We start from the raw sequence: 72,089 nt of genomic DNA on the forward strand, positions 1-72,089 counted from the left end.
AGGGCCGCAATTCATCAATACTTCTTAACGCTGACAACTTGAAGCACCATACTCTCAGCCAATCCAAACCAAAAGTTAATTGGTCAGCACCATCAATTGTCGACACTGACGACCACTGATGAGCACCCTCACATAATGGATATCGGTCAACATGACCACTTACCAAACTCTCACAGCGCACATCACTATGAATGCACCCATAACAATATCTTAAGTTCCGATCATCCTGCGAAATAGTTACTAATCTATAAACAACTAAACATCAAAACTGCAACTAAACAGAAACAAACTAATAAAGAGCTCCATTTTCCTTCTTTTGCTCAACAAGCGCAGAGAAATCAGCCAATCAGAGTAAAGATTTTCTCAAAACTTGTCAAAATGTTATTGAATTGTTCGATATTTTGTTGGATGTTTCATCTGGGAAGTTCTTTTATGAATGGGCTAAAACAGAACGCTCAACGCACATATTCACACTCACCCATCCGCGGCATCAGAGATAGCAATGATCGTGCCTTCTCTTCTCACAGAACCGTGCGCCTGAAATTGCAAAGACACACAATGACACTAGAATGATATATAAAAACAATAAAAAAATCAATAGCAAACTGACAGACACACCCCTCACTGACAAACCCCAATCCTCCAAATATAACCTTAAACCATAATGTTCAGTCCTCTACTCTCATCTTTAATTTTGCAACTAACATCCCATCCAAATTATGAAAACAACAGATAATATTTGTCTTAAACACTCAAGATAACACACACTACAATAGGCCACCTCATTGTTGAACTATATGTTTCCACATAGTCCTGCAAAAAGAAAAGATAGTGAACCCTACGCTTGTGGCAATTACAGAGACTCCAACACACCCATTTTGACAGGAAATCACCCGCCGAAAAACAATTTTTGCAAAATCTCCCACTCTCCCCCTTGAGATCTAATTTCTCCCGCCCTGGCTCTGTGTGTCCCGTTAGAAAGGATTTCTCACTCATTGTTGTTGAATGTTGAAAAAAAAACCTTAGATAACACAAGAGACCACCTAGCACCCTACGAACTTCGCACTTCAAGTTACAGCCTCCCGTTTGCTAAAGGTTTCAGACGAGAAAGTCCCCAGATCAGAAGGTGCTTTGGGTTGGAACCTCTGCAATTAGGACACATCTGTTACTGCCATTCAAAATTCGACTAAACATTCAACAACAAAAAAGACATCACGCCATTTTCAACTTCCATGATTAAACACTTGGGCATAACACAGCATACACTGCTGATAAGAGGAAAATGGGACCATCAATTTTCAGATGAACACCAAAAGCAAAAACTTGAATAGATAAAGCACCATTCCAAAATGGTAACAACGTAAGTGGAAATTCAAGTTTACTTATTTATTTGTCTTTCTTCCAACAACAACCAATATAACAATAACATAACAATAACATTGACACTTTCTTTCTGGAGCATATACGAACAACAACAACCAACACTAAAAATTTCGGCAAACACATAAATATATAATTACAAGAATATGTGAAATGAGAAGAAAGGGTGGCAGCATTTTGAGAAAGGCAAACGAATAGACCCTACTGAGGCATAGCTTGTAACACAAGGTCCCTCAAGAATAAAAGACAAAAAAAAACCACATGTTTATTCATAATATCTGCACATACTGGAAAAAGATAACAAAAGAACACACAATCTCAAACGAAAACAGGAAATAGACAAGGGAAACTATGTGCAATGGGGGAAGGGACACTATTTACATCAAACAAGGGCAGAAATGAAGGGAGAAGTGGAAAGGAAAGATAAAGAAAGGGTTATGTGAAAGAACAAAATACACACATAAACACACACACTCAACAAAAACAAAAACCAAAACGAAACAAAAAATAAATCAAAACAAAACAAAACAAACATGACAAGAACACAACTCGCCTTCAAAATCACACATTGATACTTTCTTTTTTTTCTAAAAGGAAGTCAGACACAAAAGCATACTATCTATAATGTAACATAGAGAACTCTACTTCAGTTATTAACATTAACATTATTAACATTGTTCTAACGACACCACAAATCAACACAATAACTATTAAAAGATGACACTTAAGCCCACACTTGAAGGCTAAATTACGTGAGGATGTATAAAGTTTCTCTCCCCACAAGTCAAACACAAGTATTGACAGATTAAAGTTCTTTGAGGGCAGCAGACAATGTAGCATTAACCGCAGACATTATAATAGCTCAAATCGCAGTGGACGGTCCGATCAGCCAACCCCCTCCCCCTCCTCTCCCCCACCCCAGACAACACGGTCACTGCGCACTTGTAACAAAAGATCACGCACACAGAAAGCATTCACACTCTCATTATTATACTCCTGTTGGCTGAAAAACCATGCATCAATTTTTCATTCTCCGCGCAGGCTAACATATAGGGAAAAAGGTGAGATGTCCTCAGTGGGAGAGTCACTTCAGACCCGCAGTAATAGCGCTGCCCATGCTAATAACAGACCAGGGAGGTGTAATACACCTCCCTGAACAGACGTAGCGCATCACAAAAACCCTCAAAACTTTTATTGATAACCCAATATCCGTTGTTCACAATTCAAGCACCCAAAACACCATCACTCGAACCGTCAACGGATGAGCCCAAACAGTGACAATTTCTTCTTCCTACAACCCAACAAGTCTTACTAACAATTTTTAAACTGCAACAGATTGTCAGCCCACATGCTTATTTTTGCTAAAGGACAAACCCAGACCAAAATCGCCATTACCTCATAAACGAGAGACAAAACACATTGCAAAAAAAAGGGAGAAGTTTATCGCCAACAACCACACACAAAAGCGATGACAGGGAAAAAGGAACAAGAAAAACCTACATGATTGCCTAAATGCGACCAAGCCACATTAGCAGCCAAAGCGTCGGGCGTAATGCGCACAGCACTGAGCCCATACAGCACATTACTGTATATAACACGATCGCGTCGATCGTATTCATCCTTCTACTTTCTTCAAAAAACACACCCCCTCACATTCGCCTTGCGAAAACGCTGACCACTCTAATTATTTGAAATGTAATAGTTGGGCTAAATTTGACATACATGACTGCAATAATGACCGAGTATATCCTGGCAAGCACAAACCATTCATGTTTCTTAAACAGCCTTGTCACACAAAGAGGCATAATACCATTGTTATAAACATAGTGAATGTACTGGTCGTGATCATGGAGATAACGACTGTGATGAGTGAATGTGTATGATAACTAATCATAATGTGCATTACACCGCCGAAACTATTCTACAACAGTTAGACCCTATATTATATCAACATAATTTGTAATTTGATTACTCTGCTTCACACGGATATTTCTATTACTTTTTTCACATCCCCTTCTTCTTCTTCTTTTTGTGCAGAGTTTGCACACCAAGAACAACACCAATTTTGCATCAAATATGGAACACAATGACACATAGATAACTCAACAACCGAAAGAAGATTACAAACTGCTTAAAAAAGAAAAAAAAAATTACTCCCATTCAAACAAAACAAAAGCACACAATTAATTAAGACTTCAAAGTTACAATGATCTCGCTCACACGCAGATAATCAATCGCACACACACACATCACCCAAACACCAACAAACAAACAGACAAAAACTCACCCCATACTCTGAAAAGAGAAAAGACCATAAACTAATACGACAGCAAAAGACAGAAAAATTCGCCCATTACCCGAACCCTATTCACAAAACCCACCTAAATCAACAGTGACCTAAAATTTTGGAATCCCCTTGAGATAGACATATTAAGAGTTCTCTTAGTTTCAAATCATTCTCTAGCAACTAAAAGAATCTGATTAGCTGATAATCCTCCATGATTAGTTTGTCTGCTTGAATTCTTGTTCTTTTCTCTTCAACCTGCATCGACAATGCTGACCACCTAGTCAAGGCGCTAATTCCTGTAGCAGGCTTAATTAAAGAGTTCGTTCAACCAAGGAGGGGGTCTCCCTGGTTCAACCCACCCCACACAAAAAGTTTCACCAAAAGGGTGGTAGATGGGACCACCATGAACATCCCCAGGTACCATGTGGTTCCAAATTGTGGTGCCAGTAGAATTTTGCTGGCCATTCTTCATCATTATTTGTTGGAACAAACGCAAAGGGGTCTGCGCAAGCCAAGACTATTACACTCACTACTACCCCTGCTAGCTACATGCGCCAGCGCAGTGGTGCGTGTAGTAGTGTTAGCGCACGCACACTTTTTCTTCGACTAACAAGGAATTCGCCTGCAACTAATTTTTCACACCAAGCTGAAAGGCTACATATTGCAGTTTCTAGACGTTTTTATTTCGTCTTTATTTCTCCGACTTGAAGTAAACAGAGTCAGAGCGCACAACCAGTGATTGCGACGCCCGAATCGCAACCACAGGGTATGAGCCCCCACCCGGCTTACCACAACACAGCGGGCTTCTGCCCAACACACACATTGCAACTCAGAGAAATAAAGACGAAATAAAAATGACTAGAAATAAACACTAGGGTCAATGACGCTCGTCACTATTTGGGCACTGAAGATACCCAGCTTATCACAGTTTTTGCAGTTATTTCATGAAATAATCACCAAACTGGCATAAAACTTCATATACACGTTGCTTGAGATGTCGACAACACAGTAGGGTTCATCGTAAATTATAATACTGACAATGGTTACCATCATAACCGGATGCCCACAGGTGATTGGTAACCCCCAAAACACCTCCTGCTGCAGCAAGCTTTGATCTTTTAATTTCACAGATGCAATTAAAAAAAAAAACTTTTTCTTGACTATTGTAAAAAAAAAAAAAAAAATCTTCTACTGCCAAGGCAACTAATAATATCCAACCATGATACAGCTGTCAATAACTCAAGAACTAAAGCCCATAATTTCAAAAAACTCAATGAGCATGTCCTTCCTCTCGCACATTTTTCGTACAACTTGTGCACAGAATATACTGAAGCATTCTCAAGTTACAGCAATTTTGTAAACAAAGGCATAATATTAAACGGCCGTTGAAAGAAGATATCATCTTCGAATAGTAAAACGCATGAAAAAGTTGCACCCGTCGCACTTTCAAAACAAAATTGACTTCAGAGAACACAGTTTTTAGTAATGTATGCACACAAATTACCCTTGAAAAAAAAAGGGGGGAACACAGAGAGCAAAGCCAATAATATTCTAATGTTAGCCCTTTTGAGCATTAACAGAGCGATGGTTAAGCAAAACAAACCCGGAAGAGAGCAGAGGAAAGCAATAATTGTTCATGTTCATAAAGGAAGGTTATTCAAAAACGCAGATAAGTTTCTCTGTAAAGATTAAACACAAACATGCGCTGGATTAACCACCAATGAATTAAACCCACTCTTGTGTTCCTTAGCTTTCGTAAAAAACATATGAAAGGTTAGTTTGCAAAAACCGATAAGCCCATTTTTGAATATTTTGAACCGCGATCACTGTCATAAAAAACAAAATAAAACCTTTTAAATGATACATTGCTCACTATAAAGGCATATTTTTGAAGTTGTGGTCAAAACAAGCAAAAATTTGCCTATCATTCTCTTTATTTTTCTTGACCTTTAATCGCAAATACCTCCATTTGGCAAACATGCACTTATCGGTTTTGGCAAACAAACTCTTCATATACACACATACATATGAAGCAAAAAAAATTCCTATTATTCTCTTTATTTTCCTAAACTTCCGCGTGCAGTTTAATTTCACGAATCTTCGCGCTCGCGAAATTCGCAAATTAAAAAGCACGCGAACATTTCTCGTTTTACAATAACTGGCCTGTAAAATCTTATTGATACCACGATTTGGAGCCACATACAACCTAGGGCTCTTGTAGGGGTGTTTCAGAGGAACCAACCGACCACCCCATGCAGTCAAACTTTTCTGCGGGGTGGACTGAACGAAGTCATTTTTTTCTGGGACCCTGCGCCCTGAGTAAACCCTTCGTTTCCCTACAACACACCACCCCCCCCCCCCCTCTCTCCGTACTCTCTTTTGTATCTGCAAACTCTATGTCGCTGCACAAGTGGGTACATACGTGCATGTGTGTGCAAATGTCAATATCAGTATGTGTGTGTGCTTGAGCATTTGTGTATGCATATGAATATCTGTCGGCATATGTGTGTGTGTGTGTGTGTGTGAGTGCATGCGTGTGTGTTTGTATCTGCATATGTGTGTATATGCACATCTGTATGTGTGTGCGCATAAGTATACGTATGAGCATGACTATGTGTGTGTGTGTGTGTGTGTGTGTGTGTTCGTCTCTTTGTGTGTGAGAATGTGTGTGTGCGTATCTGTATGTGAACACATATGAGAGATACACTTCGTGTAGCCATCCAATTCGATAGAATGAAAGTTGCCTAATTCAATGTTTAACTTGTCAGTACACATATCGTTGTATGGTGTTATAAACTCACACATAATTAATGTATAGTAATAACGCAACGTAAGTGAAGGGACTGCAATCTACAAGTTCGCTTTTTAACGGCCTCACAATTTTCATTCCCATGAAGTTCTTTTACGAACCAACATGTATTACTGCAAGAATTATGTTCCAACATACGTAATCATGACAAAGCATATAACCTCTGTGTGATTGGAAATGAAAATAAAAAAATACGCATGTCAAAATGCATCAATGTGAAATGAAATCAAATGGAAAAAAAAAAGGACAGGAAACCGCGCACGAGACCTAGGAAATTTCCCACATTTTCCAGCACTAACATAATTCGACATACTCGAACGCACACGTCACACCGCGCACTCAGCAAAAACAACCACGAACTCCTACAGATCACCATCACGGCATGACCCGCACCTAAAAGTCACAGCATTTGCTGGCGAACTAAACATCAAGCTCCCAATAAACATAAAATAATTTTCCTGCAAGACTGAACCACCGCCTTGAAGCTTTAACACTCTAGACCACCACAAAAAACAAAAACCCACAACAATAAAAAAACACACATACACAAAAAATGCTCAAACCTTCTCACAAAAAGAAATGTTAACACTTCCGAAAAACCTTCATCAACTCACCTCTACCTTCGTTGATGGGCAAGACGTTACAACTTTCTCGCTCAGCACTTCGGCTGCCACAACCTTCACGGGGTCGTCTACGCACACGGACGTGTCGGCACACGCCCCCCACAAATTGACGGTCACGACCTCTCCAGTCGCCTCCTCTAGTTTCAACGTCTTCTTCGCTCTATCTCCACCAACCTAAAAAACAAAATTCAAAGCAAACAAAATTAAACCACACCAATTCCTCCCAACTGGAGCAAACCACATTCAATTAAGAATTTCATCGCAAAAACTCCTAAGCCCATTTTCACAAATTCCGTCGAATAGGCACGGCCACAAAGAAAAAAACAGGTAAAGCCACAAATTTGAATTTGTAATAAAAAGAAGCAACATTTTTTCATTGTTCTCTTTACTTTTCTTGATCTTCAACCGCAAATATGACCATTTGGCACACATCGAATCATCACTTTGTTTGTGAACAAGCTCCACACACACACCACCACCATCATCATTACCCCATTCACAACCATGCTCTATCACCACGTTTCAGTGACAATTTACAAATTGACATACTATTTTTACACCAATGCACCTGTCACTAAAATGTGGTCACAAATCACAACACCCTGTTTTCACACAATTAGCACTGTCTTCATCGATCCCATTCAAAGCACTTTCACATGAACATTCAAAACAAAGACTTGCTCTATAAAACAAAACCACCACACATGCACACACACGAACACTCGACACACACACACGCACGCACACACACACCACCCCCCCCCACACACACAACACAAAACACAACGCACACCAGACACACCAACAACACACATACACCCAACACCCTCACATGTTACAAAACCATCATTCTTCTACATAGAAATAAATAACCTATCCACACTCCACGCATAGACTTAAATTCCCCACATACCCGCACACGCCAACATAACACCCTAATTGACCCCAACAAGGGACAACGAAAAATAGCACTTATTTGCTTCCCTCACAAAAAAGCCCAACAACAACAATGAACAACTCACGTGCCCAACAAATAAAACAAGCTTTACCTCAAATAACTTTCTCTTCATAAAAAAAAACGTAACACCTACAAAAAAATATTGCCCCTCACACACCCACCAAAATAAAAACACAGAAAACATAACAAATAATAATTAAAATATCACAAACATAACTCACATCCCTCACCACGCCGACCAAAGATACCCTCCTCTTCTTTGGACTGGTCTTGAGATCTTTAAAATCGACGACATCAGGGCACGTAAAGCCCCGGACAGCCGCCTCATTCACATGAAAGACGGCCACTTTGCCATCAATCTAAAAAAAGAAAACACACAAAAACATCACTGCAAAACATGACAAAGCTTGACATCATGCACTCATCAAAAAAAGAAAAAAATGAACACAACCCATCTTCCCCTCATTCCAAACTTCATATTTATTACCCAACCACGCCCGGCCTAAATTCTGACATAACAGCTATACGCGCCCAAATAGCACACACTGCAACATCACATTGAAGCGAACAACACCATTTTAAAAACACCCATCTTTTAAAACACAACCAAAACACCCGATATGGATAATTTAGCACATTTGATATTCACTCCCAACTCAATTATTCACTTTCCCAACAAAAAACACGAGATCAACCACAACATAAGGCATCCCTAAATCTAACTATTTTCCACATCTCATTTACCAAAACCAAATGTAATATCCCCTTTTCATCCCATGTCATAAAACGTTCAACTTTCACCCATAATTTTGCTAACCAAACACTTATATCGCATTTAGAACACATACTCCCCTGGCTTTGAATCATACAACCAGATAATCAAAAATGGTTAGACACAAGACTACTTTTACTGTCTTATAAACACATACTAAAACCTAACATAGAACATCTCAATGTCCAACACCCACAACATGCCCTTATTGATTGAATATTACTAAATAAAAATACTGTTCTCCTTCACATAGAATTTTTTCATCAGCAACAACATGAACAACCACAGACATGAGCTACCCACCAGACTCGTCTTATCTGTCAGCCGGTAGTACCCGGGCCCTTCCTGCACATTTGTTGCTGTCACCAGCGCCCCAGCCTCCAGCCCCATCATTTTGGTTACGACCTTTTCATGTTTCACGTCGGAAAACACCTCAACCACTTCGTCGCACCCTTCGGCGATGGCCGCTAGCCGGCAGAACATTAGCCCTCCCTGCTTACGCCGCATTTCCCCCTTCTCGACAATTTTTATGCGTTTTGTAACGCGGGCACTCATCTGCACAAAAAAAAAACCAAAAACACAAACATAATCAATAGGAAATACCAACACCACCACTGATCAGAGCAAAATTTCTATTTCACAACTTACAGTTATGAGTTCATCAAAATCTTCAAACATTAACAACATCATTCAACGTAAAACCGACCCCTCCCCCATCCCTCCCGCCCCAAAAAAAATTAATAACCCCTTTTTTCTTCTAATATCCCACACCTTTAACACGGAGACCATCCCGTTTCCACACACAGTCACAACATATTGAAGTAAAAACTACAAACAAGACCACGATATTAGCACACCTAAGCCCCATTTGCCCTACAAACCCACTTAAAGACAACCCATGCTTCACGCAAATTTCATATTCACACCAAAGTCCGTTGCCATAATAACAAAACATCCTATAAGCGGCCACTTAACCTAAATCATAAAAACCCTCGCCATGTTCGCTATAAGAACTTCGCACGATAACAACATTGACAACTAACTTCAAAACTTTCATCATACTATTGCGACCAAGCTCTATTTCTGCCCCGCAAACAATCAACCGCATAAGGCCTAATAACCAAGAACACCACATAAACAATAATCAAAAACAAAAAATAATAACGCAAAAACTCACTTTCTCACTTGCGGCACGAAGACTTCAACCAACAACAAACTGCCTAACGAACGCTCGACACTTCGAACCATATGCACAATGGGCTGAACCTGAAAGATCAACTTCACCCTTCCCCATACGAAAACATAAGAACAGCGCCAAGAATGAAAAATGGAACACATTATGTCAGCACAATGTTTTGTCTCCATCAACACTGCATCAGTGAACAACAAACTTCACTCATTTCATTGTCATCCATCTCACTGCCACCCTTCCACTGTCAAATTCTCATCGTACACTGCTTTCTCTCACTCATCATAACCTTCTGATACACCGACACCCACTTTCAGTTCCCACTCCCACCCCACTCCCCTAGCGGATCATTCTCGCCTCATCACATGATATCAACGACGAAAATGTAAACAACACCGCAAACTCATCGGCATGGTATAGGGCAGTACTTATAAATCCCACCTAAATTGTATACATATTTCTCAAAAAATGGCTCTGAGAGCTATAACATTTTCGACTTTACGAACGCATTCAGAGCCATTGCTCCAACGATTCAAACTTCTAGATGTTGTTAGGTTACATAAGTTTTCAATTTTAACATTTACGTACGATCTCTGCAATGGAACTTTTCCACACCCACTGTATGAATATTGCCAAATTGCGCATCATACTTACAGGACAAGAACAAATGAAAAAAGAATGTTGTACTTACCAAAATTTAGAACCACACAGGGACAATTTTCGATTTCTTACTCAGGACCAACTTTGGAACACATTACCACAAGAAATGCGTGAACAAAGCAAAAGATCTACGTTTCATAAATGCCTTGTAGATTTCCTACTCTGATAGATATTATACTGTAACAAGTATGATTAGTTTTTCTATGTTACAAAATGAATGATGAACATTGCATAAATATTAACAGCCATTTCAACTAAAATGCAATAATTTTTTCTTTTGTGTTTAGCTTTTTAGTATGGAGATCAAGGTGACCAATCTCGGCTAGCACTTGTGCTAACTTTTGGTTCCCTTGTTAACAACAACTTTGTAGAATTAGGCTACACGTATCATATTCAAATATAAATCTCAAATGTCACCCTTTAAATATGTATTGTAAAGGAGTAATAGATAAGAATTTTTTTCACATGCGTATGTAATTATAACAGTGTTATTGAAAAAGAACATGCTCAATTGTTGTTGCTAATAACACTTCAAACTTCAAACTTCAAACATTTATTTTGGAAGTGTGATCCATAATGATATATCAGTGATGAATTGATATTCTGCCCTATAAGAAAACAATCAATTAGGCACACTAGCGTTAAAAACTCTAAACCCAAACAATCATGCCTACTTCATTCTCCCACTGATCCCAACAGTCGAATATCATACTTCGCCACACAAAAACAGAAAACTGTCCCAATTTCAAAATCAACTGCGTAGAGTTTCCACATTCTGACATCACGAAAAGCTTGGTAGTGACCATCTCCACCCGCACAAGATCCTGACCCCTCGCTACCGCTCCCACAGCCTTACTAAATGCTCCTTCACATAAATGAAAGAAAAAAAATTATCACATGACTGCATCAGCTCGTAAAAATGGATTTAACTTAAACTTTTCAGATTTCACCACTTTTTAACACTTGTTATCCCTATGAAAAAGCAATTTTTCAGAAAATGAAAATTGAAATGGCTGTCTTTCGCAAGCACTGGCTCACTAATGCTTCGATGAATTTCACCTAAATTTTAATATATTTCTGCTGAAACTTGGGCTACCATATACACCCCTTCCATTTGCTTATTCAGTGTCGGGATCACGTCCAAAAACTTGGTTAAAATTATTCTCTTATTCTCCTCTTTTCGCAACATTTTAGGCAACAACTAAAAACACGTCCTATTGGTCCAAAATCTCGCACATGCTAACATAGCTCAGACCACCAACATTACCCTCATAAGATAACAACTACATGATCGGACACCATCTTGGCTACGTAAATGAAGGTCGCTTTGATGGATCTTTGACGTTTGCCCATGTAGGGAAAATCTTTTGCTCTCACGGTGAAAACGACAACATAAAATCGGGCAGTTGAGGCGTGTTTTGTAGCCACTTCTCTCACACAAGCGGCAGCCAAATTCCCCAACATAAGCCCATTCGAATTCTATTATTCTGCATGTAACGATCTGCACATATTATTGTTCAATGGCAAGTTATATTCCTAGTCTTCCTGCGATATATTCTATTTCCCTCTCTTCCAATAAGCCCCCACCACACCATTCCTCTCTTCACTCCCCACCTCCTTTCACACTATTCACAATCTCCACTTTCCCCTTTTCGCTTCCCTCTTCCCGTCTTGTTTATCTCACACCTTGACATCATGGTAAACAATCAAAAGGCCCACACATAGTACTTGTTGAAAGTAATAACGTAACAGTAAAGTTAAGGTTATACTTCATGACGTGGAAGCACACCACAAAGTGGTCCTGTGCCGTACAGACCTAAAACCAACACTCACTGTCCTCTTTGTTAGTATGATAGTTGTTCACGTATGCAGATTTCCATTGGAAGAAAATCGTCGGTTGACAATAAGGGCATCACGTTGCCACTAAAAATAGTATTCAAGACAACATAACGCCCTCTCCACTCTCAACAAACGCTTTGATTAGAGCACAGTAACGTAATTGCACATAGATGCTCTCTAAAAAAAAATCAAGTGAAAATTTTCACTTTTAAATGAGTAAACACACAAAAAAAGTGAATTTTGGGTGAAATAGCAGTGAATCATGAGTGAAAATGTTCACCCCCACTCATTTTGGAGTGACCTCAGAGATCACTCGAAGATTTTGGAATCATCCCTGACGTCACACTAAAGAGCGAAAACGGACATTCTCACTCGAAAATCACTCCAATTTCACATTAAACGCACTCTTTTCTGTATTCACTCCTATAAGAGTGAAAATTTCCACTCATTTTTTTAGAAACAACAGTTACAATCACAACAACTCTTACATTGACTGATTTAAACAATTCTATCTGATTGCCATTATAAGACACCAACCCTGATAGCACGAGAACCGTCATTTTCCAGGGCATCATAAAATTCTTATGACTTCGTTAGATTATGTTTTAAGAATTGATTTCACTTTAGCACAAATGCTGGAGACGGCATTCAGATTGGCGTAGGAACCGCCAGACAGTGCTTGAACAGATCACACAGATGCTGCATAGCTGTGCAATAACCATTGTGGTAAACAGTGTTACATCTGAAGCGCATTGTGTCTTTAACTTCCACACCTCGTAGTCGGTGGTCAGTCACTGCGCCCCCACCCCCCCCCCCCCCCCCACCTCTCCCTCTCTCTCTCCCCCTCCATCGCCAACTTTCGCTATCGCACTCCGGCCTGCTCAAGGTTCCACTCCTCTTTTTCTGCTCTCCTCTCTTTTTGGTAGCAGCAGGGAGGTGACACCACCCTGGCAGCAGGCACCCAACCCTCTGTTAAAAACTCACCAATACCCCCATTAACACACACACATGGGGCCCCCATTCATCCTGTGTGATCCTGTCGAAACAGTGTTGCCACTACTGACATTGATTTATTTTGTATCAGTTATCAAAGTCTTACCCAGCTCCGATTGAGCTAGAGCAAAGACTGGCACATAACACACACTTCAAATGTTCTGCTTACCAAATTTCAATACTGTAGTTGGCGCTAGTCAAGCATCCCCCTAGGCCTTTGAAAAAGACGCATGTGACAATGAGCATGCAAAATACCACTGGTGGTGCTCTAAGTCTCACTGTGAGCCTTCTTACATCTACAATGCTGCTTGCTGGTGTGTGGTGACAGCGTGTGTGAATTGCGATCTAAAACCCGTCTGAATACTACCAAAATCACTTCAAAGGATCTTTCTGATAGTGAAAAATATTCAGAAAATAAATTTTCTACAGATTCAAGTGATTCTGTTGATGCATTTTCACAAACTTCGTCAGAAACCGATACTGATCTCTCCAGTGACAACGATCTGGCTGATACTAGCCCCACTCATAGTGATTCAAGTGAGTGGGAACCACCATCTCAAAAGAAGACCAAAAGGTGAGACAACATTGGAATATAGTGCTTCCTGTTGTGATTTTCATTTCATTTATGTGGAAGAAGTGTAACAATTCCACTCCTTTTCACTGACTGGGTGCTAATAATGCAGCACTCTAACCCTATCCTGTACAATACGCCTAGCTATCAATGATAGTCATAGCCATGAATAGGTGAGGTAAATGTATAAAACCCAACTAAGATCTAGAGCTTGTTCAAAAGTAGGTCTAACGAATGCCAGAACAAAAAAGAAAAAGAAAAAAAAAGGAAACACATAACAGGCCTACCATACTTGTGCGCATATGGCTAGTATGAAAACTTTCTGCCAAGACGTTTTGTCCAGAAAAAGGAAACAAGCACAGCTCAGTAGACTAAACAAACACAGCTACAAGCGACATTCACTGCATAAACTCCGCAACTACGCATGTTCTGACATCAAAGTAGGAAGGTATAAAAACATGTTGGGCTCTGGTCAGCACAACACATTCATCTCATATGTAAAATGAAGTTACAGATGTAGATTTACTGCAGAAAATGTGGTAATCATGTAGAAATGCACACCTACCGTTCGCTTCGCCGTTTGTCAATCAAATTTTGTGCAGCTCTTGGAGATGCTAAATTCAACCATATCAGAGAGTTTTCATAGAATTAGAAAGCCGAAAAGGGAAGAAAAATGAGAAATCGGAGTTGAAAAGTACGTCGGTCGCGATCATAGTTCCGACGTAGTAAGCAGTGCATCGATTTCACAGAGAACAATGTCAACGATTATAATCGATTCTGGTAGTCTCTAATTAGCCGCTTACTAACAATATTAACACGACTTGTGCAATACGTGTGGGCCCTAGATCTATTTTCATTTTCTTATTTTTTCTCATTCTTTTCATTGCCACTATCATGATTATCACTACTTAAATTATTGATACAGATTATTCATATCAGGATTTAGACGTCCTTCCTTTAGAAATTGTGGCAAGTATTAATTTTATCATGACAAAAGTTAATGATTTAATTTGAATAATGTTGAAGGGAAAAGAATGAGGTTGAAGGAAAAGTGGAAGAAAAGAGTAAGGCTATTAGAAGGAGGGAGAGAGAGAAAGAGAGAGAAAAGAAGATAAGGAGGAAGTTGAATTCGGAGGGGATTTGTTGTTTGTTTCTGGTGATGGTAAATGGTATTAAATTTATGTTTTTAATTGATAAGTTCAATTTATAGTATAAATTATTGTTTTTATGATAGTAACGCTATTCATTATTCCATTTCATTTTATTCATTATGTATACAAGAACTGCAACCCCAATATTTGCTTTTGTTTCGTAGTAAGGTCCATTTTATTATCTTTTATTGTTTTGCACACACATTATCCTCCCATCATTCAGTCAGCAAAATAAGTTGACAGATACAATGTTTGTATACAGTCAAACGCAGCACGCAGGAGAAAATTAACTAAAACAACAAAAAACAAACGCATCGAAATCACTTTCTTTCTTAAACTTTTTACTGTTAAGCCGACGTAATTATTGTGGTTAAACACCAAACAAGCGGCTGTATCACAGACTATAACGATCGATCATCATCATTATATCGCTTTTCCCCATAATCGATCATCAATCATGCTACGCTGATACAGCCGTCGATCGGCGTACTTTTGAGTCAAAATTAGCTACTTTTCTTCTGTCATTGGCCATGAAATTTCATGAAACCATCAAATATGGTTCATCTTGACATTTCTGATAGCCACGAGAAGTTTTTATCGACAAATTAAGGAAGGAAATGGTAGGTGTGCATGGTGTGCATTTCTACATGATTACCGAAAATGTAACTTGCTCTTTTTCCTACTTCTAGGAAGAAAATTCCAAAACATGGCCATGGGACAACAGCTCCAAAGAAAATGAAATCTGATGCTTGTGCAAGGTGAGGACCTTCAGTAACACCACAAATCAAATGGCTTATTGTGAACTTAATATTCTTGTCAAATTCTCACAAGTTAGATGTTTGCAAACAAATTGATCTACATCCATAATTCATTTTCTGTTTCCTTTTCATTAAAACTCCAACCACCTTCAACACATACAACACTGCCGATGATGGCCAGCCGAGAAACCACAGTTTGTGTCTGCCAAGAGCAATGGGTAATCATGTAGAAATGCACACCTTGCACACCTACCATTTCCTTCCTTAATTTGTCAATGAAAACTTATTGTGGCTATCAGAAATGTCAAGATAGACCACATCTGACGGTTTCATGAAATTTCATAACTAATTACAGAAGAAAAATAGCTAATTTTGACTCAAAAGTACGCCGATCGATGGCTGGGTAGCGTCGCATGATGCGTGATCGATTATGTGGAAGAGCGATAAAACAATGATAATCGATCGTTGTAGTCTGTGAGACAGCCGCTTGTTTCATGTTTAACCACAATGATTACGTCGGCTCGACAGTAAACAGTGGAAGAAAGAAAGTGATCTTGATGCGTCCGTTTTTTATCGTTTTAGTTAATTTTATCCTGCGTGTGACTTTATATCTGTCAACATTTTTTGCTGACTAGATGATGAAATCAATACTTGCCACAATTTTTAAAGAAAGGACGTCCAAATGCCTGTAGACGATGTGTCTATGATACTTATGAATAATCTGTGAATTTGAATAGTGATAATCAAGATCATGAAGTGGTCCAGTAAGGTACCGTTGGTAGGGTAGTGGCAATGAAAACAATGAGAAAAAAATACAAAAAAGAAAGTAGGGCCTACACATATTGCACAAGTCGTGTTTGATATTGTTAGTAAGTGGCTAATTAGAGACTACCAGAATCGATTATGATCGTTGACATCGTTCTCTGTGAAATCGATGCACTTAATACTACATCGGAGATTATCTTCGCGACCGACATACTTTTCAGCTCCAATTTCTCATTTTTTTTTCCCCTTTTCGGCTCTCTAATTCCATGAAAAACTCTGATATGGTTCAACTTAGCATCTCCAATAGCTGCACAAAATTTGATTGACAAACGGCGATGCGAATGGTAGGTGTGCATTTCTACACGATTACCGAGCAATGGACCAAATCTTCCACCCATAATGACCCGAATTAGAGCAAGAAGTTTTACTTCTTCCTTCAGTTTTTTCCAACTGCACATTTCTGCAGCTATTGTAACTGAAATATGTAATTTCACAAATAATACGCCAACACCCACACGCTTAGAAAAACCCTACAATTGGAAACCCCTGACAACTGATGAATTCCATCACTACATCAGCCTCGACATAAACATTGGCCTCGTTCGTGTTTCTCGTCTCCCTAAACTCTGGTCCCAAAATCCTATTTACAATTTTCCTTTTCCACGATCTGTCACATCCCACAAAAGATTCAAAGCCATCAGTGCTTTCCTACATATTGTAAACCCCAACACTGAGGGCGACAAGAAAAATAGATTACAAAAAGATGACTTTCTCGTCAGTCATTTTAAAACTTTAAGTAGACAATCCTATGTTCCTCCCCAAAATGTGTCTGTAGATGAACGAATCGTGAAGCCAAAGGGTAGACCAGGAATCCGACAACACACAAAGAATAAACCAGTTCAATTTGGAATTCAAGTTTGCGAGCTGGCAGAATCATCAACTGGGTACACAATTGACTTTGATATTTATACTAGGGGGAAGGGGAAAAAGACAAAGACAGAGCATGGAAGGGGATTGGGTTATCAAGTTGTTATGAAACTTTGTGAATCACTAAGGAATGATGGATACCAAGTATATTTTGATAATTTTTTTTTTTACAACAAGCCCTCTTATTGATCATTTATTTGAAAAACGATATTCAGCACGTAGCACCACACAAAAGGAAAGGCTTGGCTATCCAACACAGTTCAAAACAGCAAACCACCAATGAAACAAAATATCTAAAACAGGGAATATGCGGTGCTTTCGGAATGGAAATAAACTAATAGCACAATGGAAAGATAAGAGACTTGTAACAATAATGACATCAATTCATAATGCTAATGATTTTGACTTTGTTAACAGAAAAGTAGTAATTAATGGAAAATTCAAAACTCAAAATATTAAACGACCAGCAGCTGTTAAAATTATAATAAAATTATCGGAGGTGTTGATCCATCTGATCAACTTACATGTATAGGTAAAAACAATATTCTCCACAAAGTAAACAGGTGGTGGAAGACAATTTTTTTTTCACCACATTGTTATTACTGTAATAAATTCCGATATAATGTTTACAACCTGCGCAAAACAACAAACTGCTGAAGGCTCACAACGTAAAAAAACATATGTGCCCGTGCACCTCAAAACGAACATAAAGTCGCACACACTGATTTTGCGTGAGGACTGAAAATAACTGAAATGGGTCAACCTAGCCGAACTTGACTTTTTCATATTTTCTGAAAAAGCGGGTCTTCTTTTACATTATGAAAAATTTGGTATCATAAAACGGGAAGGAAAGTATGTTTTTTTAGCAGTTTATCTCAAACATTTTTGGTGGAATAGTGTGATTAGGTGTGTCTTTAGAATCCCTTCTTCATTTCTGAAAAACCTTCTCAACACTCCTCACTTTCAACTCTAATTACTTATGAAAGGATAGTGCTACTGCTTTGAAAGTTGGCATTAATTATGGACAGAATGTGTTAATGAGGCATGCTCAATTTCAGTTAATCTAATAATCCCTTCATTGTTGTTACTCTGGTGGTTCACTTTCTGTTTTTTTGGTCCCATTCATCGCACAGCCAGCACGGTTTTGTAAAAATTATGCGCTTGAATAGAATAGCACTTCAGAGCCTCTTTTCTCAGGTCCCACTTTTCCTGAGTTTGTGCTTTCTTTCCAATATTTAGATAGGTTAAGACACCTCATTTGATTTGAGTTATAATCATTTTAAAGCTTAAAGTCTGCTCTTTCAGAATATGATCTCAACTAAAAATTCATGTCTGGCGACTTTTTGTTTCTTTTGAGCTGCAGGGTCACATATGGTCACTTAGATTTTCAAGAAGAATTGGTTTCACAGCTGGCACAGTTTAGAAAGGACGATAAATGTAAACCAGGTTCGCAAGAGGAACAGGAACAGGAAGGGCGTAACAAATATCTTAAATAACAAGAGTGAAGCAAAAAATTGTGGATGGTGTTACCACACAGAGCAATCAGCAAAAAGGGCAGGGGAAGGAGAGGAAAGTTAGGACATTTGGTAGCATATTGCCACAAGTTCAAGAGGGACCACACCACTATGGCACATGAAAAGAAAAATTTTCCAATTCAACAAGTTATTTTGTCAAAGAGGAAAGACAAATAATTCGCTTGATTTTTGTTCAGTGTGGGGACGGGATAGGGAAGGGGAACAGGGAATAACACCTTCAAAACCATAGGAAGATTATGCTATATGTGTTTTATGACTGACCCAAGTTGATGTTCGCCAGCTCCCATTCAAGATTCACTCTTCATTCATCAACATGTACTGAGTAATGTTTAATCTTGTCATTTCAATGTTTGTGAACAGTGATGCCACATTCTGTCTAATCTAACACAGACTGCATCACAGCTACATGTACTTCCTAACAAGCATTCTAACATGTCATTTATTTTACAAATATTATACAGATTCGCCATGACTGCATGCAATGCAAACCATCGAATACCTGTATGAATCCCTCCTGTGCAATCAACCTGTATCCTTTGCCATTACTTGATATGACAGATACTTAAATAGCTTATATGATTCAATGTGGATTCTCTTTGAAACCATTTATGGTCAAACTGCCAGGACTTGAGCTCATCGCACAGTTGTGAAAAATAGAATTTATGATGCTCGGAACACACAGGCAGTTTCAAATTATGTTCCGTGGCTTTACTGTAATATGTTAGAAATAGATTTGTTTTTTCTTTTGTGTTTCAAATTTATTGTGACAAATATGAAAGTAGCACAGAGTTTGTTATAGTTCAAATTTGTTTTCAAAGGATTAATGCTGTTCCCCGTGAGATATCCATTCCGTATTGTCCAGCTCACATGACATCTATCACAATATTTTGTCTAATTTTTATGTTTCTTTTCGCACTTTTTTTCTAAATTTGACATTGATGCACACATTGAAAAGCACAGTAACAAATAAAACTTATTCAGACTATGATGAAACACAGAATTCACTCTCAAGATTGCCTTATTCGTGCCTAATGCTGAATTGAATTGTTAAGGGATTTGGCTGAGAACGTGCTGCGCTGTGGAATTGCTGTCTGAAAGGGTACTAACTTTGAAAATATATTAGAAATATAAGATGTACTCATACCCCTTCATATTATCATTACATATTTCTCACATAGTGCTAAAAAAAATAAAATAAAACATAATTCAGTGCTATATCTCCAAGTTTCCAACAAGATTTTACCAAAACTCTGAAATTACTACTGTTTCTTATTGTTTACCTCATGAATATTAAAGGTTAATGGCGTCATGTGACCTTCAATTGACCTCTTGACCTGCTCCGCATAAAGTACAATTACTGTCCATCACAATGCATACAACATGGGGGTATGCTGTTCCAAATTGATATGAACTCACATTACATTTGGGATTGTACTTCATTTGAAACAAACCACTCTTCCCCCAGCGCAGCAAACTGGGGGGGGGGGGGGGGGGGGGGGGGGGGGGAGAACATTATAGTCCTCGTTATAGAATTCTGTTCCAAACATGGCAGATATGACTCCCTTTGCTAAATGAGAAAAAAAACATCACACGGCCAACGCCTCTAAACAGAGATAAAACTTCTATGGTCATGCCTGTTACGATCAGCACTCAAATCATTGATAAAAAAAATCGGATCACCTTAATTTGTCAGTGATGACAAATTACAATCTCTAGTTCTTTGTTCTTCTTCTTCTTCTTCTTCTTCTTTATTTCTCCTCAAAAGTTGTGCAGAGGTTAGCTCAGAAAGTGCATTGCCTCTCAATGTCAAACTCATACCATATATGTATCATGTCCCAAAGACGACAGCGCAAGTAAAATCATAGTGATCAGTCGACCGTGACGTCACTATGACGTCATTATATGAAAACACATTTTCATGCATATCTCATTAATGGAATGAAATATTTCAATGAAATTTACGTCACATATATTTCAAGTTATGCGCATTTTACTCATATTCTCAAAATTCATTTTTCTCTTAAAACGCGCGCGTACGCGCGCGTTGAAATATTTGTATGCTCAAATCCAGCTCAAATTTTTTTTGCACACGTTTCAGACCATTTGGAGCATTTTTTGAAAAATTGAAAAAATTGGACGGACGCGTACGCGCGCGCACATATACGCACGCACAGCTAATATGAAACAGAAATTTTCAGTTTTTTCACACGGATCGGATGTCCGAAATGTCAAGGAATATTTCTACCAAGTTTCAAGTCGATCCGACTCAATATGACGTCATACGGGCCCGTCAAATTCAAAATTCCGCGCGTGCGTCAATGGGGATACACAGTGCAACTATGCCAAAAAAACGCCAATTTTAAATCGGATTTTACTCGTCAGGATGGACGGTGACCCCCCATTTTCTTTACATATTCTGAAAGCTGATGAGTTGTACATGTCATTTCATGGGCTGGCTATGCTGATAAAATGACTAAAAGATATCAAATTTCTTAATAAAGTAAAAAAAGTAAATTTTCAAAATGACGTCATCAAATTTCAAGTTTACTCGAGCGTATCTCACTAATCCTTTGCCAATTTTCACCCAAATTTCAATATGTTATAGCTTATGAAATACTCTTTCATTAATGTAATTAAACAATTTTGATTTGATGACGACATTACCTTGAAAAAATGGATTGAAGGTAACCTTGTCAAATTTGACCAGTTTACGTGTAATCTCTATGGGAGTGCAATTTTTATGGAAATGAAAATTGACATGACTATCTTTATCGAGCACTAGCTCACTTATGCTTCGGTGAATTTCTCTAAGATTTTAATATGTTGTAGCTGAGATGTAGGGCTATCGTAGGTGTGCCCTTTGTTTTTTCATACGTTGTCGGGATCACGTGAAAAAACTTGGTTGAAATTAAAATTTATCTTTGATGTATTGAAATATTTCTTTCTTTTTGCAACTTTCTTTGCAATAACTCAAGAAAAACAGCCCCTATCACCTTCATATTTTGCACATGTTTAGTTCATGTCACGAAAATAATTTCATAAAATTACAACTACTTGATCAGACGCCATCTTGGGTATGTAAATTAGGGTCAAAGGTCATAAATGTTTCATCCTGTATCTTGGTGAATACATGTCCTATCTTTCCCATATTTTGCACACGTAAAGACCATGTTACAGGGATCATTTCATAAAATAACCACTTTTTGCTCAGATGCCATTTTGTCTGTGCAAAGTGGGGTCAAAGGTCATATGTACTTCTTTTTCTATCTTCGCTATGACGTGTTATCTCTATGGGAGGGAATTTTTTAGATGTGAAGATTGACATGACTCTCTTTATCGAGCACTATCTTACTTATGCTTCGGTGAATTTCTCTCAGATTTTAATATGTTGTAGCTGAGACTTTGCAGCATCAGGACTCGAATCATTGATTAAAAAAAAGATCGGATCACCTTAATTTGTCAGTGATGACAAATTACAATCTCTAGTCTTCTTCTTCTTTCTTTATTTCTGGACAAAAGTTGTGTATCTACGTACTCAGAAAGTACCCAGAGTATCAACTTCAAACTCATACCATATATGTATCATGTCCCAAAGACGAAAAATTTTATAAAATCATAGTGATCAGTCGACCGTGACGTCACTATGACGTCATTATATGAAAACACATTTTCATCCATATCTCATTAACAGAATCGAATTCTTCAATGAAATTTACGTCACATATATTTTAAGTCAAGCGAATTCTACTCATATTGTCAAAATTCATATTTATCTTAGAACGCGCGCGTACGCGCGCGTTGAAATATTTGTATGCTCAAATCGAGCTCAAAATTTTTTTGCACACGTTTCAGACCATTTGGAGCATTTTTCGAAAAATTGAAAAAATTGGACGGACGCGTACGCGCGCGCACATATTCGCACACACAGCTCATATGCAATAGAAATTTTCAGTTTTTTTACACGGATCGGATGTCCAAAATGTCAAGGAATATTTCTACGAAGTTTCAAGTCAATCCGACTCAATATGACGTCATACGGGCCCGTCAAAGTTGAAATTCCGCGCGCGCGTCAATGGCGATATACAGTGCAACTATGCCAAAAAACCGCCAATTTTAAATCCGATTTTACTCGTCAGGATGGACGATGACCCCCCATTTTCTGTACATATTTTGAAAGCTTATGAGTTGTACATGTCATTTCATGGGGTGGCAATGCTGACAAAATGATTAAAAGATATCAAATTTCTTAATAAAGTAAAAAAAGTAAATTTTCAAAATGACGTCATCAAATTTCAAGTTCATTCGAGCGTAACTCACTAGTCCTTTGTCAATTTTCACCCAGATTTCAGTATGATGTAGCTTATTTAATGTTCTTTCAAACATAACATAATTAAATTTTGATTGGATAACGGTATCACCTCGTAAAAATGGATTGAAAGTAATATTGTCAAATTTGACCAGTTTACGTGTTATCTCTATGGGAGTGCAGTTTTTCTGGAAATGAAAATTGACATGACTATCTTTATCGAGCACTAGCTCACTTAAGCTTCGGTAAATTTCTCCCAGATTTTGATATGTTGTAGCTGAGACTTTACGCTACCGTAAGTGTGCCCTTTGTTTTTTCATACGATGTCAGAATCACGTCAAAAAATTGGGTTGAAATTCAGGCTTATCTTCGATGTATTGAGATATTTCTTTCTTTCTGCAACTTTCTTTGCAATAACTCAAGAAAAACGGACTCTATCACTTCCATATTTTGCACATGTTTAGTTCATGTCACGTGAATTATTTCATAAAATAACAACTACTTGATCGGACACCATCTTGGGTATGTAAATTAGGGTCAAAGGTCATAAGTGTTTCACCCTGTATTTTAGTGAATACATGTTCTATCTTTCCCATATTTTGCACACGCGAAGACTATGTTACAAGAATCATTTCACAAAATAACTACTTTTTACTCAGATGCCATCTTGGGTGTGCAAATTGAGGTCAAAGGTCATATGTACTTCTTTTTGTATCTTCGTTATGACGTGTTATCTCTATGGGAGGGATTTTTTTTTAATGTGAAAATTGACATGATTGTCTTTATCGAGCACTAGCTCACTTACCCTTCGGTGAATTTCTCCCAGATTTTAATATGTTGTAGCTGAGACTTTGCGCTATCGTTTTGTTACCTTCGTTTTTTCATACAATGTCGGGATTACGATAAAAAACTTGGTTGAAATTAAAGCTTATCTTCTATGTATTGAGATATTTCTTTCTTTCTGCAACTTTCTTTGCAATAACTCAAGAAAAACACGCCCTATCACCCCCATATTTTGCACATGTTTAGTTCATGTCTCGTACATTATTTCATAAAATAACAACTACTAGATCGGACAACATCTTGGGTATGTAAATTAGGGTCAAAGGTCATAAATGTTTCATCTTGTATCTTTCACAGTGAATACCTGTCCTATCTTTCCCATATTTTTCACACGTATAGACGATGTCGCCAGAATCATTTCACAAAATAACCACTATTTCATCAGATGCAATCTTGGGAGTGCAAAGGTGGGTCAAAGGTCATATGTACTTGTTGCTGTTTTTTCGTTATAGTGTATACAGAATTTTGTACCTAACATGGCAGATATGACTCCCTTGGCTAAATGAGAATGCAAACATCACACGGCCAATGTCTCTAAACACAGATGAAACTTGTATGGTCATGCCTGTTGCGATCAGGACTCGAATCATAGATAAAAAAAAAATCGGATCACCTTAATTTGTCAGTGATGACAAATTACAATCTCTAGTTTCATTTGCATGCATTTCTATTGATCTCACTCATTTTGACTCCTAATTATAGCATTGGCCTATGGGAGTCTCACTCTCAACTAGTTTCCAATGTTGGCAGCCCTGATGAAGGCTGATAAAACTTGACGTGACTGATGTTCCCAGACAATGTCAATCACCGCATCACTCCATAGATCACTCATCTTTCGAGACACGGGAAGGAAAATATGAAGCATTAACTGATGCAGTATATACTGTACGTGTAGTCTCGAGACAATTAGTATGCTCATAGGCCACACACGAACATCCATCACACGCAGACGTACAGAAGTACTCACTGAATCCTTTTATATGTGTGTAGGTAAATTCCAACAAAATCTAAAAACAACTTTCGGTTAAAGGGATAGTACAGTATTGGTGGAGATGAGAATTGAGCTTTTAACTTTTTGCTAGATACCAAGAAAACACGTATGAAATAATACAGAGCATACCATTTTAAGAGGAATTCAAAGTTTATTTGATGAAAATCAGGTTTGGCATGACTGAAACATCCAAAAACAAGGTAAAACAAAGCGATCGTAAAAAAGTGTGGGTCCCACACTTATTAGAATCGCTTTGTTTTGGATATCTCAGCCATTTCAAAACCAATTTTCGTCAAATAAATGTTGAATTCCACATGGAATCACGTGCTCTTTCATATTTCGTAAGAGGTTTCTCATTATCTCACCAAAAAATGTTAGAAACCTGAAATTAGGTCTCAATCAAACTGTACGATCCCTTTAAATTCCCTTGATACACAAGCGCATAGAGTGAGAGAGGGAGAGAAGGAGCCCCCCCCCCCCCCCCCCCCCCCCTTGAGGTGCTGTGGTGTTGCTGCTGCATCATCCACTGGAAATATACATTCAGGTAGAGTATAGGACCTACCAGGACCTTTATCTATACATGCCCAGGTTGTACCTGCGAACTACCTTGTGATAGGCATGAACCATAGGCCTACGTTAAAATGAACGTTAAAAATAGAGGTTTTTAAATAAAATCTGCTTTCATCGTGGAGCAGTGTGCTATCGTATGATATGGAAAAGGTGAATATTGCTGGCAATGATTGATGCTAACTGCGTAGTTCAATTGAGAATCTTATTAGGACATTTGTTAGCTGATGAAATTTTTGTTAGAGTTCTATCGTCAAACACTAAAGTAAATATTCAAATTCCCTCCAAGTTGATATTACTGTCTACGTCATTACGTAGCTCCTCCATCGATTGACCCACTCAAGGAGTTATTCTCATCTTGTACATTTCCTCATAATAGGGCATCTCTTTTTGTACAACTTCTATAATATCTGGTGTCACGCCCTCTAGCGTTGTTGTAGTTGAAGACGGCTTGAAACACGTGCTCTTGAATGCACTTCTAAACCACTGGGAGTACTGGGGAGCATCTCTCACGTTTGGGCAGACGCTCCGCCACTTCAGCACCACGTCGGCGGATTGGTCCCAAGTCAGGAGGTCCTCAGAGTACGGAATGTTGAGAGCGTGGAAGAGGCGAGGGAGCATCTTCGACGGGTCGGTTATGAGATCGTCGATGTCCATGATGACCATGCCTTCGTCGCCTCTCTCACGGAGATGACCCCACAGCCTGCACTGAAGGCAAACTCCGCGTCCTCATGCAGTAGTCGGAGGAAGGCTCGAGAGAATGTGAAATGTCTCTGGGTCGGGCTTCTTTTCCACTTCTGGTAGAGGAAGCTCAAGTGCCCCCTTCCGGAAGGACTTATAGACCTTGACCGGATGCCGAATTAAAAAGAGATGCCGGAAGCCGCTTTCTTTATCAGGGAGGTATCTGAAGCGGGATGGGGGTATCCCAAACCCCATGTCCTTGACGAAGACAAATCGTACTGCTGGGTCGATAGAATCAAGCTTCTTCTTCAATGCCGCCGGTCTGTTTCCAAATACAAGTGGAAAGATGTACATAGATTTTTACTCTACAGAAATTTATTGAACAAAATGTATTGTCGGTATAGGTTTGACTCTACTTATTTCCGGAGACCGCAAAACCGGGGGAAGGGGAAGGGCTGTTCTCAAACACTTTTGATTCTCACAAAAAGGGGCGCGAACCCCATTAGACCCTTGACCCAACCACGAGCATTGCTCTTGACACCCCTTCACACACACACACACACACACACACACACACACACAGAGTAACACACACACACATACACACACATACACAAATGCACATACACACTAAGAGAAAGGTAACAAATTGAGACGCCAGGGTTCTGCCAAACAGCTGGAACTTCGTAAACATAAAACTGTAAAAGCTTTCACAAGCATTTTTAAAAAACTTCATTGCATTATACAGTGTAATTTGTAACGTTTGTTTGCATATTCCAATTATTGCAATGGTAACCGCTGTCAAGTCTCTGAGATGCATGCAGATGTGTATGTACTGTCATGACCGTAGGTCATTTGACAACGCAGCCATCGCATTCGTTGCGAATTTGTATGAAGAGGAACCCTTGTCAAACTGAAAGGATAGAAGTGTAAAGCTAACATTAATTATTTTTGCGATTGTACATACACTAAGTGTATGGGGTTATAACATTATTCATGCTGGACCTTGTCCAAAAATCTAAATCAATACGATCCAATTGCAAAATAAACATACTTGAACGATGAAAATAAGTTCACGTAAAAGTACTCACGACAGCATATCTGGATATGCCATGTCTAAAAATTGCCCGTCGAATGTCTTAGCCAAGTCTGCATAGAACTCCTCGTTGCCTTCGAAATCGAGAGGGAATGACGATCTGTCATAATTGTGGAGGGCGATGTACATGTCACAAAAGACTCTGGAGGCAACATACGGTTCCAGCCAGACTTCGGCACCCTCTACGAAGCTCATGCACTTGGCCACAGCGGTTGACACGGACCGGGGCACGCACCACATGATAACGCGCGAGTTTCCATAGTCCGTAGATTCTCTCTCAGTACCTGAAGTAGCCATAACACTGGTCACTGGGAAAAAAACAACAACCTATCAGCAAGAAAATAAACACTTTCGTTATTGTATTCTGATGGTTTGTTATTCCGAATAATCGTTATTTCGACGGTTCATTAATCCTAAAATGAAAAAAAAAAAAGAGTTCATTGTTCTGACTGTTCATCAATTCGAGAATGAAAAGAGATTTGTTATTCCAAAGGTTCGTTAATCCGAAAATGAAATGAAGTTCCTGATTCCGAAAGTTTTTTGTTCGGAATTAGGAACCTACAGATACATAAAATTTATATCTTTCGATATTTTGATCCCACCTCCAACATTGCCTTCGTGCAGCATCAATATCAGTAGGCAGTTCAACGGAAACCAGTTCATCGACCAGTGCACGTTTTCCTCGTTGCGTCGTCGCCTACTTCATGAGTTTAGCCTCACTCTAACATCACTTCTCAACATAGCCAGAGTCAGCGAGGAGGCCGACACTCGGGCGTCGGTTTATCTAATAACGACACATGGACGTGCATACCGTTTACAGAGCAGCAGCTTCGTCTTCGTACTACTTGAGATCGGCTTCCTTAATCGCCACATAGACATGACCGTCGACATTGGGACTTCGACGACGGTATCGATAAAAGTGGATGATGGGCAAGATGGACATGACAAACGACCACGTGTGGCTTCTACTCATGCAAACCTGTTTTACCTAATCGGCTCGAAGACGCTCCTGATGCCAGTTCGAGGTGAAGCTAAGGGAATTTTCATATCGCCGCAGACTGGCGCATCGTTCGACGGTGAAGGTGGCAATCCCCTTAAAGGGGTCCTGAAATCTAAATGCATGTTGATTTATGTTGATTTATGATACCCTCAACATCACTTTTGCGGTAAAACAAATATCTAGAAACATTCCATATATTTTTAACGATTTTTTCTTTTATTTTTCTTGAGATTACTTGGGAACGCCCACAAAAAATCCTTCCAAACTAATCAATATTAATATTCTTGAGATGACATCATCTGTCAATCATTGCTGAAGTACTGAAATGTTTAACAAAAGACATTGGAATGCACCTTCCATTCGACTCAGCATAACTTGCATGATTCTGTCATATTAATGTGACTAACAAAAGACATGGCGAGGGAACATGCAAGTTATGCTGAGTCGAGGGGAAGGCGCATTCCAATGTCTTTTGTTAAACATTTCAGTACTTTACCAATGATTGACAGGTGAGGTCATCTCAAGAATATTGATATTGATTAGTTTGGAAGGATTTTTTGTGGGCGTTCCCAAGTAATCTGAAGAAAAATAAAAGAAAAATCGTTAAAAATATTATACGGAATGTTTCTAGATATTCGTTTCACCACAAAAGTGCAATGATGTTGAGGGTATCATAAATCAACACAAATCAACATGCATTTGGATTTCAGGGCCCCTTCAATAGGCAGACTGCGATCGACCTCTGGCTACTGAGCCCGTGCACACCTTCAGACGCAAAACTCTTCTCCAGGTGCTCTTGCGGAGCTCAAGGAAAAATACCCACAAGTTTTTACAGGCTTCAGCGAAAGCTGATCGATTATACACTCACATCTACATCGCCGCATTTCTTTTCATCTAAGAGGGAAAGTCGAGGAAAAGATTCAGGAATTTCTCGACAAGGACAATAAGCATAGGTGAACCATTCAACAAGCCGTGGCAGGACTAGAAGGATTTAGAACTGCAGCTCCGATCGACGACGTGCACCATTGTCTTCGGGAAAAGCATCGACGAACCCAACGTCAAGCTGGATACTAGGCCTATTCTCAAACTACTTCAAGAACGGAAGCCAGACGCTTAACGCCAACAAGGCAATTACTGCTCACGTTTCATTGACAACCTAGGACAATCTCGGAGCCACTGAGAGAGCTTACCCATAGCAACACTCCCTGGTCGTGGACTTTAAAGCACGACAAGACATTCAAAGCTCTCAGACAAGCTCTAACAAATGTTACATATAATGGCTCCCACCGACCTTCGTGTGGACGCCAGCCCCCTTGAAAGAGCAATCCTAACACAGACAATCGATGAAGTTATCCGTCCAGTAGCATACGCCAGCTGTACACTCACTGCTGTTTGAGAGGCGATACTCTCAAACTGAAACGGAAGTCTGGGGCTGTGAACGGCATATCTTCCTTTGAGAAAAAAGCATCGCTGATGAATACATACGTTGACGCTATCGTCGCTTACGCTGTTCCACGAGCGATGTCGTGAGCTGAGATATGCTAAGCTACGGAGAGAGACGAGACGCTATCTACACAGTGTAGAGGGATAAGGAAATAGCACGACGTCGACTAGGAAGTCACGATGTTGCCATTGTCGGAATTTGTGTGTCGTTGACGACATCCTACTTTGATGTACTGGGATCGTCATAATTTTATACTGACGAGTCTGAGGACGCGTACTTAGCCCTATAAAGCCCAAGGGGGAGGGGAACACATTGTGCCCCTACTAGATTTTCATTTGCCCCCGGCCCTTTGCCCTTTATCCAATTTCAACCAAATTTGACTTTTCCTGAAATCTTATTGCAAACGTTTTGATATATAATTTAACTATATTTGATATTGCTGGTTGCCATGGCAACCATAAACTTACAACAACGTCAGTCAGAATTTGCGCATTTTTCCGTTCCGCTTTCAATTCACAGTATTATAGTGTATGAAATGGGCATTTTTTGGCTGAAATTTGCTGAAGCAAAATACGAAGTAATTATGAACCCGAAATGTTTTTCTCTATTATATCGCTTGTTTTTACGTGACAAAGACATAAAACAATAGATACAACCGAAATAATTGAAACCAGCAGTATTTTCCACAGATTGCCCTTCTATTTTGTGTCATTCTGATTCCTTCCTTCCAAGTTATGCCTGTCATATCACTTATCATACTGTCAATCTGCAAACTTAAGATTCCAATATTAATGAAATATGAACTGTGGTAACTATACATGTACCTATCCAAAAAAATGCATCACAGCCTCATAATGTATTTCTTTATGTTGTTATGAATAGCGCCCCATCCGAAACAAATAATGAGATTCGCCTTGTACATCATTTTTGGCAAATATGAAAATCATTGATCTACAATAAGACATATATACTGGGGATGAAGAAATTTATATACAGAACAAGGCAATTGTGCCAAGATGTGTCTCGCCCATTAGTGTAGAAGAAATTAATGTTTTTTTAACTCCCGGAAGTTCATTGACCCTTCCTATGACCTTTGACCTTGTTGAGACCTTCAACTCCCCAAGGGAAATTTACCAGCCAAGTTTGGTCACAGACAGACATACATTGTAGGGATCAAAAGTTATAAGCCATGATCGAAACGCTCCGTAAAAACTTAACATTGGGCCCTAACCGTTCGTTGACCCTTGTCTGTGACCTTTGACCGTGTGATAAACTTCAACTCCCCAAGGGACATCTACCATACAAGTTTGGTCACAAACGGACATAAGGATCAAAAGTTATGAGCAATAATCGAAACGCGCCGTAAAACTTAACTTTGGGCCCTAAAGTTTATTGACCCCTACCTGTGACCTTTGACCTTGAGGTGACCTTCGTGTTTGGTAAAATGTGTAGCTTTGTATAACCACTCTTCCTTCCAAGTTTGATTGAAATTGAAGTCCTCATTATAGAGAGTTATTCAAGTTTTTGTAGCGTTACGGACGGACGGACAGACGCCGTAGACGAACTCCTTAGAGTCCCCGCACCTCCTGTGAGCTCGACCAAAATCATGTTTTTAGCATTTATAGTTTCCTATGTATTTCTTTATATTTTGGTAAAAAGCGCCTTCTATGGGCGACTTTGAAAAATTCAAATGAGCAGTCATGTAGAGTATGAGTTGCTCTACATAATTTTATGTGCCAAATATAACGATGATACGATTGTCTTTGCGAAATTCATACTTGACGAATCATAATAAATGTGTTGAAGTTTACAAGATAATTTAGAATGCGACTTGTTTGTGATACTATGAATTTTATATTCATATTCACGTCGATAAACTCAATTTATGGAAGTCAGTTGAATACAATCCATGTGATGTATCCCTTAGCATATCGCCACCATACCCAAAAACATTCGAGAAGTGTTGTTTTGATAGAATTAACGAAAGACTTTGAGAACTAGATACGCGTTTTACAGAATTTCAGATAATGTATATTCTACAGTGTATATTCTCATACTTCACTTATAGAAGATTGATAGAAGATGATTGTGTATCTTTCGCATCAGATTCCTATGCTTAGGCCCTATGTAGAAAGTTCATTCTTCTTGATCTTATTCTGTGTCCGAATCCATATGTTATTCGATGAAAAGAATGGGACTTTTTGTCTAAAAAAGGAAATGGATATTGCAACCTCATTGCATCTCATTACAATCCGTCATATCTGTCACCTTCTTCCCACACTCATTCATTCTCATATACACTGTACTTTACCTGTTCTCATGTATATTCCATTAATCTTTTCCGAACACACCAGTTTATGTTACCGGAAGTCCGAAATGTAAATGTACATTGTGTTTATAGTATATCCAGTACGTTTTTGCGAAGGAATGAGTACTTCCCGTGTTTGCCAGATGGTGATTTCGGTCACCAAAAATGGTGAAATTTGGTGATTTTTTTTCTTTCGGAAAACCTTGGTGACAAAATTTTAGCCTAGTTATCAAATCAGTGTTTGGTGATTTTTATTCTTATTTCAACACCAATAAAAAAGAAAATGCATTTTCCCCTAAATATCATTTAGAGTGTTTGATAAAGGTTTATTGACACGATCGGCTATGAACCAGTTTTTGTTCGACTCTAAATCGAAGCCTAAATTACACTTTTCCAAATTTTATGAGTTTTGGTGATTTTCCCCATGCCTTTTGGTGATTTTGTTCTGTTGGGACCCGGCAACGCCGACGTGCGAGAGAATGTGTAATTCTATGCTTACTTCTCGCATAAACACGGATTTCATGAAACTTGGATTTCACAGTCATCCAAACCACTTGACTTTATTTGGCCTATACATCTTTACATCACGTTATGGAATCAATTTCGCATTTTATGTAAACATAATGGTATGACCCAAAGAAATTCCAGATCTATTTGGGCATAACCATACAATCATGAAACACAATTGTGCATACAGTATATTCGGTACATCAAGTAAAGAGTGGAGCAAGTAGAACGATGCAAATAACTTTCGAGGATTTTATTCATTTAACCACTTCCGTAAAGAACACAGCAGAAAAGCTTCTTATCGCAGTAGACATGATCATATTATACGGTGCGATGGCGTGCTCTAAAAAGAGGAGAGGCGTGACACCATGTAATACGACCTAGTGGCGCCTGATGTTCCAAAACAATGCCAAGTACCGAATCATTTTATAGAGTACATGTGTTTAGTGGAGAAGGGAGAAAAATATAAACCATTTAAAGGTTCTCTGAAATACAATGAAGTGCATGTTTATTTGTGTTGATTTATGATACCCTCAACATCGCTTTTGCGGTGAAACGAATATCTAGAAACATTCCATTTTTAAAAACTAAATTTCCTTCTACTTTTCTTCAGATTACTTGGATACGCCCACAAAGAAAACCTTCCAAACCAATATTCCTGTTGTGACCTCATCTGTCAATCATTGCTAAAGAACCGATATGCTTAACAAAAGACATTGGAATACACCTTCCCCTCGAGTCAGCATAACTTCCATGTTTCTGCGATATTAATGTGACAGACAAAGGACATGGTGAGGGAAGGGTGAGACATTATTTACCATTTGCAGATGAAACAAAAACTTAGCTTTAATGCATAGTCTTAGAATGTGAGTTAGGGAAAGACAGAAATGTACAAATTGTAATCAGGATAATCAATGTTAGGTATTGTTAAATACATATACGAAATGTGAGCAATAGAAAATCATTAGAATAATCCGTCTACAGTTATGGCTTATTGAGAAAAATAGTGATATCTATTTTAGGTTTTATTCCGAAATTTTTATATGGTTAGATGTTTTGTGATACAACTGACCTACATGGCATGAAATTCAATAACTCTAACATTTTCAAAATCACTATTCCGAATGGCCCAAACTATACCTTTAATACACATAAGCGCGGAGAGTGAGAGGCAGAGAATTAGGAGCCTCTTCCTCCCCCCCCCCCCCATGAGGTACTGTGGTGTTGCTGCTACATCATTCTCTAGAAGTACACATGGGGGGTGCATGACCCTAATATGTTTCTACTCAAATTGTACCTGCAAGCTATCTTGTGATAATAGGAATGAACTAAGAATGAACGTCGAGAAGTGAGTTTTATATGCATGTATCTGCTTTCAACGTGAAGCATTGTGTAGTGTGGTACGTAAGAAAGTGAATAATGTCGTCTGCGTAAACCTGAGAATATAGTACATTAATTTTGCATGCTATTTTTCATAAGTCCCATAAGCAAGCGCATGACGAATTTACTTGGCATCGGTATACAACTAAACAGTATGGACTTTACTTTTTCTTCATTTCATGGACTCTGATAAAGTAATACTTTGCTCGTGTAAAGATTATCGTATTCCCAAAATGCATATAACAAGTGAGTGAAGTAAGTATTCAAACTCTCTTTTAGTTTGTATTACTCTCTAAGTAACCATACTACATCGAATGACCAAACTAACTGACTAAGGAGTTAATCTCATTTTGTACATTTCCTCGTAATAGGGCATCTCTTTTTGTACAACTTCTATGATATCTGGTGTCACGCCTTCTAGCGTTGTTGTAGTTGAAGACGGCTTGAAACACGTGCTCTTGAATGCATTGCTAAACCACTGGGAGTACTGGAAAGAATCTCTCACGTTGGAGCAGACGTTCCTCCACTTCAGCGCCATGTCGGCGGACTGGTCCCAAGTGAGGAGGTCCTCCGAGTACGGAATGTTGAGAGCATGGAAGAGGCGAGGGAGCATCTTCGACGGGTCGGTTATGAGATCGTCGATGTCCATGATGACCATGCCTTCGTCGCCCCTCTCACGGAGATGACCCCACAGCCTGTGGAGGGACCTGAAGGCAAACTCCGTGTCCTCAGTAGACGGGGGAAGGCTCGAAAGAACGTGAAATGTCACTGGGTCGGGCTTCTTCTCCACTTCTGGTAGAGGAAGCTCAAGTGCCGCCTTCCGATAGGACTTATAGACCTTGACCGGGTGCCGAATTAAAAAGAGATGCCGGAAGCCGCTTGCTTTATCAGGGAGGTATCTGAAGCGGGATGGGGGTATCCCAAACCCCATGTCCTTTACGAAGACAAATCGTACTGATGGGTCGATAGAATCAAGCTTCTTCTTCAATGCCGCCGGTCTGTTTCCAAATACAAGGGGAAAGATGTACATAGATTTTTATTCTACAGAAATTTATTGAACAACAGGTATTGTCAGGAGATATATTTGGCTCTACTTATTTCCGGAGACCGTAAAACCGGGGGAAGGGGAGGGTTGTTCCCAAACACTTTTGATACTCACAAAAAGGGGGCCGAGCCCCATAAGACCTTTGACCCAACCATAAGCATTGCTCTTGACACCCCTTCACACACACACACATACACACACACACATACACACTAAGAGAAAGATAAGAAATTCAGCCACCCCAGGGTTCCGCTAGACAGCTGGAACTTCGCAAACAGTCTAATCTGTAGAAGATTTTTAAACATTTTTAAAAAGTTCATTACGTTATAAAACTTGTGACGTTTGTTTGCATATTCCAATTATTACAATGGTAACCGTTGTCAAATCTCTGAAATGCATGCAGATATTTATATAGGTCATTAACTGCGGCAATGTACCTTGAAAATGCAACCATTGCATTCGTTGCGAATTTGTATGAAAAGGAACCCATACGCAGACTGATAGGAAAAAAATCATTAGGTTACAACATGTCAGAGCTAAAATTGATATTTTTACTCTTATACTCTTATAGTGCATGATTTATGCAGGACCTTGTCCCAAACTTCAAATCAATACGTCCCAATTGTAAAATAACCACAGTTAGATTAATGATAATATTAAGTTCACATAGGCCCTATCCAAAGTACTCACGACAGCATATCCGGATTTGCCATGTCTAAAACTTGCCCGTCGAATGTCTTAGCGAGGTCTGCATAGAATTAGGTGATCCGAGTATCCTCTCGGATCACCTTCTGTATCTGTACTGAATCTTTCTTCTTTCTTTGTTTCTTTCTTTATTTCTCCTCAAAAGTTGTGCAGAGGTTAGCTCAGAAAGTGCATTGCCTCTCAATGTCAAACTTATACCATATATGTATTATGTCGCAAAGACGACAGCGCAAGTAAAATCATAGTGATCAGTCGACCGTGACGTCACTATGACGTCATTATATGAAAACACATTTTCATGCATATCTCATTAATGGAATGGAATATTTCAATGAAATTTACGTCACATATATTTCAAGTCAAGGGAATTCTACCCATATTCTCAAAATTCATTTTTATCTCAAAACGCGCGCGTACGCGCGCGTTGAAATATTTGTATGCTCAAATCGAGCTCAAAATATTTTTGCACACGTTTCAGACCATTTGGAGCATTTTTTGAAAAATTGAAAAAATTGGACGGACGCGTACGCGCGCGCACATATTCGCACGCACAGCTAATATGAAATAGACATTTTCAATTTTTTCACACGGATCGGATGTCCAAAATGTCAAGGAATATTTCTACCAAGTTTCAAGTCGATCCGATTCAATATGACGTCATACGGGCCCGTCAAATTCAAAATTCCGCGCGTGCGTCAATGGGGATACACAGTGCAACTATGCCAAAAAACCGCCAATTTTAAATCGGATTTTACTCGTCAGGATGGACGGCGACCCCCCATTTTCTTGACATATTCTAAAAGCTAATGAGTTGTACATGTCATTTCATGGGCTGGCTATGCTGACAAAATGATTAAAAGATATCAAATTTCTTAATAAAGTAAAAAGAGTAAATTTTCAAAATGACGTCATCAAATTTCAAGTTTACTCGAGCGTATCTCACTAATCCTTTGCCAATTTTCACCCAAATTTCAATATGTTGTAGCTTATGAAATGTTCTTTCATAAATGTAATCACATAATTTTGATTAGATGACGACATCACCTCGAAAAAATGGATTGAAGGTAACCTTGTCAAATTTGACCAGTTTACGTGTAATCTCTATGGGAGTGCAATTTTTATGGAAATGAAAATTGACATGACTATCTTTATCGAGCACTAGCTCACTTATGCTTCGGTGAATTTCTCTAAGATTTTAATATGTTGTAGCTGAGACCTAGGGCTATCGTAAGTGAGCCCTTAGTTTTTTCATACGTTGTCGGGATCACGTGAAAAAACTTGGTTGAATTTAAAGCTTATCTTCGATGTATTGTAATATTTCTTTCTTTTTACAACTTTATGTGCAATAACTCAAGAAAAACATACCCTATCACCACCATATTTTGCACATGTTTAGTTCATGTCACGTACATTATTTCATAAGATAACAACTACTTGATCAGACGCCATCTTGGGTATGTAAATTAGGGTCAAAGGTCATAGATGTTTCATCCTGTATCTTGGTGAATACATGTCTTATCTTTCCCATATTTTGCACACGTAAAGACCATGTTACAGGGATCATTTCATAAAATGATCACTTTTTGCTCAGATGCCATCTTGTCTGTGCAAAGTGGGGTCAAAGGTCATATGTACTTCTTTTTCTATCTTCGCTATGACGTATTATCTCTATGGGAGGGAATTTTTTAGATGTGAAAATTGACATGACTCTCTTTATCGAGCACTATCTTACTTATGCTTCGGTGAATTTCTCTCAGATTTTACTTAATGGAATGGAATATTTCAATGAAATTTACGTCACATATATTTCAAGTCAAGCGCATTCTACTCATATTCTCAAAATTCATTTTTATCTCAAAACGCGCGCGTACGCGCGCGTTGAAATATTTGTATGCTCAAATCCAGCTCAAATTTTTTTTGCACACGTTTCAGACCATTTGGAGCATTTTTTGAAAAATTGAAAAAATTGGACGGACGCGTACGCGCGCGCACATATACGCACGCACAGCTAATATGAAATAGAAATTTTCAATTTTTTCACACGGATCGGATGTCCGAAATTTCAAGGAATATTTCTACCAAGTTTCAAGTCGATCCGATTCAATATGACGTCATACGGGCCCGTCAAATTCAAAATTCCGCGCGTGCGTCAATGGGGATACACAGTGCAACTATGCCAAAAAACCGCCAATTTTAAATCGGATTTTACTCGTCAGGATGGACGGTGACCCCCCATTTTCTTTACATATTCTGAAAGGTGATGAGTTGTACATGTCATTTCATGGGCTGGCTATGCTGATAAAATGATTAAAAGATATCAAATTTCTTAATAAAGTAAAAAAAGTAGATTTTCAAAATGACGTCATCAAATTTCAAGTTTACTCGAGCGTACCTCACTAATCCTTTGCCAATTTTCACCCAAATTTCAATATGTTGTAGCTTATGAAATGTTCTTTCATAAATGTAATTAAACAATTTTGATTTGATGACGACATCACCTCGAAAAAATGGATTGAAGGTAACCTTGTCAAATTTGACCAGTTTACGTGTAATCTCTATGGGAGTGCAATTTTTATGGAAATGAAAATTGACATGACTATCTTTATCGAGCACTAGCTCACTTATGCTTCGGTGAATTTCTCTAAGATTTTAATATGTTGTAGCTGAGATGTAGGGCTATCGTAAGTGTGCCCTTCGTTTTTTCATACGTTGTCGGGATCACGTTAAAAAACTTGGTTGAAATTAAAATTTATCTTCGATGTATTGAAATATTTCTTTCTTTTTGCAACTTTCTTTGCAATAACTCAAGAAAAACAGCCCCTATCACCTTCATATTTTGCACATGTTTAGTTCATGTCACGAAAATTATTTCATAAAATTACAACTACTTGATCAGACGCCATCTTGGGTATGTAAATTAGGGTCAAAGGTCATAGATGTTTCATCCTGTATCTTGGTGAATACATGTCCTATCTTTCCCATATTTTGCACACGTAAAGACCATGTTACAGGGATCATTTCATAAAATAACCACTTTTTGCTCAGATGCCATCTTGTCTGTGCAAAGTGGGGTCAAAGGTCATATGTACTTCTTTTTCTATCTTTGCTATGACGTGTTATCTCTATGGGAGGGAATTTTTTAGATGTGAAAATTGACATGACTCTCTTTATCGAGCACTATCTTACTTATGCTTCGGTGAATTTCTCTCAGATTTTAATATGTTGTAGCTGAGACTTTGCAGTATCAGGACTCGAATCATTGATTAAAAAAAAAGATCGGATCACCTTAATTTGTCAGTGATGACAAATTACAATCTCTAGTTCCTCGTTGCCTTCGTACTCGAAAGGGAATGACGATCTGTCACAATTGTGGAGGGCGATGTACATGTCATACATGAGTCTGGAGACAAAATACGGTTCCAGCCAGACTTCGGCACCCTCTACGAAGCTCATACACTTGGTCACAGCGGTTGACACCGACCGGGGCACGCACCACATGATAACGCGCGGGTTTCCATAGTCCGTAGATTCTCTCCCAGTTCCTGAAGTAGCCATAACACTATGGTCACTGGAAAAAGATCCCATCAGCAAGAAAATATACACGTTCGTTATTGTAATTCTGATGGTTTGTTATTCCAAATATTTGTTATTCCGACGGTTCGTTAATTCTAAAATTAAAAAAAAAATCGTTTTTCTGAAGGTAAAATGAAAAGAGATTTATAATTCCAAAGGTTCGTTAATCCGAAAACGAAATGAAGTTTCTAATTCCGAAAGTTTCTACAGATACACGAAATTTGTATCTTTCGCTATTTTGATCCCACCTCCAACATTACCTTCGAGCAGCATCAATATCAGTAGGCAATTCAACGGAAGGGCGGGGGGGGGGGGGGAGGGGTGGACGATTTTTGCAATCGCGTGAAGTCTCTTGCATCATCTTGTACATTCTCACGGGACATGAACGATCATATCAGAACTAGTTAATCGACAAGTGCGCGTCCCCTCGTTGTGTCATCGCCTACTTCGTGAGAGTAGCCTCACTCTAACATCGCTTCTCAACATCGCCAGAGTCAGCAAGGAGGCCGACACTCGGGCGTCAGTTTATTTCACAACGACACATGGACGCGTATACCGCTAACTTCACAGAGCAGCAGCATCGTCGTCGTACTACTCGAGATCGGCTTTGCCATATAGACATGACCGTCTACTTTGGGACTTCGACGACGGTATCGATAAAAGTGGATGATGGGCGCATAATGGACATGACAAACGACCACGTGTGGCTTCTACTCATGTAAGCCTTTTTACCTAATCAGCTCGAAGACGCTCCTGCCGGTTCAAGGTGAATCTAAGGGAATTTTCATATCGACGCAGACTGGCGCATCGTTCGACGGTGAAGGTGGCAATCCCCTCAACAGGCAGACTGCGATCGTGCGGAGCTCAAGGAAAAATACCCGCAAGTTCTTACAGGCTTCATAAGTTCAGAAAGCTGATCGATTATACACGTTCACATATCCACATCGATCCAAAGGTAAAGCCAGTCGTGCAGCCTCCCCGCCGCATTCCTTTTGACCTGAGCAGGAAAGTCGAGGATAAGATGCAAGAATTTCTCGACAAGGACATAGGTGAACCATTCAACAAGTCTTGGATGGACTAGAAGGATTTAGAAACAGCTGCGATCGACAACACCATTGTCTTCGGGAAAAGCATCGACGAACCCGACGTCAAGCTGGATACTATTCTGAAACTACTTCGAGAACGGAAGCCGGACGCTTAACGCCAACAAGGCAATTACTGCTCACGTTTCATTGACAACCTAGGACAATCTCGGAGCCACTGAGAGAGCTTACCCATAGCAACACTCCCTGGTCGTAGACTTTAAAGCACGACAAGACATTCGAAGCTCTCAGACAAGCTCTAACAAGTGTTACATATAATGGCTCCCACCGACCTCCATGTGGACGCCAACCCCCTAGAAAGAGCAATCCTAACACAGACAATCGATGGAGTTACCCGTCCAGTAGCCTACGCCAGCTGTACATTCACTGCTGGTTGAGAGGCGATACTCTCAATCTGAAACGGAAGTCTGGGGCTGTGAACGGCATATCTTCCTTTGAGAAAAAAAGCATCGCTGATGAATATAGGACCTATACGTTGACACTATCATCGCTTACGCTGTTCCACGAGCGATGTCGTGAGCTGAGATATGCGAAGCTACGGAGAGAGACGAGACGCTATCTACACAGTGTAGAGAGATAAGGAAATAGCATGACGTCGACTAGGAAGTCACGAAATGTTACCATTGTTAAGATTTGTGTGTCATTGACGACATCCAACTTTGCGGTACTGGGATCGTCATGATTTTATACCGACGAGTCTGAGGACGCTTGCTTAAGCCATCGCCCACGAGCCTCATGAGGAAATTGTAAGCCTGTTATGCAAGCACTCCGCACTAAAGTTTGGTGGCCTGGCATCGACACCTCAGCCGAATCGCTAGTTAACGAGTGTCAAGCATGCCAGCCTAAAGCTCCGCGCCATCTGCAAGAGTCGATTTCTCCATCTCCAAATCTAGCCGGTAAATGGCATAATGTGTATATTGATTTGTGTGGACAGAAGAATCTATCATGTGATTGTCGATAGCGCTATCAAGTGGGCTGATATGGAAATAATGAGATCGACTTTGACAAACGCGATTATCAACTATTTGAATCGAATTTTTGCATGAGACCACAGGGCATTATCTCAAACAATGATCCACAATTCATTTCAGGTGAGTACAGGATTTATACACTTTTCTACTCCTACGCCACACCCAGCAACGCGCATATCAGTCCGGCTGAACTGATATGCAATCGCGACATTTACACGAAACTTCCAAAAATGACCATCACACCTCCTATACTATACTGACAACTTCGCAGCAGCTTTCAAAGAGCGACGCGGAGTACAAAGCGATTATTATGAAATCGAGAGCAAACGTGAAAGCACCCCAAATCTGATTTCAAAGGGTAACATGGTGATTGTCATGCGTCCTTGTTCTAATAAACTAGATATAATTAAGGTACAGTCCCGCCACTTGGGTATAGTCGTCGAAAGAGAAGGCTCTGAATGGGGTGAAAGTCCATGGAAAAGAGAATGCGTCATTTGTCGAAAGTCAGAAAGTGGCATGGATTTGTGCACAATGATTTTGATATCGACGTCGAAAATGAAGACGCCCGACGATCGAGACATTAATTACGAACAACAGACACATGTCGACAACCGCGATAGAGACAACTTAATATGTCGTTCCGGATTAACATCACGACCACCACGGAGATTTACCTATTATCCCGGTGGGCCGATGGCTGAAGAGGAACGCATTAATGGGATACGGGACTAAAACTCCAGGATAATTATAGGGAACGGTAAAAAAAAAAAAAAACTCATTAATGTGAAAACATTAACTCTACTAAACTCAGCGAACACACACACACGCACCACACACACGAAAAGAAAGACTGAACTTTCATATAGTGATGTGTTCCTGCTGTGCGATAGATTATGGTCCTGTTCTTGTACCGTATATTCTATGTCATGTCCTATCGCCATAGCATATTTCGGCATTACTTCACATTCTGTAGGTCCTGGCAAATTTCCGGTGTATTCTATTCTCAATGTCTATCCACTCTTACTCTATGCATGGACCTACTACACATGGACATTCATTAATTCGTGCACCTGATTCTGTCAAAAGCGTCACAAAAACATTTTGAACATGCTTTCCTGCTTTGATCCAGTGTTGTCCACCGACAGCCAGCCTGGATAAAAACAAGACGGCGCTTTGAGAAATCTAAAAAAACTACGTGCGCAGAAGATAATAACTCTCTTAAATCAAGAAAAATGCATGTGCAGTTGTAGTGCATATTGCGAAATCATCGCTAAAGCAATTTCATTTGCGAAATGCAAGTACTTTACAAGCAAAAGCAAGTAATTAAGGAGGTTGACTGTGATTTGTAATCTATTTTCCCCATTTGTCGCACATTGTTTCAGAGTAAACATGGGCAGTGACAGTAGACGACATGCTTGTCTTGCCATTCAGGGATGTGACATGCATGGCCGCAAGTGGCCGCTTCAGTAATTACCAATTTTGTGACGCAAAATTTGTCCTTGTTTCAGGTTTGCTGCTCCCCATCATTGGTGTTTATTCAAAGGCAGTTGAGTCTGAAAAGGCACCTCAGCCAAATAGGACCGAAATTAGGGAAACCGGGTTCTTTTGTCTGTGATGATGCACGATTACACAATCGTCATTGTCAAAACGTCTGAATCCAGGTGGCGATGGTGAACGTTGGATCAAAGAAAGACCTCCGTTCATGGTCCATATAAGTAGTAGGTCCATGCTCTATGCTTAGACCCTATGTAGAAAGTTGATTCATCCATACGTATGTTATTCAATAAAAAAAAATTGTCTAAAGAAGGAAATGGATATTGCAACCTCATTGCATCTCATTACAATATGTCATTATCACCGTTATATTCCCACACTCTGCATTCTCATACTTTACCTGTTCTCATGCTCTCCAGTAATCCTCTCAGAGCGCACCAATTTATGTTACCAGAAGTCCGAAATGTAAATGAACAATATATTTAGTATATCTAGTGTGTTTTTACGAAGGAATGAAGTCCCTAATGTGTATGAGAGGATATGTAATTTTATGCTCATTTCTCGCATAAACACGGATTTCATTCCAAATTAATATCATGAACTTGGATTCAACAGTCATCCAAACCACTTGAACTCATTTGACCTATACATCTTTACATCACGTTACGGAATCAGTTTCGCATTTCATGCGAACATAAAATGGTACGGCCCAAAGAGATTCTCAGTCTACGTGTATTTGGATATGACCATACAATCACGCAACACATATTGTGCATACATTATCGTAGGTAGGCCTACATCAAGGACGGTAAAAAAAAATGGAGCACGTAGAACGGTGCAAATAACTTGGAGGATTTTATTTATCGACCCACTTCCGAATAGAACACAACAGAAAAGCTTTTTTACCAAAGGACATTATCATAATATATATATATATATATATATATATATATATGTATATATATATATATATATATATATTTTATATTCCTTGTTTGAATTTTATTCAATATCAGTGATACTATACATTGTATGACAGTAACGTGCGATCACATGCTACAAAAAAAGCAGAGGCGTGACATCATACGACCTATTGTGGTGCCTGATGTTCCCAGAAAATGTCAGGTACCGAATCACTCTAAAGATCACTTGTATTTAGTGGAGAAGGGAGGAAAAATATAAAGCATTTAACTGCATGATGCAATGCATATCTGTCCACTACGTGTAGTCTCGAAACAATAGCGCACATACAAACAAACCCACACACAAACATGCATTACACGCAGACATAATACACAAACGTAAACGGGTTCTCACTCAACCCACTTTAAGTATGTGGGTTTATTCTATCTATATATATATATACATATATAATGAATATAATTACGTATGGACATTTAGAACATATCTTTTGGTTAAATTCTCTTAAAGTAAGAGAGGTAGAGAAGGAGCCTCCCCCCCCCCCCTCCCCTCCATGAGGTGCTGTGATGTTGCTACTTCATCTTACCCTGGAAGGACACACGGGGGGTGCCAGGCCCTTTATCTGTTCATGCTCATATTGTAGATGCAAACTACCTTGTGATAATATTGGAATGAGCTCAGAATAAACGTCAAGAAGTGAGTTTTTTATATGCATGTATCTGTCCTATCAGAAAGAGCATGATGAATTTACCTGGCATCGGTACAAATGGATGATATTTGTTGCTCATTTATTCCAGTATCGACGTTAATTTTTAGTTTCCTTTCAAGGTCTCTGATGAAGTAATACTTTGCTCGTGTTTAAAAAATATCATTTTCCCAAATGCATGTAACCAGTGACTGAAATAAGCATTCAAACTCCTTTTTAGTTTATATTACTCTATATAAGTAACTATATTCCATCGATTGACCTAACTAAGGAGATATTCTCATTTTGTACATTTCCTCGTAATAGGGCATCTCTTTTTGTACAACTTCTATAATATCTGGTGTCACACCCTCCAGCGTTGTTGTAGTTGAAGACGGCTTGAAACACGTGCTCTTGAATGCACTTTTAAACCACTGGGAGTACTGGGGAGCATCTCTCACGTTGGAGCAGACGCTCCGCCACTTCAGCACCACGTCGGCGGACTGGTCCCAAGTCAGGAGGTCCTCAGAGTACGGAATGTTGAGAGCGTGGAAGAGGCGAGGGAGCATCTTCGACGGGTCGGTTATGAGATCGTCGATGTCTATGATGACCATGCCTTCGTCGCCCCTCTCACGGAGGTGACCCCACAGCCTGTGGAGGGACATGAAAGCAAACTCAGTGTCTTCAGTAGTCGGGGGAAGACTCGAAAGAATGTGAAATGTCTCTGGGTCGGGCTTCTTGTCCACTTCTGGTAGAGGAAGCTCAAGGGCTGCCTTCCGGAAGGACTTATAGACCTTGACCGGGTGCCGAATCAAAAAGAGATGCCGGAAGCCACTTTCTTTGTCAGGGAGGTATCTGAAGCGGGATGGGGGTATCCCAAACCCCATGTCCTTGACGAAGACAAATCGTACTGCTGGGTCGATTGAATCAAGCTTCTTCTTCAATGCCGCCGGTCTGTTCCCAAATACAAAAGGAAAGATGTGCATAGACTTTTATTCTACAGATAATTATCTAATTAGGGTTTATTTTACAGAAATTTAATTGGGGGTTGTCAAGAGGTATATTTGACTCTACTTTTTCCCGGGTATCGCAAAACCGGTAGAAGGGAGTGACTGTCCCCAAACACTTTTGGCTCTCACAAAAAAAAAGGGGGGCCGAACCCCATAAAACCCTTGACCCAACCATGAGCATTGCTCTTGACACCCCTTCACACAAACATACACACGAATATGAACTAAGAGAAAGATAACGAATTGGGCCATCCCAGGGTTCCACCAGACAGCTGGAACTTTGTAAACAGTCTAATTTGTAGAAGCTTTCACAATCGTTTTTAAAAATTTCGTTGCATTGTAAAATTTGTAGGCCCTAACGTTTGTTTGCATATTCCAATAATTGCATTGGTGACCATTGTTTAATCTCTGAGATGCATGCAGATGTTAATATAGGTGAAACAAAAAAACGCAGCCATTGCATTCGTTGCGAATTTGTATAAAAAAGAACCCTTATCAGACTGATAGGACAAAAATTAGTTTGATTCGAACATGTCAAAGCTGACATTCATTTTTTTTTTTTGCAATAGTACATGCACTAAGCGTAGGGGGCTATATCATAATTTATGCAGGACCTTGTCCCAAAGTCTAAATCAATACGTTCCAATTGCAAAATAATCATAGTTGAATGATAATATTAAGTTCACGTAAAAGTACTCACGACAGCATATCTGGATTTTCTGTGTCCATAAATTGCCCCTTGAATGTCTTAGTCAAGTCTGCATAGAATTCCTCGTTGCTTTCGTACTCGAGAGGGAATGAAGATCTGTTATAATTTTTGGCGGCGATGTACATGTCACACATGACTTTGGAGGCAATATACGGTTCCAGCCAGACTTCGGCACCCTCAACGAAGCTCATGCACTTGGTCACAGCGGTTGACACGGACCGGGGCACGCACCACATGATAACGCGCGGGTTTCCATAGTCCGTAGATTCTCTCTCAGTTCCTGAAGTAGCCATAACACTGGTCACTGGAAAAAGATCCCATCAGCAAGAAAATAAACACGCTCGTTATTGTAATTCTGATGGTTTGTTATTCCAAATATTTGTTATTCCGACGGTTCGTTAATCCTAAATGGAAAAAAAGTTCATTTTTGAAGGTTCATCAATTCGAGAATAAAAAGAGATTTGTTATTCCAAAGGTTCGTTAATCCGAAAATGAAATGAAGTTCCCAATTCCGAAAGTTTCATTTACGAAATATGGATACACAGAATTTGTGTCTTCGCTATTTTGATCCCACCCCAACTCTACCTTTGAGCAGCATCACTATCAGTAGGCAGTTTAACGTACGGGGGGGGGGGATCAATTTCAATTCAATCGTAAATTTCCGTTAAAAAATACATGATAGAAAACGGTACATGTGTCAATCAGAACCAGTTCATCGACAAGTACACGTCCTCCATAGTTGCGTCGTCGTGAGAAAAGCCTCATTTTAACATCGCTTCTCAACATCGCCAGTGCCAGCGAAGAGGCCGACACTCGGCGTCGGTTTATCTAATAACGACACATTGACACATGTACCGCTAACTTCACAGAGCAGCATCGTACGTAGTCGTATTCGAGATCAGCCTCGCCCTACAGACATGATCGTCGACTGCGGGGCTTCGACGAACATCGGTAACAGATCTGCGCTATAGAGTGGGTGAGAGGCATGATGGACATGACAACCGACCACTGCTGGCTTCTCACCCATGTCCGCCTTTTTTTACCAAAACACTTCGAAGACGCTCCCGCCAGTTCAAGGTGAATCTACGGAAATTCTCAATCGACGCAGACGCATACTAAAGCAATTTCATTTGCGAAATGCAAGTACTTTACAAGCAAAAGCAAGTAATTAAGGATGTTGACTGTGATTTGTAAACTATTTTCCCCATTTGTCGCACATTGTTTCAGAGTAAACATGGGCAGTGACAGTAGACGACATGCTTGTCTTGCCATTCAGGGATGTGACATGCATGGCCGCAAGTGGCCGCTTCAGTAATTACCAATTTTGTGACGCAAAATTTGTCCTTGTTTCAGGTTTGCTGCTCCCCATCATTGGTGTTTATTCAAAGGCAGTTGAGTCTGAAAAGGCACCTCAGCCAAATAGGACCGAAATTAGGGAAACCGGGTTCTTTTGTCTGTGATGATGCACGATTACACAATCGTCATTGTCAAAACGTCTGAATCCAGGTGGCGATGGTGAACGTTGGATCAAAGAAAGACCTCCGTTCATGGTCCATATAAGTAGTAGGTCCATGCTCTATGCTTAGACCCTATGTAGAAAGTTGATTCATCCATACGTATGTTATTCAATAAAAAAAAAATTGTCTAAAGAAGGAAATGGATATTGCAACCTCATTGCATCTCATTACAATATGTCATTATCACCGTTATATTCCCACACTCTGCATTCTCATACTTTACCTGTTCTCATGCTCTCCAGTAATCCTCTCAGAGCGCACCAATTTATGTTACCAGAAGTCCGAAATGTAAATGAACAATATATTTAGTATATCTAGTGTGTTTTTACGAAGGAATGAAGTCCCTAATGTGTATGAGAGGATATGTAATTTTATGCTCATTTCTCGCATAAACACGGATTTCATTCCAAATTAATTTCATGAACTTGGATTCAACAGTCATCCAAACCACTTGAACTCATTTGACCTATACATCTTTACATCACGTTACGGAATCAGTTTCGTATTTCATGCGAACATAAAATGGTACGGCCCAAAGAGATTCTCAGTCTACGTGTATTTGGATATGACCATACAATCACGCAACACATATTGTGCATACATTATCGTAGGTAGGCCTACATCAAGGACGGTAAAAAAAAAAATGGAGCACGTAGAACGGTGCAAATAACTTGGAGGATTTTATTTATCGACCCACTTCCGAATAGAACACAACAGAACAGCTTTTTTACCAAAGGACATGATCATAATATTACTGTTTAATATATTCCTTGTTTGGATTTCATTCAATATCAATAATACTTACATTGTATGACAGTAACGTGCGATCACATGCTACAAAAAGAGCAGAGGCGTGACATCATACGACTTATTGTGGTGCCTGATGTTCCCAGAAAATGTCAGGTACCGAATCACTCTAAAGATCACTTGTATTTAGTGGAGAAGGGAGGAAAAATATAAAGCATTTAACTGCATGATGCAATGCATTTCTCTCCACTACGTGTAGTCTCAAACAATAGCGCACATACAAACCCACACACAAACATGCATTACACGCAGACATAATACACAAACGTAAACGGGTACTCACTCAACCCACTTAAAGTTTGTGGGTTGATTCTTATATATATACATATATATATATATATATATATATATATATATACAGTTAACAACAAAATTATTCATACCCCTGGGAAATTTTTAGTTTTGAGCAGATTTCTCACAAGTAAAGGATGGAGTGATGGTGATTGGGTGTTATATCTTAACATTTCTCTTGTTATGCAAATGAGGTGAAACTGGACTTAATGTCAATTTAAAGAGGACAAATAAGAGTAAAAAGTTAACACCCAATCACCATCACTCCATCCTTCACTTGTAAGAAATCTGCTCAAAACTAGTAATTTCTCAGGGGTATGAATATTTTTTTTAACTGTATATATACGTATATATATACGTATATATATATATATATATATATATTTGAATATAATTACATATGAACATATAGAGCATATCTTTTAGTTAATTCTCTTAAAAGCGCGGAGAGTAAGAGAGGTAGAGAAGGAGCCCCCCCCCCCCCCCCCCATGAGGTGCTGTGATGTTGCTACTTCATCTTACCCTGGAAGGACACACGGGGGTACCAGGCCCTTTATCTGTTCATGCTCATATTGTAGATGCAAACTACCTTGTGATAATATTGGAATGAGCTCAGAATGAACGTCAAGAAGTGAGCTTTTATATGCATGCATCTTGCTTTCGACTGTGAAGCATTGTGCTGTCTGGTATGTAAGAAAGTGAATTGTCATTGGCATTTAATGATATCGTCTGCGTAAACCTGAGAATATATAGGACATTAATTTTGATTGCTAGAGACTTTTTTTTAATTTGTTGGAGTCCTTTCAGAAAGAGCATAACGAATTTACCTGGCAGCGGTACAAATGGATGATATTTGTTGCTCATTTATTCCAGTATCGACTTTAGATTTTAGTTTCCTTTTAAGAACACTGATAAAGTAATACTTTGCTCGTGTTTAAAAAATATCGTATTCCAAAATGCATATATCAAATGACTGAAATAAGTATTCAAACTACTTTTTAGTTTGTAACTATTTTCCATCGATTGACCGAACTAAGGGGTTATCCTCATTTTGTACATTTCCTCGTAATAGGGCATCTCTTTTTGTAGAACTTCTATAATATCTGGTGTCACACCCTCTAGCGTTGTTGTAGTTGAAGACGGCTTGAAACACGTGCTCTTAAATGCACTCCTAAACCACTGGGAGTACTGGGGAGCATCTCTGACGTTGGAGCAGACGCTCCGCCACTTCAGCACCGCGTCGGCGGACTGGTCCCAAGTCAGGAGGTCCTCCGAGTACGGAATGTTGAGAGCGTGGAAGAGGCGAGGGAGCATCTTCGACGGGTCGGTTATGAGATCGTCGATGTCCATGATGACCATGCCTTCGTCGCCCCTCTCACGGAGATGACCCCACAGCCTGTGGAGGGACCTGAAGGCAAACTCCGCGTCCTCAGTAGTCGGAGGAAGGCTCGAGAGAATGTGAAATGTCTCTGGGTCGGGCTTCTTTTCCACTTCTGGTAGAGGAAGCTCAAGTGCCCCCTTCCGGAAGGACTTATAGACCTTGACCGGATGCCGAATCAAAAAGAGATGCCGGAAGCCGCTTGCTTTGTCAGGGAGGTATCTGAAGCGGGATGGGGGTATCCCAAACCCCATGTCCTTAACGAAGACAAATCGTACTGCTGGGTCGATAGAATCAAGCTTCTTCTTCAATGCCGCCGGTCTGTTCCCAAATACAAGTGGAAAGATGTACATAGATTTTTATTCTACAGAAATTTATGGAACAAAAGGTATTGTTGGTATAGGTTTATTTGACTCTACTCATTTCCGGAGACCGCAAAACCGAGGGAAGGGGAAGGGCTGTCCTCAAACACTTCTGATTCTCACGAAAAGGGGCCCGAACCCCTTTAGACCCTTGACCGAACCACGAGCATTGCTCTTGACACCCCTTCACACACACACACACACACACACACAGTAACACACACACATACACACACATACACAAATGCACATACACACTAAGAGAAAGGTAACAAATTGAGACTCCAGGGTTCTGCCAAACAGCTGGAACTTCGTAAACAATCTCATCTGTAAAAGCTTTCACAAGCATTTTTTAAAAACTTCATTGCATTATACAGTGTAATTTGTAACGTTTGTTTGCATATTCCAATTATTGCAATGGTAACCGCTGTCAAATCTCTGAGATGCATGCAGATGTTTATGTACTGTCATGACCGTAGGTCATTTGACAACGCAGCCATCGCATTCGTTGCGAATTTGTATGAAGAGGAACCCTTGTCAAACTGAAAGGATAGAAGTGTAAAGCTAACATTCATTATTTTTGCGATTGTACATACACTAAGTGTATGGGGTTATAACATTATTCATGCCGGACCTGGTCCAAAAATCTAAATCAATACGATCCAATTGCAAAATAAACATACTTGAACGATGAAAATAAGTTCACGTAAAAGTACTCACGACAGCATATCTGGATATGCCATGTCTAAAAATTACCCGTCGAATGTCTTAGCCAAGTCTGCATAGAACTCCTCGTTGCCTTCGAAATCGAGAGGGAATGACGATCTGTCATAATTGTGGAGGGCGATGTACATGTCACAAAAGAGTCTGGAGGCAATATACGGTTCCAGCCAGACTTCGGCACCCTGTACGAAGCTCATGCACTTGGCCACAGCGGTTGACACGGACCGGGGTACGCACCACATGATAACGCGCGGGTTTCCATATGAGATTCTCTCTCAGTACCTGAAGTAGCCATAACACTGGTCACTGGAAAAAAAAAAAAAACTTTTGTTATTGTAATTCTGATGGTTTGTTACTCCGAATATTCGTTATTCCGACGGTTCATTAATCCTAAAATGAAAAAAAAAAAAGAGTTCATTGTTCTGACTGTTCATCAATTCGAGAATGAAAATAGATTTGTTATTCCAAAGGTTCGTTAATCCGAAAATGAAATGAAGTTCCTAACTCCGAAAGTTTTTTGTTCGGAATTAGGAACCTACAGATACACAAAATTTATGTCTTTCGATATTTTGATCCCACTTCCAACATTGCCTTCGTGCAGCATCAATATCAGTAGGCAGTTCAACGGAAGGGGGGTGATTATTGCCATCGCGGCAAATCTCTTGCAACATCCTGTACGTTCTCAGGGGACATGAACGATCATATCAGAACCAGTTCATCGACCAGTGCACGTTTTTCTCGTTGCGTCGTCGTCTACTTCATGAGAGTAGCCTCACTCTAACATCACTTGTCAACATCGCCAGAGTCAGCGAGGAGGCCGACACTCGGGCGTCGGTTTATCTAATAACGACACATGGACGTGCATACCGTTATTAGTACAGAGCAGCAGCTTCGTCTTCGTACTACTTGAGATCGGCTTCCTTAGTCGCCACATAGACATGACCGTCGACATCGGGACTTCGACGACGGTATCGATAAAAGTGGATGATGGGCAAGATGGACATGACAATCGACCACGTGTGGCTTCTAGTCATGTAAACCTTTTTTACCTAATCGGTTCGAAGGCGCTCCTGATGCCAGTTCGAGGTGAATCTAAGGGAATTTTCATATCGCCGCAGACTGGCGCATCGTTCGACGGTGAAGGTGGCAATCCCCTCAATAGGCAGACTGCGATCGACCTCTGGCTACTGAGCCCGTGCACACCTTAAGACGCAAAACTCTTCTCCAGGTGCGGCCGGAGCTCAAGGAAAAATACCCACAAGTTTTTACAAGCTTCAGAGAAAGCTGATCGATTATACATTCACATCTACATCGATCCAAAGGTGAAGCCAGCCTCCCAGCCGCATTTCTTTTCATCTAAGAGGGAAAGTCGAGGAAAAGATTCAGGAATTTCTCGACAAGGACAATAAGCATGGGTGAACCATTCAACAAGCCGTGGATGGACTAGAAGGATGTAGGAACAGCTCCAAATCGACGACGTGCACCATTGTCTTCGGGAAAAGCATCGACGAACCCGACATCAAGCTGGATATATTCTCAAACTACTTCGAGAACGGAAGCTGGAGGCTTAACGCCAACAAGGCAATTACTGCTCACGTTTCATTGACAACCTAGGACAATCTCGGAGCCACTGAGAGAGCTTACCCATAGCAACACTCCCTGGTCGTAGACTTTAAAGCACGACAAGACATTCGAAGCTCTCAGACAAGCTCTAACAAGTGTTACATAAATAATGGCTCCCACCGACCTCCATGTGGACGCCAGACCCCTAGAAAGAGCAATCCTGTAACACAGACAATCGATGGAGTTACCCGTCAAGTAGCCTAAGCCAGCTGTACACTCACTGCTGTTTGAGAGGCGATCACTGGCGTAGCCAGGGGGGGGGGGGGGGGCGATGGGGGCGGTCGCCCCCCCTAAGATTTGGACCGGGGATTTGGGAGGCGGAAAAAAAAAATGCGTGTATACTGTATGCATGCACATACATTTCATTCAAAGTGTGCACCAGATCGTTGAATTTCAATTCAAAATATGCAAAATCTCTCGTGCTTGGGAGGGGGTTTCCCCTTCCAAACCCTCCCCCTCTGTGCCTCTTTCCCTAGCTAAGTACACTTTTTAGATTTACAAAAAATTCTGAATAATTCTGAGTGCACAAGACTTATCACTTATATTCCGAAAACTGAAGGTTCCCTCATGTATAAGGGGAATTTCCCCTTTTAATCGACCCTTTCCTCCCTCAGCCCCCCCCCCCCCCAATCAGGTGTTTTCTTTTTTTTTGTGGTGATTTCCCAAATGTTGATTCCATCAAATATGCGTATACGAGATATCTCAATTTCAACCTTAAAAAGATAAAAGCTCCATGGGAAGGGAAGGGTGGAGTTAACACTCGCCCACGCCTTCTCCTGTGGCTATACCCAGATCGCTTTATTTCAATTCTAAAAACGCAAAAGCTCCGCGAGCGGGAAGAGGAATCCCCCTTCCCCTAAGCTCTACCTCACTAGACTTTATACATACGCACAGATGGTGCACATTCGGAATAAGAGCTAAATTCCGTGATTTTAACACTTCGATGAAAAAGTATCGCACCAAAAATTTGCACCAGATCGCTGAATTTCAGGTCTGAAAACGCAAAATCACCTTCGTGTGGGAGGGGATATGCCCTTATCTACACCCTCGTGTGCATGCTTTTTCTGTTTGATTGCTGAACAGACAGCGTTCATGATACTCAGTGTAAGAATTAGTACAAGAAGACTAGTGTATTCATATTATACCATTTTATAGGCAAATTGTTCAATAATAATCTACACTAAAATATACTGCAACCTTAAACAAGTAGGACTGTTTCAACTCGTTAAAACACGCAAAAACATGCATCAAATTGCACCATTTGCAACATCAAAATGCAAAAAGTTCTCACCGTGGGAGGGGGACACCCCCCTCCCACACCCTCCCCTACCCCCTCGCTCGCTCCGCTCGCTCGGGTTTAGTCGCGTTCATGATATTCAGTGAAAAGAATTGATACAAGAAGTGTATCTAAATTATACCATTTTATAGGCAAATTGTTCAATAATAATCTACACTAAAATATAATGCAACCTTAAACAAGTGGGACTGTTTCAACTCGTTAAAACACGCAAAAAACATGCATCAAATTGCACCATTTGCAACATCAAAATGCAAAAAGTTCTCACCGTGGGAGGGGGGACACCCCCCTCCCACACCCTCCCCTACCCCCTCGCTCGGGTTCAGTCGTGTTCATGATATTCAATGAAAAGAATTGATACAAGAAGTGTATTTGAATTATACCATTTTATAGGCAAATTGTTCAATAATAATCGACACTAAAATATACTGCTACCTTAAACAAGTGGGACTGTTTCACGTCGATAAAACGCGCAAAAACATGCATCAAATTGCACCATTTGCAACATCAAAATGCAAAAAGTTCTCACGTGGGAGGGGGACACCCCCCTCCCACACCCTCCCCTACCCCCTCGCTCGCTCCGCTCGCTTGGGTTTAGTCGCGTTCATGATATTCAGTGAAAAGAATTGATACAAGAAGTGTATCTAAAATTATACCATTTTATAGGCAAATTGTTCAATAATAATCTACACTAAAATATACTGCAACCTTAAACAAGTGGGACTGTTTCAACTCGTTAAAACACGCAAAAACATGCATCAAATTGCACCATTTGCAACATCAAAATGCAAAAAGTTCTCACCGTGGGAGGGGGGACACCCCCCTCCCACACCCTCCCCTACCCCCTCGCTCGGGTTCAGTCGTGTTCATGATATTCAATGAAAAGAATTGATACAAGAAGTGTATTTGAATTATACCATTTTATAGGCAAATTGTTCAATAATAATCTACACTAAAATATACTGCTACCTTAAACAAGTGGGACTGTTTCACGTCGATAAAACGCGCAAAAACATGCATCAAATTGCACCATTTGCAACATCAAAATGCAAAAAGTTCCTACCGTGGGAGGGGGGACACCCCCCTCCCACACCCTCCCCTCCCCCCTCGCTCGCTCCGCTCGCTCGGGTTCAGTCGTGTTCATGATATTCAATGAAAAAAGAATTGATACAAGAAGTGTATTTGAATTATACCATTTCAGGGGCGTCACCAGCTTTTTTTCAAGGGGGGTGCGTTTTGACCCTAATGTAACGAGATTTTTTTTGGACCGACATTTGGAATATAGGAAGCTCTCAATCCCTAGACTTTTACTGTTGTTGAGGGAAACCAAGCGGGGAAAGGGCACCGGCGTAGCTAGGATTTCATCTTTTACAGTAAAAAAAAAACTACCACTTGGAGCTATATTTTTTCGCTTTGGAAATAAAGAGGGGGGGGGGGGAGGAGGGCGCACCGGGCGCAACTGCCGGCAATTACTGGCAGCAACATCAGGAGAAAGGCATAACAATTAAATGCGAGCGAGCGGAGCGTGTGAGCTTGAATATTTTGACATTTTCACAGTAAAAAAAAAAACAAAAAAAAACTGCAGTTTATTGCTATATTATTTCGCTTTGGAAATAAAGGGAGGGGGCGCACCGGGCGGAACTGCTGGCAATTACTGGCAGTAACATCAGGTGAACTGCATGACGAATAAATGCGAGCGAGCTTGAAAATTTTACATTTTACAGTCCAAAAGCTGCCGTTCTTAGCCATATTTTTTCGCTTTGGAAACCAAGGGAGAGGGGGGGGGGGGGCGCACCGGGCGGAACTGCTGGCAATTACTGGCAGCAGCATCAGGTGAATTGCATAACGATTAAATGCGAGCGAGCGAAGAGAGCGAGCGTGAAAATTTTACATTTTTCAGTCCAAAAACTGCCGTTCCTAGCCATATTTTTTCGCTTTGGAAATTAAGGGAGGGGGTGCACCGGGCGGAACTGCTGGCAATTACTGGCAGCAACATCAGGTGAATTGCATAACGATTAAATGCGAGCGAGCTTGGAAATTTTACATTTTACAGTCCAAAAACTGTCGTTCTTAGCCATATTTTTTCGCTTTGGAAATTAAGGGGGGGGGTGGAGCGCATGCCACCGGCGGAACTGCTGGCAATTACTGGCAGCAACATCAGGTGAATTGCATGACGATTCAATGCGAGCGAGCGAAGAGAGCGAGCTTGAAAATTTTGACATTTCACAGTAGAAAAACTGCCGTTTGTAGCTATATTTTTTCGCTTTGGAAATTAAGGGGGGGGGGGGCACCGGGCGCAACTGCAGACAATTACTGGCAGTAACATCAGGGGAATTGCATAAAGATTAAATGCGCTCGAGCGAAGAGAGCGAGCTTGAAATTTTACATTTCACAGTCCAAAAACTGCCGTTCTTATAGCCATATTTTTTCGCTTTGGAAATTAAGGGAGGGGGGCGCACCGGGCGGAACTGCTGGCAATTACTGGCAGCAACATCAGGTGAATTGCATAACGATTAAATGCGAGCGAGCTTGAAAATTTTACATTTTACAGTCCAAAAACTGCCGTTCTTAGCCATATTATTTCGCTTTGGAAATTAAAGGGGGTGGAGCGCATGCCACCGGGCACAACGCTGGCAATTACTGGCAGCAACATCAGGTGAATTGCATATAATGATTCAATGCGAGCGAGCGAAGAGAGCGAGCTTGAAAATTTTGACATTTTACAGTAGAAAAACTGCCGTTTGTAATCATTTTTTCACTTTGGAAATTAAGGGGGGGGGGTGCGCCGGGCGCAACTGAAGACAATTACTGGCAGTAACATCAGGAGAAAGCATAAAGATTAAATGCGAGCGAGCGAAGAGAGCGAACTTGAAAATTTTACATTTTACAGTCCAAAAACTGCCGTTCTTAGCCATATTTTTTCGCTTTGGAAATAAAGGGAGGGGGCGGAACTGCTGGCAATTACTGGCAGCAACATCAGGTGAATTGCATAACGATTAAATGAGAGCGAGCTTGAAAATTTTACATTTCACAGTCCAAAAACTGCCGTTCTTATAGCCATATGTTTTCGCTTTGGAAATTAAGGGAGGGGGGCGCACCGGGCGGAACTGCTGGCAATTACTGGCAGCAACATCAGGTGAATTGCATAACGATTAAATGCGAGCGAGCTTGAATATTTTACATTTTACAGTCCAAAAACTGCCGTTCTTAGCCATATTATTTCGCTTTGGAAATTAAGGGGGGGGGGGTGGAGCGCATGCCACCGGGCACAACTGCTGGCAATTACTGGCAGCAACATCAGGTGAATTGCATATAATGATTCAATGCGAGCGAGCGAAGAGAGCGAGCTTGAAAATTTTGACATTTACAGTAGAAAAACTGCCGTTTGTAATCATTTTTTCACTTTGGAAATTAAGGGGGGGGGGGTGCGCCGGGCGCAACTGCAGACAATTACTGGCAGTAACATCAGGAGAAAGGCATAAAGATTAATGCGAGCGAGCGAAGAGAGCGAGCTTGAAAATTTTACATTTTACAGTCCAAAAACTGCCGTTCTTAGCCATATTTTTTCGCTTTGGAAATAAAGGGAGGGGGGCGGAACTGCTGGCAATTACTGGCAGCAACATCAGGTGAATTGCATAACGATTAAATGCGAGCGAGCTTGAAAATTTTACATTTCACAGTCCAAAACTGCCGTTCTTATAGCCATATGTTTTCGCTTTGGAAATTAAGGGAGGGGGCGCGCACCGGGCGGAACTGCTGGCAATTACTGGCAGCAACATCAGGTGAATTGCATAACGATTAAATGCGAGCGAGCTTGAATATTTTACATTTTACAGTCCAAAAACTGCCGTTCTTAGCCATATTATTTCGCTTTGGAAATTAAGGGGGGGTGGAGCGCATGCCACCGGGCACAACTGCTGGCAATTACTGGCAGCAACATCAGGTGAATTGCATATAATGATCAATGCGAGCGAGCGAAGAGAGCGAGCTTGAAAATTTTGACATTTTACAATAGAAAAACTGCCGTTTGTAATCATTTTTTCACTTGGAAATTAAGGGGGGGGGGGGTGCGCCGGGCGCAACTGAAGACAATTACTGGCAGTAACATCAGGAGAAAGGCATAAAGATTAAATGCGAGCGAGCGAAGAGAGCGAGCTTGAAAATTTTACATTTTACAGTCCAAAAACTGCCGTTCTTAGCCATATTTTTTCGCTTTGGAAATAAAGGGAGGGGGGCGGAACTGCTGGCAATTACTGCAGCAACATCAGGTGAATTGCATAACGATTAAATGCGAGCGAGCTTGAAAATTTTAAATTTTACAGTCCAAAAACTGCCGTTCTTAGCCATATGTTTTCGCTTTCGAAATTAAGGGGGGGGGGGTGGAGCGCATGCCACCGGGCACAACTGCTGGCAATTACTGGCAGCAACATCAGGTGAATTGCATAACGATTCAATGCGAGCGAGCGAAGAGAGCGAGCTTGAAAATTTTGACATTTTACAGTAGAAAAACTGCCGTTTGTAGCTATATTTTTTCGCTTTGGAAATTAAGGGGGGGGGGGCGGGGGCGCACCGGGCGCAACTGCAGACATTACTGGCAGTAACATCAGGGGAATTGCATAAAGATTAAATGCGAGCGAGCTTGAAAATTTGACATTTTACAGTCCCAAAACTGCCGTTTGATGCTATAATTTTTTTTTTTGCTTTCGAAATTGAGGGGGCGCACCGGGCGCAACTGCTGGCAATTACTGGCAGCAATATTAGGAGAATTCAAATGCGAGCGAGCGGAGCGAGCGAGCTTGAAAATTGTGACATTTTACAGTCTCAAAACTGCCGTTTGTAGCTATATTCTTTGCAGTAAGGGGGGGGGGGGGGGGCGCACCGGGTGGAACTGCCGGCAATTACTGGCAGCAACATCAGGAGAATGGCATTACGACTAAATGCCAGCGAGCGAGATTGAAAATGTTGACATTTTATAGTTCAAAAACTGCCATTTGTAGCTATACTTTTTCGCTTTGGAAATTAAGAGGGGGCGGGGGGGGGGGACGCCCGGTGCGCACCTCCCCTGGATCCGCCACTGGTAGTCAAGGGTGTCGGTTTATGTTCATGACTGGGGGAGGTATGACCAGCGAGGTGGCGTCGAAGTGACCAAGTATGGGAAGGATGTCAAAATCTATGTATATAGTCAACACTGTATAGAATACACTTTGTACTAGTAGATAATTATGTATAAAATCAGTGCTGCCAGAACCAGGGGTGCGAATTGCTTTTGCGCACGATTTTTTTGTTTTTGTTTTTGTCCCCGATGCAAAATGTCAAAAAAAAAACAATATAAGAAAAAATAATAATCATTTAGTGTCCGGCGTTGAGGTCGCTCGCAGACTGAATTTTTTTTTTTTTTTTTTTTTTTTTTTAGTCTGAAGGGGGGTGCGTTCGCACCCAACGCACCCCCCCTGGTGACGCCCATGCATTTTATAGGCAAATTGTTCAATAATAATCTACATCAAAATAATCTGCTACCATAAACAAGTGGGACTGTTTCACGTCGATAAAACGCGCAAAATCATGCATCAAACTGCACCATTTGCAACATCAAAATGCAAAAAGTTCTTACTGTGGGAGGGGGGACACCCCCCTCCCACACCCTCCCACACCCTCCCCTACCCCCTCGCTCGCTCCGCTCGCTCGGGTTCAGTCGCGTTCATGATATTCAGTAAAAAGAATTAATATAAGAAGTGAATCTAAAATATATACCATTTTATAGGCAAATTGTTCAATAATAATCTACATCAAAATGAACTGCCACCATAAACAAGTGGACTGTTTCACGTCGATAAAACGCGCAAAAACATACATCAAATTGCACCATTTACAACATCCAAATGCAAAAAGTTCTTACCGTGGGACGGGGGACACCCCCCTCCCACACCCTCCCCCCCCGCCCCCTCGCTCGCTCCGCTCGCTCGGGCTCGGTCGCTTCGCTCCCTCGCAGACTAACCGCCCCCCCCTAAGATGAAATCCTGGCTACGCCGTTGGAGGCGATACTCTCAAACTGAAACGGAAGCGCTAGCTGAAGTCTGGGCTGTGAACGGCATAACTTCCTTTGAGAAAAAAGCATCGCTGATGAATATATACGTTGACACTATCATCGCTTACGCTGTTCCACGAGCGATGTCGTGAGCTGAGATATGCGAAGCTACGGAGAGAGACGAGACGCTATCTACACAGTGTAGAGAGATAAGGAAATAGCATGACGTCGACTAGGAAGTCACGAAATGTTACCATTGTTAAGATTTGTGTGTCATTGACGACATCCAACTTTGCGGTACTGGGATCGTCATGATTTTATACCGACGAGTCTGAGGACGCTTGCTTAAGCCATCGCCCACGAGCCTCATGAGGAAATTGTAAGCCTGTTATGCAAGCACTCCGCACTAAAGTTTGGTGGCCTGGCATCGACACCTCAGCCGAATCGCTAGTTAACGAGTGTCAAGCATGCCAGCCTAAAGCTCCGCGCCATCTGCAAGAGTCGATTTCTCCATCTCCAAATCTAGCCGGTAAATGGCATAATGTGTATATTGATTTGTGTGGACAGAAGAATCTATCATGTGATTGTCGATAGCGCTATCAAGTGGGCTGATATGGAAATAATGAGATCGACTTTGACAAACGCGATTATCAACTATTTGAATCGAATTTTTGCATGAGATAGATATCCACAGGGCATTATCTCAAACAATGATCCACAGTTCATTTCAGGTGAGTACAGGATTTATACACTTTTCTACTCCTACGCCACACCCAGCAACGCGCATATCAGTCCGGCTGAACTGATATGCAATCGCGACATTCACACGGAACTTCCAACAATGACCACCACACCTCCTATACTGACAACTTCGCAGCAGCTTTCAAAGAGCGACGCGGAGTACAATGCGAATATTATGAAATCGAGAGCAAAACGTGAAAGCTCGGAGCACCCCGAATCTGAGTGAAAGGGTAACACGGTGACCGGCATTCGTCATGCGTCCTCGTTCTAATAAACTAGATACAATCATGGAACTAGTAGCTCCATGATACAATGAAGGTACAGCCCTGCCACTTGAGTATAGTCGTCGAAAGAAAAGGCTCTGAATGGGGTGAAAGTCCATGGAAAAGAGAATGCGTCACTTGTCGCAAGTCAGAAAGTGGTATGGAATTGTGCACAATGATTTTGATATCGACGTCGAAAATGAAGACGCCCGACGATCGAGACATTAATTACGAACAACAGACACATGTCGACAACCGCGATAGAGACAACTTAATATGTCGTTCCGGATTAACATCACGACCACCACGGAGATTGACCTATTATCCCGGTGGGCAGTGAGAAACGCATTATTCTGATACGGGACTAAAACCCCAGGATAATTATCGCGAACGGTAAAAAATTACTCATTAATGTGAAAACATTAACTCTACTAAACTCAGTGAACACACACACGCACACACACACACACACACACACACACACACGAAAAGAAAGACTGAACTTTCATATAGTGATGTGTTCCTGCTGTGCTATATAATTGTCTGTTCCTGTTCCTCTACCGTATATTCTATGTCACGTCCTATCGCCATATCATGTTTTGGCATTACTTCACATTCTGTCCTGGCAAATTTCCGGTGTATTCTATTCTCAGTGTCTATCCACTCCTACTCTATGCTTAGACCCTATGTAGAAATTTGATTCATCGTGATCTTATTCTATGCTGAATACATATGTTATTCAATTAAAAAAAAAGAGGATTTTTTGTCTAAGAAGGAAATGGATATTGTAACCTCTTTGCATCTCATTACAATATGTCATTATCACCGTTATATTCCCACACTCTGCATTCTCATACTTTACCTGTTCTCATGCTCTCCAGTAATCCTCTCAGAGCGTACCATTTTATGTTACCGGAAGTCCGAAATGTCAATGAACAATATGTTTAGTATATCCAGTGTGTTTTTACGAAGGAATGAAGTCCCTAATGTGTATGAGAGGATATGTAATTTTATGCTCACTTCTCCCATAAACACGGATTTCATTCCAAATTAATATCATGAACTTGGATTCAACAGTCATCCAAACCACTTGACCTCATTTGAACTAAACATCTTTACACCACGTTATGGGATCAGATTCGTATTCCATGCGAAATAAGATGGTACGGCCCAAAGAGATTTTAAATCTATTTGGATATGACCATTCAATCACGCAACACATATTGTGCATACATTATCGTAGGCAGACCTACATCAAGGACGGTAAAAAGTGGAGCACGTAGAACGGTGCAAATAACTTTGAGGATTTTATTTATCGACCTACTTCCGAATAGAAGATTTTTTTAGATTTTTTTTTTTTTTTTTTACCAGAGGACATGATCATATATATATTCCTTATATTCCTTGTTTGAATTTCATTCAATATCAGTGATACTATACATTGTATGACAGTAACGTGCGATCACATGCTACAAAAAGAGCAGAGGCGTGACATCATACGACCTATTGTGGTGCCTGATGTTCCCAGAAAATGTCAGGTACCGAATCACTCTAAAGATCACTTGTATTTAGTGGAGAAGGGAGGAAAAATATAAAGCATTTAACTGCATGATGCAATGCATATCTGTCCACTACGTGTAGTCTCGAAACAATAGCGCACATACAAACAAACCCACACACAAACATGCATTACACGCAGACATAATACACAAACGTAAACGGGTTCTCACTCAACCCACTTTAAGTATGTGGGTTTATTCTATCTATATATATATATACATATATAATGAATATAATTACGTATGGACATTTAGAACATATCTTTTGGTTAAATTCTCTTAAAGTAAGAGAGGTAGAGAAGGAGCCTCCCCCCCCCCCATGAGGTGCTGTGATGTTGCTACTTCATCTTACCCTGGAAGGACACACGGGGGGTGCCAGGCCCTTTATCTGTTCATGCTCATATTGTAGATGCAAACTACCTTGTGATAATATTGGAATGAGCTCAGAATGAACGTCAAGAAGTGAGTTTTTTATATGCATGTATCTGTCCTATCAGAAAGAGCATGATGAATTTACCTGGCATCGGTACAAATGGATGATATTTGTTGCTCATTTATTCCAGTATCGACGTTAATTTTTAGTTTCCTTTCAAGGTCTCTGATGAAGTAATACTTTGCTCGTGTTTAAAAAATATCATTTTCCCAAATGCATGTAACCAGTGACTGAAATAAGCATTCAAAATCCTTTTTAGTTTATATTACTCTATATAAGTAACTATATTCCATCGATTGACCTAACTAAGGAGTTATTCTCATTTTGTACATTTCCTCGTAATAGGGCATCTCTTTTTGTACAACTTCTATAATATCTGGTGTCACACCCTCCAGCGTTGTTGTAGTTGAAGACGGCTTGAAACACGTGCTCTTGAATGCACTTTTAAACCACTGGGAGTACTGGGGAGCATCTCTCACGTTGGAGCAGACGCTCCGCCACTTCAGCACCACGTCGGCGGACTGGTCCCAAGTCAGGAGGTCCTCAGAGTACGGAATGTTGAGAGCGTGGAAGAGGCGAGGGAGCATCTTCGACGAGTCGGTTATGAGATCGTCGATGTCTATGATGACCATGCCTTCGTCGCCCCTCTCACGGAGGTGACCCCACAGCCTGTGGAGGGACATGAAAGCAAACTCAGTGTCTTCAGTAGTCGGGGGAAGACTCGAAAGAATGTGAAATGTCTCTGGGTCGGGCTTCTTGTCCACTTCTGGTAGAGGAAGCTCAAGGGCTGCCTTCCGGAAGGACTTATAGACCTTGACCGGGTGCCGAATCAAAAAGAAATGCCGGAAGCCACTTTCTTTGTCAGGGAGGTATCTGAAGCGGGATGGGGGTATCCCAAACCCCATGTCCTTGACGAAGACAAATCGTACTGCTGGGTCGATAGAATCAAGCTTCTTCTTCAATGCCGCCGGTCTGTTCCCAAATACAAAAGGAAAGATGTGCATAGACTTTTATTCTACAGATAATTATCTAATTAGGGTTTATTTTACAGAAATTTAATTGGGGGTTGTCAAGAGGTATATTTGACTCTACTTTTTCCCGGGTATCGCAAAACCGGAAGAAGGGAGTGACTGTCCCCAAACACTTTTGGCTCTCACAAAAAAAAAAAGGGGGGGGGGGCCGAACCCCATAAAACCCTTGACCCAACCATGAGCATTGCTCTTGACACCCCTTCACACAAACATACACACGAATATACACTAAGAGAAAGATAACGAATTGGGCCATCCCAGGGTTCCACCAGACAGCTGGAACTTTGTAAACAGTCTAATTTGTAGAAGCTTTCACAATCGTTTTTACAAATTTCGTTGCATTGTAAAATTTGTAGGCCCTAACGTTTGTTTGCATATTCCAATAATTGCATTGGTGACCATTGTTTAATCTCTGAGATGCATGCAGATGTTAATATAGGTGATTTAAAAACGCAGCCATTGCATTCGTTGCGAATTTGTATAAAAAGAACCCTTATCAGACTGATAGGACAAAAATTAGTTTGATTCGAACATGTCAAAGCTGACATTTATTTTTTTTTTTGCAATAGTACATGCACTAAGCGTAGGGGGCTATATCATAATTTATGCAGGACCTTGTCCCAAAGTCTAAATCAATACGTTCCAATTGCAAAATAATCATAGTTGAATGATAATATTAAGTTCACGTAAAAGTACTCACGACAGCTTATCTGGATTTTCTGTGTCCATAAATTGCCCCTTGAATGTCTTAGTCAAGTCTGCATAGAATTCCTCGTTGCTTTCGTACTCGAGAGGGAATGAAGATCTGTCATAATTTTTGGCGGCGATGTACATGTCACACATGACTTTGGAGGCAATATACGGTTCCAGCCAGACTTCGGCACCCTCAACGAAGCTCATGCACTTGGTCACAGCGGTTGACACGGACCGGGGCACGCACCACATGATAACGCGCGGGTTTCCATAGTCCGTAGATTCTCTCTCAGTTCCTGAAGTAGCCATAACACTGGTCACTGGAAAAAGATCCCATCAGCAAGGAAATAAACACGCTCGTTATTGTAATTCTGATGGTTTGTTATTCCAAATATTTGTTATTCCGACGGTTCGTTAATCCTAAATGGAAAAAAAGTTCATTTTTGAAGGTTCATCAATTCGAGAATAAAAAGAGATTTGTTATTCCAAAGGTTCGTTAATCCGAAAATGAAATGAAGTTCCCAATTCCGAAAGTTTCATTTACGAAATATGGATACACAGAATTTGTGTCTTCGCTATTTTGATCCCACCCCAACTCTACCTTTGAGCGGCATCAATATCAGTAGGCAGTTTAACGGACGGGGGGGGGGGGGATCAATTTCAATTCAATCGTAAATTTCCGTTAAAAAATACATGATAGAAAACGGTACATGTGTCAATCAGAACCAGTTCATCGACAAGTACACGTCCTCCATAGTTGCGTCGTCGTGAGAAAAGCCTCACTTTAACATCGCTTCTCAACATCGCCAGTGCCAGCGAAGAGGCCGACACTCGGCGTCGGTTTATCTAATAACGACACATTGACACATGTACCGCTAACTTCACAGAGCAGCATCGTACGTAGTCGTACTCGAGATCAGCCTCGCCCTACAGACATGATCGTCGACTGCGGGGCTTCGACGAACATCGGTAACAGATCTGCGCTATAGAGTGGATGAGAGGCATGATGGACATGACAACCGACCACTGCTGGCTTCTCACCCATGTCCGCCTTTTTTTACCAAGACACTTCGAAGACGCTCCCGCCAGTTCAAGGTGAATCTACGGAAATTCTCAATCGACGCAGACGGGCATACATCGGTCGACGGCGAAGGTGGCAGTCCTCAGGAAGACTGCGATCGACCTCTGGCTGCTGAGCCCGTGCACACCTTAAGACGTGAATCTCCTCTTCAGCTGCTCTTGAGGAGTTCAAGGAAAAATGCCCGCAAGTTTTTACAGGCTTCCGCTGCTCCTGCCGCATTTCTTTTCATCTAAGATGGAAAGTCGATGATAAGGTTAAGGAACTTCTCGACAAGCATGACAAGGACATATGTGGACCATCCAACAAGCCCTGGGTGGACTAGAAGGATTCAGAAACATCTCTGACGACACGAACCACTGTCTTCGGGAAAAGCATCGACGAACCCGACGTCAGGCCGGATACTTTTCTCAAACGACTTTGAGAACGGAAGCCGGATGCCTAACGTCAACAAGTCAATTACTGGTCACGTTCATTGACGACATATAACAATAACGACAATCTCGGAGCAACTGAGAGAGCTTGTTCGCAGTAATATTCCCGGTCATGGACCTCAAAGCGTGGCAAGGCATTCGAAACCGTCAGACAAACTATAACAAGTCTTAATGTTACTCTTTGTCACTGGCACAATTGATGGAGTTACCCGTCCAGTAGCCTACGCCATCGGCGCAACTATACACTCACTGCTGTTTGAGAGGTGATACTCTCAAAACTGAAACGGAAGCGTTAGCTGAGGTCTTGAGCTGTGAACGGCATATCTTCCTTTGAGAAAATGGCATCGCTGATGAATATATACGTTGACGCTATATCATCGCTTACGCTGTTCCACGAACGATGTCGTGAGCTGATCGAGATATGCGAAGCTACGGAGAGAGACGAGACGCTATCTACACAGTGTAGAGAGATAAGGAAATAGCATGACGTCGACTAGGAAGTCACGAAATATTACTATTGTTGGAATTTGTGTGTCATTGACGACATCCAACTTTGCGGTACTGGGATCGTCATAATTTTATACCGACGAATCTAATGAGGACGCTTACTTAAGCCATCGCCCACGAGCCTCATGAGGAAATTGTAAGCCTGTTATGCAAGCACTCCGCACCAAAGTTTGGTGGCCTGGCATCGACACCTCAGCCGAATCGCTAGTTAACGAGAGTCAAGCATGCCAGCCTAAAGCTCCGCGCCATCTGCAAGAGTCGATTTCTCCATCTCCAAACCTAGCCGGTAAATGGCAAAAATTTGTATATTGATTTGTGTTGACAGAAGAATCTATCCTGTGATTGTCGATAGCGCTATCAAGTGGGCTGAAATGGAAATAATGAGATCAACTTTGACAAACGCGATTATCAACTATTTGAATCGAATTTTTGCATGAGATAGATATCCACAGGGCATTATCTCAAACAATGATCCACAGTTCATTTCAGGTGAGTACAGGACTTATACACTTTTCTACTTATACACCACACCCAGCAACGCGCACATCACTCCGGCTGAACTGATATGCAATCGCGACATTTACACGAAACTTCCAACAATGACCATCACACCTCCTATACTATACTGACAACTTCGCAGCAGCTTTCAAAGAGTGACGCGGAGTACAAAGCGATTATTATGAAATCGAGAGCAAACGTGAAAGCACCCCAAATCTGATTTCAAAGGGTAACATGGTGATTGTCATGCGTCCTTGTTCTAATAAACTAGATATAATTAAGGTACAGTCCCGCCACTTGGGTATAGTCGTCGAAAGAGAAGGCTCTGAATGGGGTGAAAGTCCATGGAAAAGAGAATGCGTCACTTGTCGCAAGTCAGAAAGTGGTATGGATTTGTGCACAATGATTTTGATATCGACGTCGAAAATGAAGACGCCCGACGATCGAGACATTAATTACGAACAACAGACACATGTCGACAACCGCGATAGAGACAACTTAATATGTCGTTCCGGATTAACATCACGACCACCACGGAGATTTACCTATTATCCCGGTGGGCCGATGGCTGAAGAGGAACGCATTAATGGGATACGGGACTAAAACCCCAGGATAATTATAGGGAACGGTAAAAAAAATACTCATTAATGTGAAAACATTAACTCTACTAAACTCAGCGAACACACACACACGCACCACACACACGAAAAGAAAGACTGAACTTTCATATAGTGATGTGTTCCTGCTGTGCGATAAATTATGGTCCTGTTCTTGTACCGTATATTCTATGTCATGTCCTATCGCCATAGCATATTTCGGCATTACTTCACATTCTGTAGGTCCTGGCAAATTTCCGGTGTATTCTATTCTCAATGTCTATCCACTCTTACTCTATGCATGGACCTACTACACATGGACATTCATTAATTCGTGCACCTGATTCTGTCAAAAGCGTCACAAAAACATTTTGAACATGCTTTCCTGCTTTGATCCAGTGTTGTCCACCGACAGCCAGCCTGGATAAAAACAAGACGGCGCTTTGAGAAATCTAAAAAACTACGTGCGCAGAAGATAATAACTCTCTTAGATCAAGAAAAATGCATGTGCAGTTGTAGTGCATATTGCAAAATCATCGCTAAAGCAATTTCATTTGCGAAATGCAAGTACTTTACAAGCAAAAGCAAGTAATTAAGGAGGTTGACTGTGATTTGTAATCTATTTTCCCCATTTGTCGCACATTGTTTCAGAGTAAACATGGGCAGTGACAGTAGACGACATGCTTGTCTTGCCATTCAGGGATGTGACATGCATGGCCGCAAGTGGCCGCTTCAGTAATTACCAATTTTGTGACGCAAAATTTGTCCTTGTTTCAGGTTTGCTGCTCCCCATCATTGGTGTTTATTCAAAGGCAGTTGAGTCTGAAAAGGCACCTCAGCCAAATAGGACCGAAATTAGGGAAACCGGGTTCTTTTGTCTGTGATGATGCACGATTACACAATCGTCATTGTCAAAACGTCTGAATCCAGGTGGCGATGATGAACGTTGGATCAAAAAAAGACCTCCGTTCATGGTCCATATAAGTAGTAGGTCCATGCTCTATGCTTAGACCCTATGTAGAAAGTTGATTCATCCATACGTATGTTATTCAATAAAAAAAAAATTGTCTAAAGAAGGAAATGGATATTGCAACCTCATTGCATCTCATTACAATATGTCATTATCACCGTTATATTCCCACACTCTGCATTCTCATACTTTACCTGTTCTCATGCTCTCCAGTAATCCTCTCAGAGCGCACCAATTTATGTTACCAGAAGTCCGAAATGTAAATGAACAATATATTTAGTATATCTAGTGTGTTTTTACGAAGGAATGAAGTCCCTAATGTGTATGAGAGGATATGTAATTTTATGCTCATTTCTCGCATAAACACGGATTTCATTCCAAATTAATTTCATGAACTTGGATTCAACAGTCATCCAAACCACTTGAACTCATTTGACCTATACATCTTTACATCACGTTACGGAATCAGTTTCGTATTTCATGCGAACATAAAATGGTACGGCCCAAAGAGATTCTCAGTCTACGTGTATTTGGATATGACCATACAATCACGCAACACATATTGTGCATACATTATCGTAGGTAGGCCTACATCAAGGACGGTAAAAAAAAATGGAGCACGTAGAACGGTGCAAATAACTTGGAGGATTTTATTTATCGACCCACTTCCGAATAGAACACAACAGAACAGCTTTTTTACCAAAGGACATGATCATAATATTACTGTTTAATATATTCCTTGTTTGGATTTCATTCAATATCAATAATACTTACATTGTATGACAGTAACGTGCGATCACATGCTACAAAAAGAGCAGAGGCGTGACATCATACGACCTATTGTGGTGCCTGATGTTCCCAGAAAATGTCAGGTACCGAATCACTCTAAAGATCACTTGTATTTAGTGGAGAAGGGAGGAAAAATATAAAGCATTTAACTGCATGATGCAATGCATATCTGTCCACTACGTGTAGTCTCGAAACAATAGCGCACATACAAACAAACCCACACACAAACATGCATTACACGCAGACATAATACACAAACGTAAACGGGTTCTCACTCAACCCACTTTAAGTATGTGGGTTTATTCTATCTATATATATATATACATATATAATGAATATAATTACGTATGGACATTTAGAACATATCTTTTGGTTAAATTCTCTTAAAGTAAGAGAGGTAGAGAAGGAGCCTCCCCCCCCCCCCCATGAGGTGCTGTGATGTTGCTACTTCATCTTACCCTGGAAGGACACACGGGGGGTGCCAGGCCCTTTATCTGTTCATGCTCATATTGTAGATGCAAACTACCTTGTGATAATATTGGAATGAGCTCAGAATGAACGTCAAGAAGTGAGCTTTTATATCCATGTATCTGCTTTCGACGTGAAGCATTGTGCTGTGTGGTATGTAAGAAAGTGAACTGTCATATTGGCATTTAATGATATCGTCTGCGTAAACCTGAGAATATATAGGACATTGATTTTGATTGCTAAAGACTTTTTTAATTTGTTGGAGTCCTATCAGAAAGGGCATAACGAATTTACATGGCATCGGTACAAATGGATAATATTTATTGCTCATTTATTCCAGTATCGACTTTAATTTTGAGTTTCCTTTCAAGGACACTGATAAAGTAATACTTTGCTCGTGTTTAAAAAATATCGTATTCCAAAATGCATATACCAAGTGACTGAAATAAGTATTCAAACTACTTTTTAGTTTGTAACTATTTTCCATCGATTGACCGAACTAAGGAGTTATCCTCATTTTGTACATTTCCTCGTAATAGGGCATCTCTTTTTGTACAACTTCTATAATGTCTGGTGTCACACCCTCTAGCGTTGTTGTAGTTTGAGACGGCTTGAAACACGTGCTCTTGAATGCACTTCTAAACCACTGGGAGTACTGGGGAGCATCTCTGACGTTTGGGCAGACGCTCCGCCACTTCAGCACCACGTCGGCGGACTGGTCCCAAGTCAGGAGGTCCTCCGAGTACGGAATGTTGAGAGCGTGGAAGAGGCGAGGGAGCATCTTCGACGGGTCGGTTATGAGATCGTCGATGTCCATGATGACCATGCCATCGTCGCCCCTCTCACGGAGATGACCCCACAGCCTATGGAGAGACCTGAAAGTGAACTCCGTGTCCTCGCCACATGGGGGAAGGGCCGACAGAATGTTGAACGCCTCTGGGTCCGGCTTCTTGTGCATTTCTGGTAGAGGAAGGTCCAGGGCCGCCTTCCGGAAGGACTTATAGACCTTGACCGGGTGCCGAATTAAAAAGAGATGCTGGAAGCCGCTTGCTTTGTCAGGGAGGTATCTGAAGCGGGATGGGGGTACCGAATGCCCCATGTCCTTGACGAAGACAAATCGTACTGCTGGGTCGATAGAATCAAGCTTCTTTTTTATCATCGCCGGTCTGTTTGCAAATACAAGAAGAAAGTTTTTTTTTTTTTTTTTTTTTTTGGCAGATACTAATTTCACCATGTTTGTCAAACTAAGGAACTATAGACCCATTCTATTTGACCCAATTAAATTATTATAGGCCTATAATTGTAAGGTTCTTATACTGGACAATTTCAGCTTCGTCATTTGAAACAGCCCTGTAAGAGCTTTAGACACCTATGTCATTAAGAAACTTGTAGGCTACGGTAATGTTTGTCATATTCCACTTATCGCAGCTACGTAATGTCAATATGAAAT

At 40.5% G+C, this 72,089-nt stretch overlaps 1 protein-coding gene and 1 long non-coding RNA gene across 2 annotated transcripts; one reads left to right on the forward strand and one right to left on the reverse strand.

Annotated features, from left to right (window-relative positions):
- Positions 1–13,857: 13,857 nt before the first annotated feature.
- On the forward strand, positions 13,858–20,678 carry LOC139738503 (uncharacterized). The gene is made up of 3 exons (XR_011711452.1): positions 13,858–14,084; positions 15,922–15,990; positions 19,679–20,678. It is a non-coding gene; the product is annotated as an uncharacterized lncRNA (long non-coding RNA).
- Positions 20,679–34,671: 13,993 nt separating this feature from the next.
- Positions 34,672–39,645, reverse strand: LOC139738495 (uncharacterized). The gene is made up of 2 exons (XM_071649120.1): positions 39,431–39,645; positions 34,672–35,338 (listed from the first exon to the last, which is right to left on the reverse strand). Exons 1-2 carry the CDS (start codon positions 39,643–39,645, stop codon positions 34,672–34,674), a joined length of 882 nt encoding a protein of 293 aa, XP_071505221.1.
- Positions 39,646–72,089: the final 32,444 nt, after the last annotated feature.

This window comes from Diadema antillarum, unplaced genomic scaffold (genome assembly GCF_040938485.1).
Source record: "Diadema antillarum isolate AM-2024a unplaced genomic scaffold, OU_Dant_1.0 seq00000746_RagTag, whole genome shotgun sequence".
NCBI lineage: Eukaryota > Metazoa > Echinodermata > Echinoidea > Diadematoida > Diadematidae > Diadema > Diadema antillarum.

What these genes read in the sequence shown, in the direction of transcription:
- LOC139738495 (XM_071649120.1), bottom strand. Translation starts at nt 39,645, where the DNA reads ATGGCTACTTCAGGAACTGGGAGAGAATCTACGGACTATGGAAACCCG. An exon ending in AGATCGTCATTCCCTTTCGA is followed by an intron (nt 35,339 to 39,430) that starts GTACGAAGGCAA and finishes ATTTGGAAACAG; the next exon opens with ACCGGCGGCATTGAAGAAGA.